The following is a 72,089-nucleotide window of genomic DNA, read 5'->3' as shown; positions in this document are numbered from 1 at the left end:
GCAACTGGAATAACAAAAGATTCAACATCTGTAGGGAGATTTACAAGACAGGCAAAGAGGAAATGAAGGGCGATGATTCCCTTACAGTCATTAATCTCTCAGAACATCACGTAACTGCAGCTGAACACTCCTTATTAGAACTTGGTTTGTCATTTTGTCCTACTGCCGATTTAGATTTTTGTAGAACTAGAATTGATTTGATCTCTTTGTCTGTAAGTTAAAATTGAGGAAGTTATATTTACAACAAGAAAATAGGAGAAGATCAGATGGTTCTATTACTACTTCAGATACATCTGATTTAATATCGATTGAATTGCGTTTGAGTGATATAGATGGGTTATTGGCTTTGGCTGAATTGGAGGAAACTGATATCACTGGTATGAGTGAGCGAGATTTTTTAGAGTCGCTAGAATTGGAATTGAATAGGCCAGCGAATACTCCATTCCGACTAAAATCTGTGTTTAATCCATCTACTATCCATGACTCAATAGACACTTTTCATGAGGTTATTATTCAAAATCTTTTTGAGATTTGGCGTAGGTCCAGGAATAGTGATCATGTATCCAATTTAAATAATGAACAGAAAAATGCATTAAAAACTCTTATTGAAGATCAGACTATTGTCATCAAACCTTCAGATAAAGGTGATAATGTTGTTTTGTGGGATGTCAAGGAATATTGTAATAAGGCAGCGAGACAATTGGATAACACTGATAATTATGAACGAACATCTGTACAACATCACAGCAGGTCTATAAGTCAATATCATGCTAAATTGTTTGAATGGAGAGATAGGGATTACTTACAACAGAAGAATATCAGTTTCTTCTTGTCAAAAAACCAACTTGTACCCTGTTTCTATATGTTACCAAAGGTACACAAGATTAGCAAGAAGCCACCAGGTAGACCAATTATTTCTGCCAACAATAGTATCCTTGAACGTACGCCCATGTATTTGGACTTTTTCCTTCTCCCATATGTGTTGGCATTACCCTCTTATTGCAGGGATAGTACGGATTTCATTTCCAAAATTGATGGAATTCCCTGGGGACCTCATTTTCTGTTGGTTACAATAGACGTAGAGTCCCCATATACGTGTATTGAGCATGGTCTGGGGAGTCAGGCCTGCAGGTACTTCTTTCGTCATGGACCACTTAGTAAATATGATCATCCCATGATGTTATTGGAAATGTTGGAATTTTGTTTGAGTAACAATTTCTTCATCTTTAATGATATTTGGTATCGTCAGTTGGTCGGGACAGCAATGGGAAGTTGCTTTGCTCCAAGTTATGCTGGGATTTTTATGGGCTGGTGGGAAGCCACACATGTGTGGGTGGTGGAGTCTGGCCCCGTCAAATGTTGTGTTTTCGTTCTTGTCAGTAAGATTTCAACAGAATGTGGTACCATTACCATCACTGGGTATCCCATGACCACCCCTTCACATTGGGAGATACTTTGACCAACTGCGGCTACTGCTCGCAGACAACCTGGTAAAGCTGCTGCAACCGTGTCCAAGGTAGCTGAAAAATAAGCTACTGAGCGATAAGCACCTCCATGGACCTGTGTCAAAACAGACAAAGAACAAGCATCACGTTCATGACAAAACAATGTGAAAGGCTTTGTGTAATCAGGCCTTCCCAACGCTGGAACTTTGCACAAACTCTCTCTCAATTCAGTGAAAGCCCTCATCTGATCCTCATCTAGGCTAATGGGATCTGTAACTCCCTTACGTGTCAACTGCTGTAGGGGTTTTGCTATCTCAGCAAAATTCTGAATCCATTGTCTACAATACCCTACCATTCCCAAAAACATGCGCACATCTTTCTGGGAAGTCAGGGAATTTCTTTGCAGAATCATTGTAATCCTCTCTCTCGGGAGATTCTTCTCCTCCCTTTCTCAATTTGATGACCCAAGTATTTGACAGACTTCTGACAATACTGCAATTTTGCAGGTGAGACCTTGTGTCCAAAGTCTCCCAAATGATTCAACAGGGCAATCGAGTCGTGCTTACACTCATTCCTTGTTCTGCAGGCAATCAATAAGTCATCAATGTACTGCACTGGAGTCGATTAGCAAGGTAATTCCAATTACTCCAAATTCTTCTTCAAAATCTGATTGAACAAGGATGGTGAGTTCGTATACCCTTGTGGAAGCCTGCACCAGCTGTAGACTTTATCTAAGTAGTGGCACTGAAAAGAAAGCTTGTGACAGATCAACCACCGTGAACCATTCTGCCTTGCATGGAATCTGAAACAGTATCACTGCTGGATTGGGCACAATCGGACAACACTTAACCACTATGTCATTCACTTTTCTCAAGTCCTGCACAATCCGCACTTTCCCACAAGGTTTTTTCAATCTCATTATTGGTGAATTACATGGGCTACTCAACACTTCCCTTAGAACTCCCTGCTTCAGGAAACCTCCAATTATCTGCGCCACTTTCATCATCACATCCTGCGTCATGTTATACTGTGGAGGTTTTGGGAACTCAACATTCAGCTTCAAAGTGATTTTAATAGGATCCATTCCTTTGATCAATCCCACTTCTTTCCCTCTCAAATCACAAACCTTCTCTTTTACTGTTCCCTGCAGGTCTGCATGTAACTCCTTCAGTGTGAACATCGGGAAAATCTCAATCAATGGATACTCTTCAAATGCATTATTGAGAACCATGGCTGACGCCTGCTCCTCCTCGTCGTCACTATTTGTCTGGACTTCTATCTCTGCATCTGTGCAATTTATGGAACATTTGGTCTTGCACAATAAGTCTCTGCCTAACAAAGACACGCGACTTGAGTCGCACACCACAAATCTATGCAATCTCAAATAATTTCAGATTTCAACTTGCACTGGTTCTGTGATTGGGTTTGTTAACTGCCTATTCTCCACTCCCACAACCTAAACTGTCCTTCCAGAAAGGGGTAAATCTGGTACTTCCACACTCCTCACTGTGGAGAGCGTAGCTCCAGTGTCAACCAGGAACGAGACCTTATGTCCCATTACCTTCCCTTTCACAAAAGGCCCTCTCGGATTTACCTCTACGGACGCGGCAAGCATACAAGCTCCTTCATCTGAACTGTCACTCATCCATTCATCGTTTATTTCATCCTCACTGTGAAAGAGGAACTGGTGTACTGTACTGTTACTGTTGTCTGGTCTCTGACCTGTGACCTGTTGAGTAAGCATAACTTGTTGCTGCTCCATCGGGGTTTGGGGTATGTGCCTTTTCTGTCTAGGCACCATGGGAATCTGCTGCTGTACTGGTGTTAAAGAAGTAAATTGTGGTCGAGGCACCTGCAACTGTTGACAAGGCAAGTAATTCGGACCTCGGTTTTGAGCATTCAGGACTATGCCCCTCATTCTAGGGACTCTTACAGTTTGAACTGAACCAACATCGCTTTGCTGAACCATTCCTTCCTGCACCATCAATGGGCACTCCCGATTCAAGTGTCCCATGTTTCCGCACAAATGACATGGCAAAATACTTTTCATGCCCTGCATGAACAACCACAGTGCTTAGATATGGGTCACGCATCATATCCATCTCACGTCCTCTACCCCTCACTTGAGGTTGAAACATGACAGCTATCTGTTGCGGCTGCATCAGCGGCACTAAAGCTCTTTGTACTCCTGATTGTGCTGCCTTAATCTGCATCATCATTGCCTTTTCCTTCAACTTCTTCTGCTTCAATTCAATCTCCGCTACAATATTTTGCATAGCGTAACACCTCAATAATCGGCTTTGCCTGCCAACAAATCAAATGATTCTTAATCATCTGCCCTACTTCAGGTCTCAACCCTTCAACAAATCTGAACACAAAATGCAACATGTCTTTTGGTTCGACCGCTTCCTTACCACTGTACTCCTTGAAAGTCTTTAACAACCTTTCATAATAGGTGTGTATTGACTCTTTGGTTTCCTGGACTGTCCTGTCAATCCTCTGCCACTCAATGCTTTTCGGAGAAATTCTAGTTTTCAGGAACTCAATCACCTTATAATAATTCTTCATTACCTCAGGTGACGGTGCGCCTGTAATCTTGTTCCTTTCAGGTTCACTCGTTGGCCAGTCTACTGCCCTCTTACATTCCACCCACAAGTCAGCTGGCACAACTATCTCGAATAAGGTATTCAAGTCTTCCCAAAAACACTTAGAGAGTTTCACAAGAGTCTGTTGGTACCATTCAACTGGATTCTCTCTCAATTTGGGATAATCCTTTGTAAAAGACAATGGGCCTGATTACAACTTTGGAGGACGGTGTTAATCCGTCCCAAATGTGACGGATATACCACCTACCGTATTACGAGTTCCATAGGATATAATGGACTCGTAATACGGTAGGTGGTATATCCGTCACATTTGGGACGGATTAACACCGTCCCCCAAAGTTGTAATCAGGCCCAATATGTCACTTCGGTGCCATGGGACATGAACAAACTGACCCCTTGGAATCTCTGTCATCGGTAGCATTTTAACTGCTTCTCCTTTCTCTGCTCCCTACGTTTCATCTTGAGAATCTCTTTTTCGTTTCTCTATTTTCCTTGCCCATCTGCCTTCCCATTTCTCTAATGCTTCCCAAATATGCGCACTCTGCAGCAAATCCCTCAAATGTGCTTTCATTCCTGCTGATCTCATGTGTTTAAAATCTTTTGCCTCAAAATCTAATCTGTAACTTCATCTCAAATGTTTCGTCATCTTAAGATCAATGTTATGCTTCTCTGCTACTTCCGCTAACGTCTGGTGTATTTTCCCCACTTCTTTTGTAATCCTTGGGCTCTTCTTCAGTGTAGGATTCTAACCTATTCAATCCCATTGTTCACTAATTCATTTGCTTCAATATTCAGTCCCACTCGGTTCAACTGATCTTCCCCCTTTGATGCACCTTGTGAAGAATTTAGACTATCCAGCCAACTAGTTAACTGCTGAGCTGTTAGCCCTTGTTATGAAATGTTGTTTGCATTAGTCACTGGCAGCTGCTGTGCCCCTGTTCCCAAGGCTTGTGGTGTCAAAAGTCTCAAACTCTGATTTGCATTAGAGACATTCAATGCATTTGGCAATGTCACAAGAGGACTAAATCCCGTAGGAGATTTGAGTACACCTGGACAAGTTCCTGAGGATGATGTTGAGTGTATTGAGTCTCCCACTCCCCTTCCCACTAAACTCTGTGACATCTCAGTCTGCCCGCCAGCTTCTGTTTTCTTCTGGGCATATAAAGGTACTGCTGGACCAACAGTAATCGGTAGCGATATTGCATCTGGGGCTGCTCTAGCGCCCGTACCCTGTGTAAGTGGTACTCCCATTGCCTGATTCATAACCGGTGCAAGATCTACTGAAGTCCCTGTCAACTGGTTAAACTTTGACATACCCTGTGTTATTGCTGGTGGCAATAACATTGGAGTCAGGTCAGTCTGGACTAATACTGGCTGTGGAAGCAACTGCTCCCTCGGCACTACAATATTTGGAACAGTCTCAAGCATGTGTACATCTGGATAAATCCTTGTTACCAAAGGTGTAGGTATCTGCGTCTGGGCTACCGCACTCGTTCCTGCGACTGGTGTACTCTGTACTGCCCCTGGTAACTGTCCTTCTTCTGCCTGTAAAGCACCCGCGGCTCCCTGGGATGTTCCAGGAGTAGCAGGAGGGGCTGTAGCACTAGTCCCTGGACCCCCTGCATCAGTCGTCATAGGTGGAGGTCTATCTCTCAGCAACTGTGTAATGAGAGCCTCAACATCAGAATCATCATCATCCACATAAGACTTCTTTCTTTTCTTTTTTCCCTCATTTTCCTCTTCCTTGCTAATATCCCCTTTATCTGAATTGTCACTTTCTGTGATTGCTGGGAACATTTTAATCTCCTTCATAGTTGCCATTCTCCATCTCTTTTGCTCCCAATCCCACCTAGCCTGAGCTAGTGACTTTTCTATCTTCTTCACCCTTCTGTTGAACTTTAGCTCTTGTTGCTGTCTGGCCACTAACTCCGAAACTGCTAAAGCCTCAAGCTGTGCTGGTCATGGTAACGGTCTCATGTCATACAATGATAATCGCAACTGGTCCAAAATTCTCAAATTGAACGTTCCATGCTCTGGAAAAGCTAATGTCCCTTGATTCTTAGTCAGTTTACTCCATTGCTTCAACCAGAGCCATGAAGCTATGCCCTTTTCTGTCATCACAACATGTGCCGGAGTATCCTCGGGGGTTGGTTCCCCCACTGACGCTTTGATATATGATTCACCGTTTATCGCACTCCTAAATGCCTTGAAAAACTTCATTTTGCCTGTTTTTGTGTATTTCAATAAATGAAATTACTTTTACTCCCAAGATTCCCTTCACCCGTTTACTCAACCAATTGCCTCTTGCGGACGGCTGCCAATCTGGTCGCGGCTCTTCTCACCAACCAACCTATCCCAGCGCGGCACACACTGACGTCACATTGACTCACAGCAGCTGACAAAGTCTTGCAGCTCGTCCTCCTCAGCTCAATTCCACTTAACTAATGCAATTTTATTGTGAGCGTCTTCACCAAATAATAACTAAAACAAACCTGCTGGTTTACTACAGGAAGGGACACAATTTACTTCAGGGACCTTACGGAATTTCACTAATGGCACTTTCAAGCTCCTTAGCTATTCCTCTTGCTCAGTCCCCCACATTCGCAAATAAAATTCGACCCGCAAACTGTACTCTCAACTGATCTCTGGGTCTGTCCTGGTGCACATAGGACTCGCCAAATCTCAGTCGAAGCTTCTTTTATTCATCTAGCATTCACTCTGACTTGTTGACCAGCCCGATCAACCTACTAAACCAGACAGATTACAACATATACACAAGTGTCTCCTACACTTGTCAATATACTCCGGAGTCTTAGACCACGCAGGGTCCGTATATCACCAACAACCATGTGGACAATTTTTTGAGCACAAAGCGTCACAAACATATGAACTTCGATGACTTCCCTACTCTCACACTTTGGAGTACGCACACTCCTACTAACCCTGATCTGGAGTACGCAAACTCCCTACTTTACCTCACATACACCACAATTCACCTGTGATCTGCTTAAGCCTGTGCAAGCGCAATCTACTACTCTCACACTATTTCAAAACATGCCGGGAACATACTCAATCCTACCAACGTGATCCAGGATCTGGGAAAGTAATTTCAGGGCTTAAGGGACATCATCTTTGCTACCATTGCCACTTTGAAAAACAAAATTCAAACCTCATAAAATTCGATCAATTGTACTCAGCTTTAAACTATTACCATAACCACTACTCACCACCCAACTAGTTCCCTAAGGAAACTAACCATCAAGCTGCTACCAAAAATTGCCAGCGTGCCTTGTCCTTAGTAAGTAAACTTACAAGGGGACGTGTATAGCTCAATGAATCTTTTGGATCGCATAGAGTAGCCTAGTTAAGTGGTAACCAGTGGAACATCAAAAAACATTAAACATTATAACCAAACATGTAACAACATAAACCTAGGTTAATAAGAAAATACCATCACTCTAGGTTATTTTGTTTTATTCCCTATTAGTTACAAGACTAATCAAAACCTTTATTTCGATAATCCATGGTTAATGGAACTTTATTAGTATCATGAGCAACAATGCATCAAGATTTTATTAATAAGCAAACAACATCAATCTAATGCTGCAAAATTCAAAATCATTGAATATTTCAGCAGTGCAAGTCAGTCAGTCGCCCGTCACCATTAAGTCACCCTTGTCAGCCTACCTATCTCAGATTAGCATCGGCATGTGGGTCTTCATGCGAAAAACAATTGAGTCAAAAATCATTCATTTGGAAAAATTTAACTACGAGAGAAAAACATTATAAGCAGCGGTACCTAGAAGGAAAAAGCACACATTAGTCAGTCAACGTTTATAGCTACCTATCCAAGATACATCAGCAACGAGTCAGTCTTCGTCTCCAGATCATCAATTATCAGCAAGGCTCGGGCTCACAGGGAGCAAGCCCAAATTTCAGCACTTCGGACAGCGTCTCCTGACGTCATCAACTTTCGCCTCTCCACTCTGATTTTCCTTCTCGTGTCATGACTTTTTGTTAGGGCCTCTCAGTCCGTCCCACAAATGGCTAATTGGTCAACCTTATCAAGGGTTATGACTCTAACCTATAGTTTTTGTTTACCACTTGTTTGCATCAGTTCAAGCATCAAGTTCCATTAATATGATTGGTCCCTCCGTCGATGAGAACATCATCCGGCTTTTCAGGTAACAAAATTGTTGCCCACAGTCTCTTAGTCAGTGATTCCATTGTTCAAGTTCTGGGAAAGTACATTTAGCCTACTCTACACATAATTGTATCAATTTGTTCTGATCGTCTCCTGTCCGCTGGTAAATTGCAGAAAATTCTAGCAGAGCTCATTTGAACTCTGTACAGTTCAAGGTCCTTTTCTCCAGTTCCAGTCCTCAGCAGCTCATTGCGTCTCCATGTTTTAAGCGAGCAAGGCACAGTTCTGGCCAGGCCTCTAGTTCGGCTAAGTTAAGGATACGGAGCATCATAAAACATAGGTTATATCATCAGTTATGACACATTAATACAAAATTCGTACATTTTCACATTATTTTAGTACTGTTAACACAGATGGTGACCACTCCCCGTGGGCACATTTTGCACACTACACGTTATTTTCAATTATTAGTTTTCAATTGTCATTATTTCTCATTAGTATGTATACGCAAATCATTAGAATATTCTCAAATTAGCACATCCGCTCCAACAACATCAAAGAAATACCCTCAAAAGAAAAAGAAAAAAACAAAAAGAGAGAACACATTATTAGTTACTCTCCCCAATTACTTATATCAATTCCGCCAACCTAATTCATTTCAAAAGGTATGGAAATCCCTAATCTCGGCCAAGTGGCCATTCTCAAATGTCCTACCCAATAAAAAGAAAATTCACTTAAATTGGGCCGACATTTGAAGAGGCCATTAAGCAATACAAACAGGTAGGCTCACTGAGGAAACAAGAACTGGTAACATCAGGATCAAGCACTAAGATTTTTTCTTCTGATAGTGAAGATATTCAGGTGACATCGGGTAAGGATTCTCTTCCATTTACATCATTGGACGAATTTCGTTTTTTAAAGAGGAATCAGACTGTATCCGGCAGAATACCAAAAGGAAAAGGAGGAAACAATGTAGGAGAAAAAGAGTACGAAGAGGCAACTGGAATAACAAAAGATTCAACATCTGTAGGGAGATTTACAAGACAGGCAAAGAGGAAATGAAGGGCGATGATTCCCTTACAGTGATTAATCTCTCAGAACATCACGTAACTGCAGCTGAACACTCCTTATTAGAACTTGGTTTGTCATTTTGTCCTACTGCCGATTTAGATTTTTGTAGAACTAGAATTGATTTGATCTCTTTGTCTGTAAGTTAAAATTGAGGAAGTTATATTTACAACAAGAAAATAGGAGAAGATCAGATGTTCTATTACTACTTCAGATACATCTGATTTAATATCGATTGAATTGCGTTTGAGTGATATAGATGGGTTATTGGCTTTGGCTGAATTGGAGGAAACTGATATCACTGGTATGAGTGAGCGAGATTTTTTAGAGTCGCTAGATTTGGAATTGAATAGGCTAGCGAATACTCCATTCCGACTAAAATCTGTGTTTAATCCATTTACTATCCATGACTCAATAGACACTTTTCATGAGGTTATTAGTCAAAATCTTTTTGAGATTTGGCGTAGGTCCAGGAATAGTGATCATGTATCCAATTTAAATAATGAACAGAAAAATGCATTAAAAACTCTTATTGAAGATCAGACTATTGTCATCAAACCTTCAGATAAAGGTGATAATGTTGTTTTGTGGGATGTCAAGGAATATTGTAATAAGGCAGCGAGACAATTGGATAACACTGATAATTATGAACGAACATCTGTACAACATCACAGCAGGTCTATAAGTCAATATCATGCTAAATTGTTTGAATGGAGAGATAGGGATTATTTACAACAGAAGAATATCAGTTTCTTCTTGTCAAAAAACCAACTTGTACCCTGTTTCTATATGTTACCAAAGGTACACAAGATTAGCAAGAAGCCACCAGGTAGACCAATTATTTCTGCCAACAATAGTATCCTTGAACGTACGCCCATGTATTTGGACTCTTTCCTTCTCCCATATGTGTTGGCATTACCCTCTTATTGCAGGGATAGTACGGATTTTATTTCCAAAATTGATGGAATTCCCTGGGGACCTCATTTTCTGTTGGTTACCATAGACGTAGAGTCCCCATATACGTGTATTGAGCATGGTCTGCGGAGTCAGGCCTGCAGGTACTTCTTTCGTGATGGACCACTTAGTAAATATGATCATTCCATGATGTTATTGGAAATGTTGGAATTTTGTTTGAGTAACAATTTCTTCATCTTTAAGGATATTTGGTATCGTCAGTTGGTCGGGACAGCAATGGGAAGTTGCTTTGCTCCAAGTTATGCTGGGATTTTTATGGGCTGGTGGGAAGCCACACATGTGTGGGTGGTGGAGAAAGAAAAATGGACCAGATAAATTTCAATTTGGATAAGATATATAGATGACCTTTTTATGATTTGGGAAGGTACACAACAAGAATTGGATGAATTTCTGGAACATATTTTCCCAAAACACCTTGAATCTTAGATTCACGAGCAAGGTGCATCCTACCAAAATGGAGTTTCTAAATGTGTTATTGAAGGTGGTAGCGATGAGATTCCATACAAGATTATACTGTAAAGACACAGCGGGGAATAGCATTTTGGACGCAAATAGTCACCATCCCACTAATTTGAAGTGGAGTATTCCATATGGGGAGATGCTCAGAGCTAGGAGGAATTGCAGTACCCTGGAAGCCTATAGAGAGGAGGAAAGCAGAATGAGCAATACATTTAGAGCAAGAGGTTATCCGAATAAAGTTCTAAAGTCAGGTAGAGAAAAAGTGATAAATACTCCTAGGGATACTCTTTTGATCAAGAGAAGCAAGAAAAAGGAAGATATACCAGAGATGAGAGTAATCACAACTTTTAAACGTGAAAGTACAGCCATTAAGAGATGGTGATGAAACATTGGCATATAGTTAGGAGTGATTCTGTGATTGGGAAGACTCTTACCCCTTGTCCTCGGTTTACATATCGTAAATTGAGGTCGCTACATGATACTTTGGCTCACAGTCACTTGGGAGCACAGGATAACAAAAAGACAGGGTGGCTTAGCAAACAGAAAGGTTTTTTCAAATGTGGGAAGTGTAAGGCATGCAAGAACAGCAAAAATGTAAAGACTTATGGGATGCCTTGGGAGAGACCGTGGGGATAAATAAAATCCTCTCCTGTAGTTTGGATTATTATATTTATGTTTTACAATGTCCATGTTGATTACAATATGTTGGTAGCACTATTGCCCCTGTGAAGAAGAGCATTTTGGAACATTATAGAGAGATAAAAAATAATGATGTCTCATATCCTGTTGCTAGTCATTGGGCCAAGGTACATGATCAGAATGCGGAGTCTTTGGCATTCTTTGGGATAGACAGAATTGTACATACCACACGAGGAGGACACAGAGAATGGCTCCTGAGAGTGAGTGAGTCACAATACATTATTTTGCTTGGAAGTAAGTCTCCTTGGGGCTTAAATGAGGATGAGGAGCTTTGTGTACATGTTGGTTGGATGGGGCAGAAGGGAGATTATTGTCTTTATGGATATATGGGTAGTTCTCCATATGTTTCCCTACGTGATATTTTTTTCCCCAAACTTTTTTCAAAAGAAAAAAACAAAAAATTCAATATTTTTTCCAACTTTTTCCACATTTTCCCATATGTGTATATACATTATTTCCGTTTTTATTATCATTATTATGTCACTTTGTTTCCTGGATATATTCAGCATGAAGTCTTTATTATGAAGACGTTTCTACTTAATGTTTCCTTAGATTGTATATCAGTATTGTGAATTGTGCATTTTTTTTAATATATATGTTTTTTAATTTGAGTGAATTTTCTTTTTATTGGGTAGGACATTTGAGAATGGCCACTTGGCCGAGATTATGGCTTTCCATACCTTTTGAAATGAATTAGGTTGGTGGAGTTGATATAAGTAATTGGGGAGAGTAGCTAATAATGTATTCACTCTTTTTGTTTTTTTTCTTTTTCTTTTTCTTTTGCGAGTATTTCTTTGATGTCATTGAATTGGGAGTATTTATTTTGATGGGGGATGGTGCACAGTTATTCAATTGGGCCAGGATGAAGACACTTTGGTGTTGAAACGTGTAGCCGACAATAAAGATTGGATTTTTTAGAAGCAGACACGCTGGGTGTGACTTTCCTTTTGCAGTCTGATAGACTGTAGGATTTTGATTATTTTAAGAAACGGGGGCCACAACCGTTTGGTCTGCACCGGCCTCCTTAGGTGGACGTTGCCGGTTTCAATGTGGAGATTGTTGTTATATGAACACTCATTCGGCGTGGTCACTCTGCACCTGAACGCCGGTGGTGCCCGATACCTGACGCACGCCACTGTGTCTATATAACAACACTCTCTTCGTGCTTCAAAGAAGATCGGCACTCCAAGGCGGATTATGGATAATATTTACTTAACAGTTCATGGGAACGCGATTCGGCATCTCTGCCTTCATCAACCAAAAAGAGATATATATATATATATATATATATATATATATATATATATATATATATAGGCCACAATTGAGAACTGACAATAAGTTTGTAGGAATGAGTGAATGCAGACATGTGTTTTTGATTAAGAATGTATGGGATTTTATGTTAAATGGACAAGACCCCGCTGTGTCTGGTGTATATTACATCTGTGGGAGGAATGCTTACCGCAAGTTAACGAAAGGTTGGTATGGCACATGCTATTTAGGAGTGTTTTTTCTGAAAATTTGCAAAGTAGACGACATTGACCATCCATCAGGGAATGAGAGACCTAAAATGAGAAATAAAAGAGAAGCAAGTGGTTCAGTGATTATAGGAGATATTTTTGGAGCTTTTATTCCTTCAATAGGTGTGATCTTAAATGACATTAAGATTATGAAGTTATCAACAATTGTAGATAAGATGTTAACTGATTTTGCAGGTGCAATGCTCCTAATGGATAAGGAAATGGTTGCGGTACGATCTATGGTTTTGAAGAATCACCTTGCATTTGACATCCTTTTTAGCAAACGAAGGCGGAGTCTGTCGAGTTTGAAAAACGCAACACTGCTGTACTTACATACCTGATAACATTAAGGAGATAAGGAGATATCTTTCTAATTGGACAAGTCTGAAAAATGACTCAACTGACCTGGAACACACAAATATTTGGGACAAAATAAGTTCTCTAAAGAAGGATCATGGGTTGAAAATCTGGGAAATGGATGTGTGAGAATGATACTGAAACCTTTATTGATTGTGACAGTGTGCATAATTTGTGCACTTGGATTTTACAAGGCTTACAATTTCCGGAAAGGTCAGAGTACAGAATGGACAGAGGAGGTGAGAGATTGAAATGGAAAATATGAGAAACAGATATTACCTGACCATGAAGAGAATTGACAATTATTGCAGGCATAGACCTATGTGGTATCTGACTGCAAGATTTAGAGCATAATCACAAGTCTAGCAATCACTAGACCACCAGACTCACGGTAGAGGTCAGGATAGCTGCTGCTGTGGCGGTCTGACCGCCAGGGTACCGCCATCTCCGTCGGGATCGGTAATACCGATGGGTTGACGGCAGGTGCAGGTCACAATCAGCCATGGTGGCGCTGCATACAGCTTATGACCTGGTTCTCAGCCAACCTTTTTTATGGGCTGGCAGAGAACAGGTGCAGGGGTCCCCCTGCCCAGCACCCTGGCAATGCTCACTGTCTGTTGTCGACTTTCCAGCTGGGCTGAGAGGCAAAACCTTGGTTTGTGTCCGTCAGCCCAGCGGGAAAGTCATCATAGGTCCGGAGGGGAGGTCACCACTACAGTGGCCGCCACCCTGCCAGGAATTTGGCAGACAGGTGTTCCCGTTGTCAAACTCGTAATTAGGCCCTTTGTTTCGGCTCATTGCAAATTAAAATGTCCTTTTGTGGTGGCATAAATTGCCATCAGAGGAGGGACTGACAGAGATAAAATGTTACTAATATATTAGTGGCACAGAAGCTAGCATGGGGTGGCTTATAAACCATCATTTAAAAGCCTAACAGAGAAGTTAACACAAAGTGTAAAATGTGCATGTTTGAATTGTGGTGGACAATGTGGCCTCCGTTTGTATTTGACATTGTGTTTTAACATGAAAGGATAATGTACATTTATATTCAAGTGAACTGCTGATATGAATTAATATTGAAGGTATTATTTGTAGAGAAACAGTAGCAATAAAGTACATTAAGAGTACTGAAGGAACATGAATTAAACATACTTATATTGATTTAAATGGATTCATTAATGTGAGTTATATGTGTGCAGAAAAATAAGTGCACATTTAAATTGTGTTCTAATATGTGGTAAATAATGTTTGCAAATAAATAATTTGCTTTGCATATTTGTTTTAAATTATAAGGTGTGCAACAGGATTTAGTATATTAACTGTATTTATGTGTACATAGGCTTTCATAGTTATACTAGGCCTGAAGATTAATTTTTTCAGTAGTAGTGAAGAAATGCAAACTCATTCTTTTCCCTCTGACCTGAATTATTCCTAGATTGCTGGTGTATTGTTGAATGTTCTATTGTGTTAAAGACCGAGAACATAACAAAGTAACAGTATTTGTTCTAGCTGTCAAACAAGACAGGAGGTCTCATTAATTTCAAATGAGAATTGTTCATTTTGACTTGTGTACTATGAGAACAGATCCTGAAGTTGCAATCAACTAGAAAATGTAATATTTTGACAGAACTGTATGAATTTATTGAAATTATCATGTATTTTCTTTGAGAAAATCCAGAATAGTGGCAAAACTGATGGCCTTGTGGAATTCTATTTGGATGCTGATTCTTATGCGCAGGATGAGCCCACCTGAAGAACCAATCAAAAACTGATAGACATTTTTAGTTAGGGGGAGCCTTTTTTAAGTTTTAGATAGTTTGCCAGAGTCTGGCGAAGTCTGCTGCGCCTGCCAAAGCCTGAGAGTTCTTCTTGGGTATTCATGCTGTCACCTCCTGCCCCTTTCCAAGTCTTCTGTCATACTAATTTATGTTATGAGTTTCTTTTTAGTTCTAATTGCCCATTTGCTTATGCTGTTCAGTACTAATATGCCCAATCAATTCTGAACTGCTGACCTGCTCTATGTGCAACCCGTGTTCTGAACTGTCCTGATGCTGCTGTGTACTAATGCTGCGCTCCGGTGAATGCTCTACTTGATGAAACGTTCCTGTCTGCCATTCCATGAGGAGATGTATAAGTTTGATCATTTTTCCAAATTATTTTTGGCTTATCTTTTTGTTTTGCCTGCATGTGTTAGCCATTTCCACACATGCAAGTCCATCATCATCTGCTTTGAAATCAGATTTTAATGTGCATATTGTAATATTGTTAATCTGTGTTATTCTTTTAGAATGCTTAACAGTATTGATGTTTGGTAGACTTAATCTCCTTGGACGTTTTGAATAGCACATGGTTTTCATGTATGTTTATAACTTAGCTTTGCACACCATTTATGTTACATTTGCTCTGTGATTGTAATAAAGCTTTGAAACTTTATTCAGTTTGGAGTTTTGAATATGGTTAAATTGGTCATGGCTAAATTGGTCCTGGTGATTAAAAGAGTTTATGCTTTTTATATTGTTGGTTTAAATTGAATTAATCCATTTACCACACTCCTCACTGAGTCCCAAGATCCAATCATTTTTTAGGAGTGAGATAAGGTATGGTGTCTCACCAGAGTGCTTGTGGTTTCTGTACCTGAGACGGGAAGAAGACCTCTGTGGGCGTTCCAGCAGTGGCAGATGGTAATGGCCCACTGCATGAAGACAGAAGTTAATTTTCAAAAGGAGACGTTCTTGAAAATGTGAGCTAATGAAGGAAATGCATGGGACTTGAGGCAGGGAAGTTGGAAGTTAGCGTTGGGGTCCTACTGGGATAAGATGAAGGAAAGGGTGAGATAATTTAGAAAGGGAATCAACTTTGATAGGACTGATTGAGCTGCCACTGGATTGTCAGTGTTTGAGAGTGAGCGGGGGCGGATGACAAGACCTAAGCTCTTTTTATGCCAAATAAGTTATGTACACTGTCAAAAAGTCACATTAGTACATGATAATACAGTAATATATCATCAATAATATGTTAATAACATCTGAAGAAAAGTAAGTACATTCTATGAATATGTACATACATCAGTACAGTTGTGGCACACCCAGATCTTCACATCGAAATAAGATATCATCCATGTTTCAAAATATTTCAACAGCTCAACTGATTGTGCTGTTTACCATAAAATCATTCTATTACTATTATTTTATATATGACATTTTATACCTTGAATTTTATACCCTCATTTTTACACTTTAATTTTAATACTTTTGTTTTTATGCAGCCTGTGCTCATTTCGTTAAATAGATTTAGTAATAAATTGTACTTAAGGAATCTGTTTTGATACCATAGCATTGTAGTTACAACACAATATCGTCCTATCGCAACACAATGTTCTTAAGACTAATTTCAGATCTCGCCACACATGATAATCTGACTGTAGATCATCAGATATAATGAATTATATAATTGTCACTATTCTGTTAGGCAATATAAACACTTTGGGGCATATTTATACTCTGTTTGCACCGAATGTGCATCAAACATTTTGACGCACATTCGGCACGCACCTTGCCCCATATTTAAACTCTGACGCCCGGATTTGCGGACGTTAAAATTCCACCGCGTGCGTAATATTTTGGATGCGGGAAACTGCCTTGCGTTAATGACATGCAAGGTAGGCGTTAATGACATGCAAGGTAGGCGTTCCTGCCCCAAAAATTACTTTAAGGCCTGTGCACCTTATTTATACTCCCGCGTCATTTTGATGCACAGGGGGGGGTGGGCCTTAAAAGACAGCGCACAGCCTGATGTGTGCCGTTTTTTAACGCCTGGGTCAGGGCAGGCGTTAGGGGACCTGTGGGCTCGGAAGGAGTCCAGAGGTGCACTCCCCTGCCCCCAGGGACACCCCCTGCCACCCTCGCCCACCCCTGGAGGACACCCATGGATGGGGGGGACCCATCCCAGGTCAGTACAGATAAGTTGAGGTAAGTATTATTTTTTTATTTTTTTAAAGTGGCATAGGGGGGCCTAATTTGGGCCCCCCTACATGACATGACAGAAGTCCCCTGGGCATGGCCATTGGGCAAGGGGGCATGACTCCTGTCTTTGCTAAGACAGGAGTAATTTCAATGTGGGTTGTGCGTCAAAAAATGGCGCAAGTCAGGTTTGAGGCATGATATTTGCCTCAAACCTGACTTGCACCATTTTTTGACGCACAACCCCCATTTTCCCCTATGCTGGCGCTGCCTGGTTTGAGTAATTTTTTTTTACTCAGACCAGTCCGCAGCGCCGGCTAACGTCATTCCTTAAATAAGGGGCCCACATGGCACGTAGGAATGGGGTTAGCCGGTGGTAAAAGTTTTGACGCAAACCAGCGCTGGCGCTGGTTTGCGTCAAAAAGTATAAATATGGGCCTAATATTTTATAATGTCATTAGGATAGTGTACATCACAGGACATCGTTAAACGTCGTATTATTAGATTGATAATTGCCTGTTTTGCTCATAAAGAAGGTCCTGAGCTGCAGTCATGGCAGACATATCCCTATATGGGAAAATTAAAAAGGTGTATTTAACTTTAAAAAAGATTAAAAATATGTCTATGTTAAGTATTAATGTCAATTAATTTTATATATTTATTTTAAATGCAGAATAAAAGAAAAATGCTTCAGTACTATTAACTTTATTTTAAATGAAATAATAAATTCTCACTGAAAGAAATTAATATTTTTTGTATTATGCATGAATAACTATTAAAAAAGGTTTACATAATTAATTACAAGTCATTTAATTGTATTATAATGAAAAATATTACCTTAATGTTTACATGAACAAAAGGTTGTTAAAATATTTTAGAAATAAATAATAAATATGTAGCACTTTCAGATTTTTTTAAACATTACATGAAATGTATTTATATTTAAAATAGTTTAAATTAATGTAATCTTATTTTCAATGGGGGTTTATTTAAAGTCCACGTAGTCATTATTTTGTCGGGGAGGATGTTGCAGTACCACTGGTTGCCCATGTTGAGTGCTGGACTTACATCTGTTTTGTAGAAGTACTTTAGAAGTACAGTTTGTGAATAACATTTTGTAGTACTATTTTATTACTATGATAGTGCTTCAAAGTGAAGTTTGTGAATCAGGCCCCACATCTTCTAGTTATGGTGATGCTTTCTACAGCCCTGAATAAACATATATTTTTGCATTCCTGAATTGCTTTTTGGCCAATTTACAGTTATGACAGTGTACATAGTAAAACGAGAAGTACTAAATACATGTTTTCTAGCGTTAACATTTTTGTGAGTTTCTGTGATTCTCCATTACAACACTCTGATTGCAGAATACAAAGCATGAATCAATAGGGTGTGATATACCAAGTTGTATCAGATTATTTAGAACATCCTTTGGCTAATTATAAAAATACTGCTTTGTTGATCATTCTAGTAAAACATCAAGGCCCTCATTACAATATTGGCGGTAAAAGCCGCTTACCACCGTGCAGAAGACAGCCAACACACCGCCACGGAATTCCGCCACAGCTATTATGACACACAGTTCGGAATCCGCCAAAATTCAGACACCCCCACAAGTCTGCCACACCAAAGGTCAGTGATAAACTGGTGATAACAAAACCTCCACCGTCACGCCAACAGAAATACACCCACACTATCACGACCCACGAATCCACGCGGCGGTCTTTCAACCGCGGTATTCCATTGGCGGTACACACCGGCGCGCTCAAAATACACACACATTTACAAAACACAGCCACATTGGACAATTCCAAATACACACACCTGATACACATACACACACCACTCCCACACACCCAATACAATATAAAACACACACCCACATCACCCACAAACCCCTACTACCAAAAATTCCGAAAGAAGGCCAGAGAGAGACAACACCAGCAAGAACAACTGCATCCACAGGCACACAACACCATCACCCACAGAACTTCCACGCACCTCACACAACACACAACTACATATCAGCACACTTATCACCACACACTCCACCCCACACATCACCTACACCACCCCATGGCACGGCAAAGACACCCCAGGTTTTCGGAGGAGGAGCTCAGGGTCATGGTGGAGGAAATCGTCCGGGTAGAGCCACAGCTATTCGGATCACAGGTGCAGCACACCTCCATTGCAAGGAAGATGGAGCTTTGGCGAAGAATCGTGGACAGGGTCAACGCAGTGGGACAGCACCCAAGAAATCGGGAGGACATCAGGAAGAGGTGGAACGACCTACGGGGGAAGGTACGTTCCGTGGTCTCAAGACACCACCTGGCGGTTCAGCGGACTGGCGGCGGACCCCCACCTCCTCCCCCACAACTAACAACATGGGAGGAGCAGGTCTTGGCGAATCTGCATCCTGAGGGCCTCGCAGGAGTAGGTGGAGGAATGGACTCTGGTAAGTCAAATCTTAACTATTACATCCCCCACCCTACCTGCATGCCAGCACATACCCCCACCCTAACCACCATCACTCTAACGCCTCACAAATGTCCCTACATCACAAACCACACATCCTAACACCTAGCCCTGCATGCAACAACAAAGCATGGACACCGCACATACCCATACAACCCCCTAAACCATCATCACACTGCAAGCACTGGGGTACACGGTCACCCACACATTGCACACCATGGCACACACAGATGTAATAACCATCCTTTTATACCCCTGCAGGACCTCTACCCAATGTCACCGGACAGGAGGGTCCAGACATGTCCACACCACCAACAGAAGAGGCCCACAGTGATGACAGCACCTCTGTCCAACTGGATCTAGATGACCAGCCCGGACCATTGGGGACCACTGGACAGTCGGTTCTCCTGACACAGTCCCAGGCCACTACAGACCTTCCACCCTCTGGAAACACCAGCACAGCACCCACCCAGCGGGCCCATACCTCCGTCCCCAGGACACGTCAATCAGCAATGTGTCCACCACTACAGGGAACCCAGGCTAACCCACCACCCCAACAACAACAGGGACCTGGGGGCAGTGGGCACACGGTCCAGGGGACGGAGGCCCAGGAACACAGGGGAACTGGGAGGGCTGCTGTGCGACAGGGGGCGGACAGGCCAAGGGAACCCACTCTCCACGAGGCCCTCTCCTCCATCATGGGAGCCTACCACCACTCCCAGGAGACGATGGCAACGGTACTGGCCATGTTTCAGGAGACCCAGCGCCTGCAGGAGGAACAGTATATGGGCTTCAGGGAGGAACTCAGAACTATCAGCTCCACCCTGGGCACCATCGTAGGGGTGCTGAAGGAACTCATGAACACCAGGAGGGACACTGTGGCCCCTGACACTAGCATGGACGATGAACTGCCCACCACCTCTGCCGGCGCTAGTGGACAGGATGCCCCGCCACAGGACCACCACACTAGCACCCCACCCCCTGCAGAGGGAGAACCACCCCGCAAACGGTCCCTGAGATCCAGGACAAAGACAGAGCACGATGCCAAGACCCCCGCCAAGAAATGAGACCACCTTGATTGTCATCCTACTGTCCCACTTTGTCACCCTGTCCATACTTAAACTGCCCCAGCTCCACTTCCTATGCCCATATGGGCAATGCACCTGTGAGACTAATAGACTGGACTCTGCCATGGACATTCCTCCGCCATCACCCCTCACCATTTTACTACCCCCTCCATTATTGAGCACTTAAATAAACACACTTAAAGCACAAAACAATCTGGAGTCTGTCTGTGATTTCGAAATAGTGTATTAGCAATTACAGTGACAAAATGCTCTTACAATTGTAATGTCAACATACCTATGTCACACAGCTCTAGTCCATGACGAATCTAAGCAGATGTCACACAGTGGGACCCACATCTGTGAAATCGTAAGGGGAAGTGACAACTCAGTGCCAACACACTGGGTGAAAAGGACAGACAGTAGAGAGGTAGTAGTGTTAAAGTACGTGTAGTAGGCAGGTCTGTACTCTTACCTGTGTCTCACTGGAAATATTGCTGGATCACTGAGTCCCTGTTGTTCATGTCTTCTTCCTCTGCTTCCTCGTCTTCACTGTCCACAGGCTCCACAGCTGCCATAGCACTGCCATCTGGACCATCCTCCTGCAGAAAAGGCACCTGTCGTCGCAAAGCCAAGTTGTGAAGCATACAGCAGGCCACGATGATCTGGCACACCTTCTTTGGTGAGTAGAATAGGGATCCACCTGTCATATGGAGGCACCGGAACCTGGCCTTCAGGAGGCCGAAGGTCCGCTCGATCACCCTCCTAGGTCACCCATGGGCCTCATTGTAGCGTTCCTCTGCCCTTGTCCTGGGATTCCTCACTGGGGTCAGTAGCCATGACAGGTTGGGCTAACCAGAGTCACCTGCAAATGGCGAGGGACAACTGTTAGACACGCACTGACCTGTAGGGATATCCCCAGACCCAGACAACCATTCCCACTGTCTTGCTCCCAGGTGCTCACCTAATAGCCACACACTGTGCCTCTGGAGTTGCCCCATCACATAAGGGATGCTGCTATTCCGCAGGATGTAGGCGTCATGCACTGAGCCAGGGAACATGGCATTCACATGGGAGATGTACTGGGCGGCCAAACATACCATCTGTACATTCATTGAATGATAACTCTTCCTGTTTCTGTACACCTGTTCACTCCTGTGGGGGGGGACCAAAGCCACATGGGTCCCATCAATGGCACCTATGATGTTGGGGATATGTCCCAGGGCATAGAAATCACATTTCACTGTAGGCAAATCCTCCACCTGAGGGAAAACGATGTAGCTCCGCATGTGTTTCAGAAGGGCAGGCAACACTCTGGATAACACGTTGGAAAACACAGGCTGGGACATCCCTGATGCTATGGCCACTGTTGTTTGAAATGACCCACTTGCAAGGAAATGGAGCACTAACAGCACCTGCACTTGAGGGGGGATTCCTGTGGGATGGCGGATTGCTGACATCAGGTCTGGCTCCAACTGGGCACACAGTTCCTGGATTGTGGCAAGGTCAAGCCTGTATGTGATAATCACATGTCGCTCCTCCATTGTCGACAGGTCCACCAACGGTCGGTACACCGGAGGATGCCGCCACCTCCTCACATGTCCCAGCGGATGGTGCCTATGAAGGACAACAGTGAGCACAGAGTCAAACAACTCAGAGGTACGTACCCACAATTTACGCAGAACACCATTCATACAGAAAAGGTGGCCTGTATGTGGGTTGAGTCTAGGCCTAGGTATGTGTGATGTAGTTGAAAATTAATCCATGTGGGCCCCTGAAATGATGGCTGCCTGACCTCTAAAGTGGGACAATGGGATGTGAGGTAACTGCGCTGGCTTTGTACACCGTCGCGGTAGGCGGTCGAAGACAGCGGTGCAATGCTGCATTGGTTAGCATTGGACCCTATGGGTCCCATGAGCCAATGACGATGTACGCCGGCGGTGACGGTACGCACCGCTGCGGACGTGACCGCCATTTTCTATCTGTTCCATCACTCGATACCTAATCTTCGACAGGAGAGGACCTACACTGCAACTGCTGCTGTGACCTCGGTCTGGAAGAGACAATGGCTCGAGTGTCTGGGGAAAGGGCCCCTGCCTTCACATCGGTGGAGTTAGAGAAACTCATGGATGGGGTACTCCCCCAGTACACGCTACTCTACGGTCCTCCAGACAAACAGGTAAGTACACTGGGAGCATGCTGTATGGGACATGCCTGTGTGGAGAGGGCTGGATGTAAGAAGGAAGAGGGAGAGTGTGGCGTGCATGAAACGACGGTGAATGCATGTGCCACATGGCAAGGGTAGGGATGGGGGCCAATCACTTTGAAGGTGCAGTTGGTAATAACTTACTCTTCCCCCTGTACATTTCATGTAGGTCAGCGCCCACCAGAAAAAACATATTTGGCGTGCCATCGCCAAGGACGTCCGGACCCTGGGGGTCTACCACAGACGGAGCACCCACTGCTGGAAAAGATGGGAGGACTTTCGCCGCTGGAGCAAGAAGACGGTGGAGGCTCAGCTGGGGATGGCCTCCCAACTTGGGAGGGGTGCCCGTCGCACCATGACCCCCCTGATGTTCAGGATCCTGGCGTTGGCCTACCCGGAGTTGGATGGGCGCTTGAGGGCATCACAGCAGACACAAGGGGGTGAGTACACTCTCATTCTGCTAACTTTGCGCGCAGTGGAAGGGTCTGGGTGGGGGAGGTATGCTGTGGGTTTCCCTAGGCCAGGGCGAGTTCCGTAGGCAAGGTCCCTACGTAAGGCAGGCCATGTGGCACCCCACCCCACCTCTGTAGAGTGCCAAGTACACCTAGTCATGCCCCTGTGTCATCTATGTGTGCAGATGTCGTCCATAGCCTTGTAGGGCATTTCCAAGGAATTGAACAGTGGAGCCCAAGAGCGCGGCGTAGTGCAGGGGGCTTCTGTGTCTGTCGTGTCCGCCAACGGTAGCGGTAATGCATGCACTCAACATGTCTTTCTTCTGTCGTCCCCCCCCTTTTTGTGGTCTCCCTGTTCTTGTGTGCATTAGCATCATCAGCAGTGGCACCGGAGCACCAGCGGGTTGCATCCCACATGGCCATGGAGGGCCATACTACAGACTCACACTTCACCAATGGGGCGGAGGGCGAGGGGAGCTCCACGGCTGGGACAGGAGCTGAGACCAGTGGCACAGACTCGTCCTCTGATGGGAGCTCCCTTGTGGTGGTGGCAACAACTGTGCCCCCCCCATCTACAGGTACAGACGCCACCCCCCCTTCCAGCACCGCCCTCCCAGCAGCCCCTCAGCCTTCACCCCGTGCCCGCTCACCCGGGAGGGTGGGCATCACCTTCGCCCCAGGCACCTCAGGCCATGCCCCAGTCACCCCTGCTGTCCTTAGTGTGGAGGCCATTGACCTCCTCAGGTCCCTCACTGTTGGGCAGTCTACCATTTTGAATGCCATCCAGGGTGTAGAAAGGCAGTTGCAACAAACCAATGCATTCCTGGAGGGCATTCATTCTGGTCTGGCGGCCCTTCAGCAAGCTTTTCAGACTCTGGCCTCAGCACTGATGGCAGCCATTGTCCCTGTGTCTAGCCTCCCCCCTCCAACTTCCTCCACCCGACCAAATCCCCTGTACCTCAGCCTATCCCAAACACACCTACAGACCAGCATGCACACACCTCAACACACAAGGGAAGCTCAGGCAAACATAAGCACCACACATCGACAGGCACTCACGCAAGCATCACACACATGCATACACACCAACATCCACTGCCTCCACTGTGTCCCCCTTCTCCTTGTCTCCCTCCTCCTTCCCAGTCTGGTCTACACTCACACCTGCATGCACTACCTCTACAGCCACTACATCCCTCTCCAGCACACCCACCAACACACCCCGCTCACGTGCAGTCACCACCCCCACTACCAATCACATGTCCCCTGTGTCCTCTCCCAGTGTGTCTGTGACGCCCCCTCCCAAGATACACAAACACAGGCACACACCCACCCAACAGCCATCCACCTCACGACAGCCTTCAGCGCATGCACCTTCACCCAAAGTCAGCAAACGAACACCTCCTACAACCACCACCTCTTCCTCCACTCCCAAACCCCCTTCAGCTACCCGTCCCAGTGTGTCAAAAAAATGTTTCCTGTCCAACCTTGACCTCTTTCCCACACCTCCCCCACCCCGTCCGTCTCCTAGGTCCCGAACTAGCACCTCACCCACAACATCTCCGGGACCAGTGGTGCCTGTAGTCACCGGAATCTGGAGTGCACCGGCCACCAGGCCAGCCAGTGTGGCACTGAGCCACAGCACAGACAGTCCCCCACCTGTGAAGCATCAGAAGTTGGCCAGTGCCCGGCAGGAGAGGGGGAAGACTCCAGCGACCAAAGCCGCTCCCAGAGGTCCCGGTGGGAGTGTGGACTCAGCTGTGACACCCTCCAAGATGGGGAAGGGCCACAAGAAACCAGGAAAGTCTGGGAAGAGCAGCACGGCGGAGAAGACCGCCATCATCTCCGCTGCCCAGGAGGCCACCTCCAGCACCAGCCCAGCTGCCCAGGACAGGACCGCCAGCACAAGCCCAGCTGCCCGGGACAGGACCGCCAGCACAAGCCCAGCTGCCCAGGACAGGCCCGCCAGCACAAGCCCACCTGCCCAGGAGGCCACCGCCAGCAAAAGCCCAGCTGCCCAGGACAGGACCGCCAGCACAAGCCCAGCTGCCCAGGACAGGCCCGCCAGCACAAGCCCACCTGCCCAGAAGGCCACCGCCAGCACAAGCCCAGCTGCCCAGGACAGGACCGCCAGCACAAGCTCACCACTGCCCAGGACAGGTCCGCCAGCACAAGCCCACCTGCCCATGAGGCCACTGCCAGCACAAGCCCCGCTGGGCCAATGAGGACCGCCAACAGCTGAGTCCCTGCAATGGAGACCGCCGCCTCAAGCACCGCTGCACAGGGCACAGCCATCTCAAGCACCACTGAACAGGGCACCGCCATCTCAAGCACTGCTGAACAGGGCACCGCCGACTCAAGCACCGCTGAACAGGGCACCGCCGTCTCAAGCACCGCTGAACAGGGCACCGCCGTCTCCAGCCCCGCTGAACAGGGCACCGCCGTCTCAAGCACCGCTGAACAGGGCACGCCATCTCAAGCACCGCTGAACAGGGCACCGCCATCTCAAGCACTGCTGAACAGGGCACCGCCGTCTCAAGCACCGCTGAACAGGGCACCGCCATCTCAAGCACCGCTGAACAGGGCACTGCCGTCTCAAGCACCGCTGGCCCATGAGCGGCAAAGGCACTGGCGCAACTGAGTCCGTCATGGGGTGAATGATGCACTCTGGGCACCATGCCCCCTCCAGAACCAGTGGAGACTGTCATCCACTACCTCTGTCCTTAGCAGGATGAAGCACTCTGGGCACAAAGCCCCCTTCCAGAACCAGGGGAGACTGTCTTCCACTACCTCTGTCCTTAGCAGGATGAAGCACTCTGGGCACAAAGCCCCCTCCAGAACCAGTGGAGTATCACATCCACTACCTCTGTCCTTGGCAGGATGAAGCACTCTGGGCACATAGCCCCCTCCAGAACCAGTGGAGTATCACATCCACTACCTCTGTCCTTAGGAGGATGAAGCACTCTGGGCACAAAGCCCCCTCCAGAACCAGTGGAGACTGTCATCCACTACCTCTGTCCGTAGCAGGATGAAGCACTCTGGGCACAAAGCCCCCTCCAGAACCAGTGGAGACTGTCATCCACTACCTCTGTCCTTAGCAGGATGAATCACTCTGGGCACAAAGCCCCCTCCAGAACCAGTGGAGTATCACATCCACTACCTCTGTCCTTAGCAGGATGAAGCACTCTGGGCACAAAGCCCCCTCCAGAACCAGTGGAGACTGTCATCCACTACCTCTGTCCTTAACAGGATGAAGCACTCTGGGCACAAAGCCCCCTCCAGAACCACTGGAGACTGTCATCCACTACCTCTGTCCTTAGCAGGATGAAGCACTCTGGGCACAAACCCCCTCCACAACCAGTGGAGTATCACATCCACTACCTCTGTCCTTGGCAGGATGAAGCACTCTGGGCACAAGGCCCCCTCCAGAACCAGTGGAGACTGTCATCCACTTGAGAGACTGTGGCTTTGCACTCCCCAGGATTGAACAGTGGGCAAACCACCCACTGGAGAGACTTGTGAGACTGTGGCTTTGCACTCCCCAGGATTGAACAGTGGGCAACCCACCCACTGTAGAGACTTGAGAGATTGTGGCTTTGCACTCCCCAGGATTGAACAGTGGGCAAACCACCCACTGGAGAGACTTGTGAGACTGTGGCTTTGCACTCCCCAGGATTGAACAGTGGGCATGTGGCCCCCTCGTGGATTTGGTGTTGTGCACTCAAGCGGCTGAGGTGCCCCCCTTTCCCTCCCCCTGAGGTGCCTGTTTAGTTGCTCTCTGATGCCCCTGCAGTCTTCTCTCCATCATGGTCGGGGATCTTGTGTGGGCCTCGCCCATACCGTGTGGTCCCAGTGTTCCACGGACTTTATTAGAGCACTACCTGGACTACTATGCTTGGTATATATTTTGTACATGGTGTATATATATGTTTCTGCCTACTTGCTTTTAATACTGTATATTACAATGGTTACACTCATTTTCTATTGTCCTTGCATTCTTCCGAGGGGTTTGGGGGGTGTAACTGTGATGTATTGATATGCATTAGTGTGTGTGTTGTGGTGGGTGAGGGTGGGGGTGTTGCGTGTTGCATGTCCCTGTTTTTTCCCTCCCCCCTCCCCTGTGTCGTAGGTGCAGTACTCACCATGGTCTTCGCCGCCGGCGTTCGTGCTCCTGGTAGAGGAGCAGGAAGACTATTGGAGGAAGAATTTGGAGTTCCAGATCCATGGCGTCCTCGTGGGGTGTGTAGAGGTGAGCGTTTTTCCTTCGGGATTCCTGTTTCTGCTGTGTTTTTATCCGCGGTGAATCCTCCCCGGAAAAGGTGGCGGATTGGCCTGTCATAATAGTGTGGGTGGTACATTGTCTCCCGCCTGTCTGTTGGCGGTGACCGCCACACTGTTTGTTTGTACCGCCGTGGCGGTCGGAGTGTTAAAGTGGCTGTCTTTGTTGGCGGTTTCCGCCACGGTCGTAATTGCAAATTTTTTACCGCCGGCCTGTTGGCAGTCTTACCGCCGCTTTAACACCGACCGCCAGGGTTGTAATGACCACCCAAGTGATTTCAGTGTGTCGGCTGATAAGAGTTTCACTCTAAGGCTCATATTTACCCTTTTGTTACACTGCACAACACATCAAGCCACATTGTCGCGCTGCGCTGCATGAAGAGAAGAGGACAGGAATGCACCTTATTCAAAATTATATGTGCATCCCTTTCCTTTCCTAGTGGTGGGACACTTTTGTCAGCCTAGCACCAATATGGGCACCCTTGCACCGGTACCTGTGTTGTAGGCAGGATTGCTTTTGTGCAGGAATGGATACCTTCCTGTAGAAAAACAATCCTGAGAGACATTTTCCTCTTTCTATGTGTACTGCAGAATGTGCAGAAAGAGAAAAAATCCTGGGTAGGCGTAGCTTCATGATGCAGTCCCAGGTCTACCAAAAACGTTAAATCTGGGACTGCACCAAAATCCATGGGTGGCCTCATGGGAACACTCACCCTCCACCCATGGAACGTCTCCCTAGGGCAGAGCAAAGCAGCAATTTGCACTGCCTTGCATTAGTCTAGATTTATCAAGCTGCACAGGGCCACACAAGGTGGCCTTGCGTAGCTTGGCAAATCTCACTTAGATTTTGTGTCACCATTGCGCCCTCTTGCGTGGCCTAAGGGTGATTCAAAACCTTGATAAATATGACCCTTGGTGTCCCGAGTTAGCATCCAGTAGCTCCACCATTCCTTGAACCCTCACACTGATTTAACAACCTCAAGGGCATCGAAGTGAAACAGTATTGTAAGAGGGACCCTGAGGCTTCTCTTAAAAAATCAAATTCAGGGGAGTCAGTATTCCATTGAGCATCCAGTTCCCCTGACTCCTCATTTCATACAATGGGTCCGGGTTAGAAGTGCTCCCATGACTCGTAAGTACGATTGGCCCCAGTGGATTCAATAGGCTCTCATAATCAAAGTTGAATAATTGGTTTCTAAGGATAAGCTGTTATTTACATTCACCCCCCCATGCCTAGATTGAATGGTATTCTGAAGACTGATGTCCAATACTAGTTCTATAGAGTCATTGGTGTTGGTATGTGGACGTTCAAGGAGGGAGTTTCCATTCTACTATAATAGTTTTTAAAACCTCACAACTTGCTCCCATGGTGCTCTATTTCTGTGAACTAACAATGACTTACAATATCCTAATTTCTTAATAAGAGCTCTCATCCAGAGGCATAATTGTTGTTTGCATAATCTGTTGCTCCTAAACGGTTTGCATGAATTTTGCCGTAACAGCAATTCAATAAAAAAATAATTTAACGACATAAGAATGAAATTTGGACAGCATTCACTTCGGATTATTTAATTGTTATGGAATTAGAACCAGATCTTGACAACTGTTACAGTAGATGTTGAGGAACAAAACTCTTTGGAACATATTTATGATTTTGTTTTGCAGGGCAGCGCAGCAAGTGACTTTGCTGCACTGCCCTGCGTCACAGGGAAAGGGCAGAAATGTGCCTTAAGTATAGCATATGGTGCATTCCTGTACCACGGGGCAATGGTGCCTGCATTGCGTGCATGTTTATTTTTATGCATGAAGGGGCACCTTCCTGCACAAGAACGCTCATGGGAGGAAACACCCACTACAACACCCATGGAATGCCTCCTTAGCACAGAGTAAGGCAATGCAGCGATTTGAGCTGTCTTGCTTTCCATCATATTTATGCGGCTTTACGTGGCCTCATAAATATGCGTTAGTGGTTTGTGCTGCCATTGTGTCACAAAAAGTGATGCAATGGCAGTGCAAGGGCCTCATAAATGTGGTCACTGTTTTTACTCAGAGGCACAGCTCCTTGTGCTCAAAAAGAGGTAAACCTTGAGCCCCTATTTAAAATGTGTATGAGTACTGTATCTTTATTTTACACTTGTATTTACCCATATTGTGAGGTACAGTAATTCAGGGTTGTTGTATTACACCTCAGTTTTAATATATAAAGTGCATCACCCTAGTAATCAGGGTTTGCTACCAGCTTTCAGGACACATATTGTACCAAAGAAAATCCAATGGTCCAGGTTTTCCCCAAATCTCATAATCCATGGTTTACCCAGTATCTCTCATTAGCAGCTGGATCGAGATGTATGAGAAAGCTATAATGCGGCCTTTCTATTTATAATAGTGTTTTACAGTGTGATCTGAGGCATTAGACTTCCTCATCAGTGAGGTGATCGCTGTAGCTTTGAGATGTTGCAGAATATCATCATTTATGAAGCTCGAGAAGGAGCAGGCACAGGACAGCAGTTTGTACATGTTGTATTGCAGATTTCTTTAGATGCAATTGAGTGCCTAATTTACATGTTCCATGGAGCAGGGTGGTGAAGCAAGTGCCTTGCTGCACCACGCTGTGCCACCTGGAAAGGACAAAAATGCACTGTATCTACATGACCAATACCATAAACAATTCCAAGCACCATAAACAATTTAAGACTCCAAAACGAATAAAGTTTCAAAGCTTAATTACAATCCCAAAATCAATGTCACATACATGGTGCACAAAACTAAGTTATAACAATACATGAAAACCATAGGCTGACCGAAACATCTGAAAAGATTTAGCCTACTACAGAGACAAAAGCAAAATTAAAATGACTCTGATTCGGTAGCAGTGTGAATAATGTGATGAGCCCCCTGATCGAGTTTGCACAGTTCGCACTCAAACCTCCATGGCCGCCATGGAGTGCGAAGGGGAAAGACAAAAAAAAAAAGTAGTTCAGCCTCACTAAAGGATTATCGGCAATCATGCTATAATCCATGCAACAGGGTCAGTCTTCATGGCATAACAAGAGAGCCTCGAGGTGGGACAAACGTAAAGCATTTATCAATGACATCAAGGGATTGTTGAAAGGCAAGCCTAAGAACGAATGAAAGTGATGGGCATGAGATGGGCATGTTTAAAGCCCACAGAATAGATTACAACAGGTCGAAAAGCAGGGCTTGCACGCTGCTCTGCTTGAGCTAATAAAGTTACATATGAAACGATAAAGCTCAGATCTACAACCAATAACATGGGAAACATGAAGCAGTGATTGTCAGTCCTTGTACATACAGGTTATCTGTTGAGGAGCACGTTTCTGAAGACTGAAGTTGAATTAAGAAAATCTGGGATCTTTTGCAGAAGTTCAAGGGAGGTAGCTAGATATGGGGCTTCCAGCCTTTTGGAAGTGAAAGGCGTGGAGACACTGATGATCAGCTTTACCTAGGCACTAGAATTCACTGTGAAAGTGGGTAGGTGGCAATGCATGTGTAGGTCAATTATTGGGTGTTCACATGGATGGCTGGAAGTAGACCAGTATGCAAAACAGGCAGCAAGACAATAAAGACAAGAAGTTGTTGAAAACTGGCAGTGCATATGCTCCCCATGTATGGAGGTTCACTGTGAGGTATGACCGAGCCAGGAATGGCAGAGGCTCAGCCTCATACAGCCGAAAAGCCCTGAAAAGTATGTGGGCACATGGAGGTGAGAGACGGGTCTTGAGCAGTTTAAGGTCTTCAGGTATCGGTGGTGAGCCTTTATTTTCACTTTGCTGTTCTTAAACCACTTTTAGGATTTCTAGGTTTAGGTTGAGGGCATAGTTTATAGCTTTCATGTTTCTTTTAGCGTGCTCTCTGATTGGGTAGACAATGACAATGCAGAATGCCACTGATTTCACTACTCAGCCTGGCAGATAATCAAGAGGTAACCTTCTGGCAGGGCAAGTCAGAGGAGTTTCAAATACACACCCCAATGTCTGAACTGCAAGGTGCATGGCTGTGTGTATGCTGAATCACAAGCTTGAGAGGTGTCATCAAGAGAAAGTAAAATTCCTCTTGTGTCTTCAACCCCTAGACTTTGTCTGTTCTGCCTGCATCAGGAACACTACTTTCTGTTCTGGGTCCTTGGCGATAATCACCCTGAAACAGACATTTGTCACAGTTGTCTGACTGTGAGTCTTTATATTGGATGAAGCATTGTTTACCACTGTTGTCATTAGTCTTTCCTCTGTAGCCTCACTGTTGGGCCATGCGTGTCTATAGTCTTACAATCTTAGTCACCTGGTCTAGTCAATATGTGTCTCAGGTCTTTTATCGGTTGCTATTGGTCTATTTCTGCTTCAAATTTTCAGAGGATTTACCATAATTGACGTGTATTTTTGAATAACCAGCTTGATTCATTTTTTTTTCTTTTTAGCGGTGATGTGATATAGTGGATGGTGCTGACAACTTTGCAACTTCGGAACCTCGGCTCAACATCCTGTGATTCAGAGCGAATCACTTAATCACAACGTGCCTAACCAATAAAACAACTGGCTCTTATATAAAATGTCTGGTTCTCTTGTAAAGTGCTCTAATGGCATTGGGCCAAGTTTGCACTATATAAACTACAAAAAAGGATGAGGAAAAGTACAACATGAGCCAGGATGCAGACAGTGGAGAATAGAGAGTCTGTGTCCCGAAAGGAGCTCTAGTGCCACAAGGGAGGAGCCATAGGGCCTGATTTAGAACTCGGCAGTTGGGTTACTTTGTCACAACAGTGATGGATATCCAGTCTGTTGAATTCTAAATCCTATAGGACATAATGGGATTTAGAATTCGGCGGACAGGATGTCCATCACTGTTGAGACTGAGTAACCGGTCTGCTGAGTTCTAAATCAGGCCCATATTGTCTTAACCTCAGTCTCCATTAAAATTCATCCTTATAGTACAGATCAGAGAACAATTTCAGTGTTTCCACCTATAGGTGCAAAAATACTCTCAGTAATCATTCAGTAAGATAAATAATTAAAACCATATTCGGCGCAATTATGAGTTGCATGATATTGATGCAGTGCAAACTCTGCACTTGTAATTACTGGTACCACCCGATAACACCATGCCAGTACCGTGCAATTAGGAGTTAAACCCAACAGAATGAGGAAAAGCTGTGTGGACTAGAGTTACCGGGTGGTATTCTATGTGGGATTCAGATGGTCAATGTATGTGGGTGGCTAGTTTAAGATGGGGATCAGGGGAGGGAGACGTTGAAGAGGGAACGTCAGAATGTTGGCTGGCGTGGGAGCACTTGCTTCCCCATGCCTTGTCTGACTGTCAGACAAGTGCCAAGGAATGGGTCTGGGCTGCAATGGAGCCCTATTCCAAAGCAATTTTACTTGCAGATTTTCTGGCCAGTAAAATTTGGTCTATTGTTCCCACACTTGGTAGATCTTGGTGCAGCAACAAAGGTCCACTCATGATTGACCAAAGAGGAATTCTGCACAGGCTTACCACTTCACTCTACTCAAAATTGTGGTGGTAGCTTGAGGACTACCCGTCTTTAATGAGTCATTTAACACTTTCTAAATTTGAAGTCCTTCTTTTCTAACTGCCAGAACCTTATCATGCAGTCCAATATCCCATTTGGGATAGGTGTTAATGCACTTAATGTATGTATTCTCTGTGAAGCCTATTTTTAAGCGAAAGTCTTTTGTCATGATAACAGTTTTGTAGTCCAGACTTTTCTCTCAGTACCCTGAGATGGAACTTTAAACCTATCTATATTTCCGCTATCTCGCGTTGGTTTCCTTCTCTTTTTCTAACCATTGCTCTTGGAACCTAGTCTTTTCACCTCTTATGTCAAGCTAATGGTCTAGTCACAGCTTTTGACCCTATTGTTGAAACATAATGGTAGGGGAAATGGTGTTGCCCATCACTGCCAGTAGCCAAAACATGGGTGGCTGAGGGGATGGAACCAGTCGTCACTGGCCAGGTGCTCAGAAAATGCTACAGCTCCTGATCAAGAAGGAAGGATGCAGTAAGACGACTACAAAATGGAGGACCATGTGGTGCTAAGTGCAATAGAATTGGCCATTAGTGCTTGCAATGACCAGGCATAGGTCAGGCATAGGTGGGTAACTGGTAGGCTTATACTTTGAGGTCAGGTGGCTGGAGCAGTGTACAAGCATGGGAGCTTGGTGCAGGGCAAGATGAATAGAAAGTTAGGACTGTACTCAGGAAGCCATCCTCCATCACAGTTGTAGACAGTGTAATTCAGTTCATAGATAAGTTCTTGCACGGTTACCTACTGTTATCTTCTCTCCAAGGTAGCCCCCTCATTCACAAACCAGACAGGATGGATTATTTCAAACTTTACCCATTTGCATGGTACAACAGAGAATATTCAAGCAAGTTTGATCTTAACTAAAAAGGAGTCGTAGAGAGAAACTAAAGTCAGATCCTTTCAGAGAGTCTCTGAGTTAATTATTTTATTTGATGCATTTAAAATAATCATACCTGCAAGACAATCACATTTAGTCCTCTTTTCATGAATAGTTATCATTCATAGTATTTCTATGCCTTCGCCTTCTACACAACATATGATTTCATATTATTATTCAACTTAGCTCCTCATGTACCTTGATTTGTATCTAAGAGTATGCAAAATTGTAAACTTCTGTTTTTGTCACCTTTCCAAAGTTCTACTGGAAAATGTACAACCTTACCAAGTGTGCAACATTTTATGTTTTTACACATTTGCATGAAAACTGTGACTTTTCTGATTATTTATGCTGCAAAAGGAAAAGTTACAAATAAATATTCTGTATATATTTTCCTTTGTGTATAGAAAACTGTGTAAATTGTACGGTTGAGGACAAACAGTTTGCGAAAATGTTCTGTCCTGGCTAGGCTCAATTAAAGCCTTGTAGCCAGTTGAAGGGGGCTATACTAGCCATTAAAGGCCCGATCCATTAGGAGCGGGGCTTTAATGCTGGTATAGCACACCTACGGAGGGATAGAAGGCTATTAGAACATTCTGCCACTAGAGGGCAGAATGTTCTAAGAAATAAAACAAAGACCTCATGGTGCCCGAGGGGATTAAAGTCCCCTCGGGCTCTGCGAGGCCTTTGGTCATAGCTATAGCTGTGAACAAAACATTGGAATGTTGGAACTCCTGGCTTCTACCAGCCATTAGAAGCCCAGAGCACTCCATTGTTTTCAATGGAGCTCCCAACATTCCAATGTTCTAATATAGCCTAAGAACCCACCGTAGCAGGCTCTACCGGCTATTAAAGGCCCGCTCCTGCGTTAAATGCCCGAGCCGAATGCGAGGGCATTTAACAAGGGAAAGGGCCTTTAATAGCCGGTAGAGCCCGCTACGGCGGGTTCTAAGGCTATTAGAACATTCTGCCACTCAGGGCAGAATGTTCTATTAAAAAAAACAAATTGCTCACGGAGTCCCAGGGGATTAAAATCCCCTCGGGCTCCGTGAGGCTTTGTTCACAGCTGTTGCTGTGAACAAAGCGAACATTGGAATGTTGGCGCTGCGGGCTTTTACCGGCCAGTAAAAGCCCGCAGCACTCCATTGTTTTCAATGGAGCTGCCAACGTTCGAATTAAAAGAGGACTACGATGTAGCATTTTATGATGTTACGATGCTAATAATGGGCAAGCTCTGTAGGATTTGATACATTAGAAATTTACACTCCAAAATGGCCGCCAAGATAAAGTGATCTGCTGAACATGGTTTTCAAATTGGTCCTTTGTTTATGTTTATACACTGGTGTATTTATGTGTTTTGTAGGGTTAGGGATGTTATTGTGAACAAGGCTACGGCCGAAACGCGTCAATAAATTAAGATTGCACTGCCACAGTGTTCCAATTCCTTTTCTTACTATGAGGAAATTGTTTATTTGAGATAATTGGGTTTCCGGTACCGTACCGGACCGCTCAAGAATCACCTCGGGATTTTACAAGAACTGTGTTTGTTCGTTTTGATATATGTGGAGTCAGTCGTAGATAGTTTATACTTTCGTACCTGTAATTGTTTTTTTTCCTATACATTTCAACTACGATATTCAGGTATAATTAAATTCCCTACTCCTTGCTCTAGATCCACACTCCTCATCAGTGTCTTTCTTCTCCAGGCAGCTCAGGTGGCAGAACAGGTCCAGCAGCAGCTGAGCAGAAAGTCCCATGGCTGTAGTCCAGCAGAAGAACTCAGACAAGCCGCCATTATGCCATCAGTGAAAGTGTTGTTGGGCAGGAGTCCAGTGCACTGAGGCAGGGGGAAGCCGGGCAGCTTATACATGAGTGGTATGTACAGCTGGGGCCAGGAGAGAATACCTAGAGAGTGAGAAGTGGCCCTTACAATTTCATTCAGGTTATGAGGGTTCTGCAGTGACTGGGAAAAAGAGCAGAGGGCTACAGGCAATGATTGGGTATGGAATTTTACCACAGTCAAGGTTGAACTTTTTAAGGAATATTAGGAAGCTGTGAATATTTTAATAAGTAAATTTTTCAGCCCAACAGTGTTTTTAGTACATTTTTGCCTGCTGGGCACATGGCTCAGCCACGAGGAGATGAATTACAATGAAAGTCTGTTGGTGCATGCACTGATTGTCTGCGTGCCTTGGGAGGGTATTTTAACATTTTTGTGTGTTGAATATTGGTTGTGACAGGGTGATTCGTGTGTGTTTGTTCCTTGCCACAGCTCAAGGATATCATATCACTTGGTTTTCCTATGGCTTCCACTTTGATGGACAGTTCTGACACTTCTGGTCTCAGTCTCGTTCTTGAGACCATAAAAAGCAAAGAAATACTTTATGCTTTAAGCATTTCAGTGGTCTTTTTCATCCTCCTGCTTACGGGATTCTTTCCAAACCTCGCTGCAACTTTCCCTGAAATTTCGATTCTCATATGCACTGCGTTGATTCACCCGCTTTGTGCTGTCTCTGCATTCATAAATTAGCATGTTTTATTTTGAAATTAGTGGAAGTTTAACTCAGGTCCGTGATTTGCATTTGGCAGGTATTTTAGTAAACTAATATGAGATACTGTGACAATAAGAAACGACAATTGTATTCTTGGGGCATGATTTTTAAGTTAATTTCCCCCCTCATTTAATAAGGAAAAAACTGCTTATTCTGGCTTCCTTACATACTTGCTGCATAGAAGAGAGGAAAAGAGAAAATAAAAAACAGACTTATTCTTGAACTCTCATCAGGTGCCAGCATCAATTCAGTTTCTTCGATCCCCGGCATATTGTGCTTGTGGTTCCTATATAGTGTATGCACTGCAAATGTTAGTTTAAGTTAGTGTTCAAAGAATTTATTTCATAAAGCTGTTTTCGGGAAAGTTTGGGGGACTCTTTTGTTGTGAAGTGCTTTGCGGTTGCTTAGAAGGATGAATGAGCCCTTCAAAGTAATTTTGTTTTGCATGCATTCTCTGAGACAGAGGACTGTGCATATGTTGTGTTGCATGATCGTCTTTTGAACCATTGTGAAATAGTGGATTATAGTATGGCTTATGTTGCGTCTGGAATAGTACTGGTGTGCACGTCTACTTAGGACCCGATTCAGAAAGATTTTGCTGTAGCTTACTCTTGTAGTACTTCTTGCTTACTCCCGAATGCCAAGAGTAAGCAAGAAGTAGTCAAGACTTGCTCTTGAAATTCAGGAATACACTAGGATTAATATAAAAGTAAGTTACAACTATTCAAAGCAAAATGTTTGTACATCGGGCCTTGAATATTTAAAGTATCAAACTGTCTAATGTGTTGGAGTTTGTTTTTGTGTTTTGTGTTTTTGTGATGTGGAATGGTGTGTGCCAATGAAATACTAAGGTTTGAGGTCAGACTGATGTGGATGGCTTTGACCCTCAAGGTATTTGTGATTACCAGTGGATCACTGGAGGCAGGGAAGGTCCACAGTGACATTCTCGATGGCTAACATTAGGTGGTTATTAGTTGGTACCAGTGAATTACTGCTGAAATAATATCAGAAAAGTGCTGGCCTTGGTGGCTGCAACTATGCAAGAAATTGTGTTGTGCCAGTGGTTCTTTGGAGGTGGAGAACACTCGGGCTGCTGTTCTGAATGGCTGCATCCTGGATGATGTGTGTGGATGTCTGGTCCACGTGGATTGATCATGATGCTGGTGTGCAGCTGCTTGAGTACCAGTAGATATTGGTCCAGGGTACTGTTCTGCTTTATAGTATGCTTGTGTTGTGTGTGTGTGTGTGTGGTTATGCATGTTTGTGGTTTTGTGTGGTGTGGGTCAGCTTGTTGTTGGGTTATGGACTTGTGTTGGGGCGCTGAATAATTGTTTTTTAGGGAGTAATCATTTTCCATTGTGTACGTTGGTCTCTGTAAACTAAGGGAGGGTTTTGGTATATTGCACTGTGTCACATCATGTGTGATTGGTCTATCAGTGTCTGTCGCTACCTCTTCCCCAGCATGGCATTGTGGTGTGATGAGCATTGCATGCACAGGGGTGTCCTAGTCCTAACAGTGACATCAGTTACATGTAGCTGCTAGCATGATATAATATCAGTGATCACAATGGGTACTAAGGGGCAGATTTAAGAGAAGTGGTCCTGCACTATTCCTTGCGCCCCCTAGCATCTCCCTACTGTTACCATGTGTGCACCATATTTAAAATACTGCGCCATGGCGTAGGGTAGGGGACAATAGTGTAATTTTCTTTTTTAGGCTATTGTTGTGCACGGCAATAGTTGCACTGAAATTTTGGCGATACTCCTGCAGAGTACATAGGGGCCCTTTATAAATAATGGAAGCCCCCTTTTAACACCTGCTCTGAGCAGGTGTTAAAAGTGCCCAAAAAAACGGCGCAAGGAAATCTATTAGATTTCCTTGCGCCATTTTTTTGCCCCACCCCAATGGGCGAACACCCACCTTGCATACCTTATGCCTGGTGCAGGCATAATGTGACACAAGGGTTTACACAGTGGTGCAATGCATGCATTGCGCCACTTTGTAAATATGGTGCAGGGAAAATGCCACTTTAGAGCCGCCTTAGCATTAAAAAAAATGATGCTATGGTGGCGCTAAGGTGGCACTAGTGGCTCTTAAACCTGCCCCTGAATATTTATAAGTGTACGAGAAGAGTAACATAATTTAGCTTCATTTGATGCTTTTTAGCCAGTTAAGACATAATCTATGGGCAGCCTTCAACGCAACAGTTTCTTTTCTAGGTGCTCTTTACAACTCCTTCATCTTTCTTACTAATACCTGTTTTTTTTCTCTTGCTATCAACATCATCAGTAGTAGCTTGGGAAAAGTACAAAATTACCACCAAAAACTCTAAAAAATGTAAATGACTGTAATTTGTTTGCAAAAAAAAACGATTTAACAATTCGAAACAGTTCAAAATTGTAATTATAGCTGTTACGCTGCAGTGATCTGTAAAACCTGCAGGTCACATATTTGAAACCCAGAGAGTGATAGGAGCACCTGTTATAGTGCTAAGAATTAGCAGAGCCAGAATGGCAAATGCTACATAAAACATAGGGTGATGGTAATCATGGTGATGATGATGATGACGATGAAGAGGATGATGATGACGATGATAATAATATTATTATTATTTTCTTTCAGACTTTCGATTTTTAGAGCAGTTGCAACCAAACTGAGTCCTGCTCTGCGCCCTCGTGTTGCTCTCTTTGGGCCGCATTTTGAGTGCCTCAGTAATTCCAGGGTATTACTAGTGGGACACCTAGAAATTAGAAGTGACCTGTGGAATACTAATTCTGCTGCCAAAATCTTCCAGCAAAACAAAAAAAACGCAGTTCTCACGAGGATCTCATAATTCCAGCGGGCTTGAAAAACCATGATTAGGTTTTAAACCCTTGAGAATTACTGAAGTATAGTATGGAGTTTGTTGAGTCTGGAAGAGTACTGGTTTGCACCTCTACTAATGGTGTGCAAATCGCTATTCCAAGCAACCTCGTAATAGGCAGGTAAGAAAGCTATTGGTATCCGGCCCAGAGAGCTATTTTTCACCAACACTAGGTGTAAAATATTTGCTGCTTACCACACTTATCATTTACAGCTTTAGTAAGAGAATTTGAGTACAGTTATAAAGCTTGTCTAACCCTGGTCCATTAAGGGCTGGTTCTTCCATAATGTAGGGTAAGGCAGCCTCCCTTCGGCGCCAACAGTGTGGGGCAGTAAATGGCAGAATATTGTGCTGGAAAGTGCAAACATCGCACTTTTGATAGCGTATATCAGAACACCACAGGCAGGAAAAACTTTCTTTTTCCTTTGGAGCCAATAATACTTGCACTGTATCTGGATGCATGTTGCATTATGCACAATAAAAAAAAAACATTTCCTAGCTTTTAGGTGCTCTACTTTGGGTCAATGGTTCCCACAATTTTTCTAGATTCACACCAATAGTTCACTTTTATGATGGAAATAGGAGTGACGTTTGAAAAAATTATGTACTGGTGCAATATGAATTATGTCGACCTTTAGCTTTGAAAGTTGAGCTCTTTTCACTGGCTAGTTTGCACGATGCTTAGGCAATGCATTTGGGCCTGATTGAAAAAGGTGTTGGGCCTATTTCACGAAGATTTTGCTGTAACTCAAGCTTGTAGTACTCCTGGCTTATTCCTAAATTTCAGGAGTAATACCAGTGCTTAATAGGAGCCAGTAGTTGCAGATGGGGCCCACCAGCACTCATTTTCGGAGCTGGGACTTAGTTTTCCTTGTCAGATTACGAGCAAAAAAAAGTCAGAAAACACAAAAGGGTGAAAGAAGGAGGAAGAAAAATATGGGAAAACAGGGATAGAGGGAGAAAATGGGGCTGGCAAAGAACCTGTAGAAGTATAGACACAGAATGGGCAAAACTGCTTGCTACATCTGGCCCTAGGTACCACAAGCCCAAGTCACAACTACTCACAACAAAACTTGGAGAATCAGGCTCATCATATGCATCCGTTTCACTTCAGTATGTACTGACTTATTCCGAGGAAACCCTTTGTGATTATGACTTTAAACTGAGTTTGCTAGCAGTGTAAAAAGCACAAGAAGTATGAGAACATCCTAAATATAGTCGCAAGATTCCGCAAAGAAAATTGAGAAAAAAATATTAACATCAAAAAGTTATATAACAGACTGCATAATTCAACATGCACTTCTCAAAAATAATCCCCTTGTAGGCTACTTTCAATTATCGGGCAAAGGGAGGAGAATTTACTGTTGCTGAGTAGCAGCCCACAAGGCCAGGGTGCGTTCTACATCATGAACTTTATTTAAAAGAATTTACTTCCGGGGCATGCGACCATCTTTTCAGACGCTTTTTTGGTGCTTGTATATTTGAAAAACAGGATGTGTGGCAGAAACAAAAACAGCATGCAATGTCTATGGAAAGCTTTATAATTAGTACCCCTAGTCCCGGACCCCGATAATAAAAGTTTACAAGTCCACTCTGTATTTGAGGGGATTAAGGAAAACAAGAAAACAGTGTACCCAATTTTAAGACGTCATGCTGAAGTACAAGAGCGAGGCGAAATTAGTGGAATGATTTAACATCTGGTACCCCGTTAAGAAGCTGTACCAGTGAAGTTTCTCCAGCAAATGTAAATGGAGGTGCTGTGTATCTAACACTGAAAGAAAATCAAAACAAGCATTCCTCAAACGCACAGGTTAATTTTCTGGAATATGGCCGGCAGCGGGTGCCTGGCATAACACAGTTTCTGTCTTGCAGGTAAGTGACAGCTTTAATGATCCAAAATTTACTGACCCCAGCTCACTGCTTCTTTATGAACCGGGAAAGCCATCATTAGGCAGCTGTTCCAAGCTGCAAGAAGCCGATGTCCTGCCTCGATAAATAATGAGGCTTTGGTAGAGAGTGTGGTGGGCAAACTGGGTACTGATAAAATGTGTGTGATTTTTATCTTACCACCTCATACTCTTAGGCCCATATTTCAGAAAAGTTAGCATTGCTTTAGCGTCATTTTTTTTTACATTAAGGTGGCGCTAACTTAACTCCATATTATTATTTTTTTACGCTAGACCCGTCCAGCGTCAAAATATTGGAGTTAGCGCCATTTTTAGGGAGCGCCAACCCACCTTGCATCTCATTGCAACAAGGAGATGCAAGGTAGGCTTTCCCATCTTAAAAATGATGCTAGCCCCCTAGCTCCATATTTACCTCCCGACGCTAAAATGGCACGTACGTAGATAGCAGACACAGAAAATGGCGCTAAGCCCGAATAGCTTCAAAATGTAACGCCTGATCAGACCAGGTGTTAAAGTGCAGTTAGCCACATTTTCTAAGGGGAACACTGAAATCATGGTGTCCCTATTTTGGGCACATAGATGTCCACCGCAACCCCAGCATCACCACCACCCACACCACAGGGACACTACAGGAGGAGGGAGTCCATCCCAGATAAGTGTAGGTAAGTATATGTGTTTTACTGTTAAGTGCCGCTGGGAGCCACCTACATGTGGCCCCCTGGCTGGCACTGGATCTGTTGAGGTGGGTCTGGGGACACTGGTCCCCAGAGGTGGGCATTGGGATTGTGATAATGACTCCTGTCCATACTTAGACAGGAGTAATTGTTTGGCTGCTTAGGTGTAAAAAAATGATGCTAGGCTCATTAGCGGCATATATTTTGCCATTAATCAGCCTTGTGCCATTTTTTCTACCACCATTAAGCCCCGGCTACCATAATTTTTCATGACGCTAGCCATTCCTTAGCGCCATCGTGTGTCATTTAATAAATATGGCGCACAGATGGCGCTAAGGAAGGGTGTTAGCTAGTGCTAAACTTTTTGATGCACAACTGCGCTAGCACAGTTGTGCTTCATTTTTCATAAATATGGGCATTATTGTATAGAGACTGTGAATCTAATTCTCTCTTTCTTATGAATTCACACTATTGTTCCATCACTTTTTTATTTGTTGCAGTATATGCCCTTTTTGTGATGGGTATGCCCAAAGGTTGGGCCTGTGCTCACTATGCCAGAGGACTCAAGTGGTAGCTCACTGACAGTTGCAAAGTAGGCTGAAAACCATTTGGAGTTACTTGTGTTATTATCTGAAGGGAGCTGGTCTTGCAGTCGGGGTGGACTATTTCCATAGGAGAAAGAGCCAAGACTGATTTGCATAAGGCTGATCTCGGTCTAGAATGGCACAGTGGGTGAAAAACGATGGACTGGAATAGGGCTCTGAGCGATTCAGTGCATGAGATCAATTTAAGTATTCCTGCTATCATTTTGTTTGCACACAATGTATAACATTTGCTTTCCTGTGTTTGTGTGACAGGTGAGCAATGATTAGTAGGTTGTATTGTATGATTGGGGAGCCAGCAATAGTGTATTTCCAATGTTTCAGTACTCCTTTCTTTATCATCGAACTCTCATAAGGTTGTTGTGCATCTGTGTCGAAATGAGTGATTGACATGAACTAATATGAAAGACCTATTTTATGTATTGTGACTTGTGGGACTGGCTAAGTTAGCAGAGTTCTTGTCTGAGGGATAGTGAATGCTAAATATGAGAAGCAAAGTGTGTGTCATTCTATGGAGAGTATGTGTGTGTGTCCTCTTTGTGAAAGGATAGCGTGGTTATGTCTAGTTTGTGGAAGTCTTTCTGTATAAAGGACGTGTGTGGTATTGTTGTGTTTTGTAGATGCTCTGCATGCAAGAGTTTTTCGATGAGTTATAATATACGATTTAAAAGTGTACTAGGTGTGAGAAGAACCTGCTAGAATGCAGTTGAAGGGCTTAGGGAGTAAGAGACTGAGCTACAAAGAACATTCATTTCTGATGGGATGTGTATACAAGCCAAGTACAGAATAACGTTCTCTGTGTGTAAATAATTCTTAAAGGAACATCGAGTCTACCTGATTATCTATGGGCAGTGAGCTTTACGCTCTGTCCAAAAAGGTTTTGCTGGATACACATTGTGGGGAGGGAGGGGGAATCAAGTACAAAATAGATGGACACATTTATTGTGGATCGGCCAGCGGATACTTTGTGGAAAGAAATAGAAAGCTAATTTTCAAAACTTGCTACAGGAAAAAAAAACTAATTTTGCCTGCTATGCTCACAAACCTTAACAAAAGGGCAGTGCCTGGTCCTCCCTTCTACAAACAGTATCTTGCTTTCTGATGCCCCTGCAGTTGGTGTAGTACATAATCTACTTTACCTCACGCTATAGATGTATCAGCCCAGTTTCTGAGTTTAAAAGTTTTAGTTATTCCAAAATGCAGCTAAATCAGAAAACAGTCACTAAATGTTCCACCAGGTACTAAAGAATGCATAAAGAATGCATATTTAGTTATGGTAACCTTTAGAAATCAAATACGTCATAAAATATCATACAAAATAACAAAACAAGTGTACATCCACACTTGAAAGCCCGCATCCTTCTATATCAAAACATAAAATTGGAAGGATGGAGAGGTTCCGTGTCACTTGCCTGTCCCACGTCCCCCTTTGTTAAGGGCACCTGCAATCCACACCAAATTCGAAGAAGTACTCAGACCATTTCCCCTATACACATCCTTTTGTACGGGCCACTCCACATCTCACTCTTTACTTTTTTCTTCTCCTTGTTACGAAACTCGACCAATGAACAATGTGCCTCTACTCTGTAGTGGCTGCTGACCAGACAAACTAATTTAGTGTACCTCTCCAGAGGTAAAAGGGATCTTATGCATTTGCGGAGGAAGATGTTTCAGTACAAGTCTCACAAGTTTGAAACCAACATCCAGGGGAGATCAGGCTAAGAAATAATCAACAGAAGCTCCTTAAGGAATGGAAATTCTAAATGATATTAAATGAAATAACTTGCCTAGCTCTCTGGGCACGAACAACAACTACCTAACTAGACCATTGGCACTCCTCAGATGCTCCTGGAGTACATTGTCTGGCGCACTCACACTAAAAACTGAGACTGAGACTACCAACAGAGGGTAACCTCACCTTAAATTGTATGCACAGATATTTTTTGAGGAATATAGGTTCCTTGGGTGTATGTGCAAAATAATGCAACTTTTCAGGTAAGGAAGTACTATCCCATTTCTGCCATACTAAATTAGGCATAAAGTCTTGCGTTAAACTCGGGCTTAAACAGGAAGTCAGACAGGAAGTCAGTGCAGTTTTCCCCAGGCCTCTCACATACTGGCACTTTTTTGTTAACCCGTAGCCAGTAGGAAGACTACAGTAGTTTCTGAGATTCCAGCAGTTTATTCTGAAGTTGTTGAGAAATGTCACTGTATAGATTGTGAACATAATCTATCTGCAAATAAACTACTGATTCAATGACAACATGTCCCAGATAGGGCAGGACAATATCAATGATACGTTGTAGGTGACCTGCATGAAAAAATACATTTTCAAAGATTGCTTCCACGTTCGCCGGTCAACTGGGTTTCAACTATTTTCACCCATAGATTTTTACTTGGCAGGATGGAATATCAAGGTGATTAAAATGATTCGGAGTGTGTGGATTTTGTGCTCTTTTTCTAAGTTGCTTTGCTGTCCTGCAAAAGAGTACTTGTTTTGCTAATATATATTGTTTAGAAGCAGTGAGAGAAACTGTCAAATTGGTCTTGGTCCCCAACAACCCTTGGTAGCATTTAGGTATCTTCAGATTAAGGCAAAAAGTGGGGATTACAGCCTCTGATAAATATCCTTGAAGGTCATGCAGAACTGTTAAAAATGCACAGTGACAAAGCAGACCCCCACGGTACGTCCCATGGTAATACCATAGTGATACTTTTAAAGAGATCAAGTGTGACCACATAAACAATTTACACAAGAAAGGATCAAAAGCAATGTTTGATAGGAGCTACTGAACACGTTGGGATGTCTCTGATCACAAAGTCCCAGCATCACTAACATCGAGGAGTTTTCTTCAACTGCCCCAATGTAAAGAACATCCACACATTCCTGAGGGTGGTTTCAGCAGCATGCATCAGGTAAAAGCTTGACTGATTAAGGTCGAACATAACACTATTTTGAAGAAGCTATTGAAGTTGATGGGCAACCAACTTCCCTAGCAATTTGCTAAGCAATAGAAGCTCTTCAATGGGTCAGTAGTTACTGGTCCTTCATTGAAAGGTTTTTCTTTTCAACAAGACAGTTATCTTCGAGATTGTCAACATATCTGGCCCCATGCCTTTACTAAGAGAGGCACTAATTAATGAGCGCATAGTGGAGGCCAATGGAACAGGATATCTAGTTAACACCCGACCACTGACCTGGTCACATGAGAAATACGTTTGTTTTAGGGGTTTTATCAGCTATAATATATCGTCTAACATGACGAATGGTCATTTCAAAAAGTGGTATCAGGAAGTAAACTGGAAACATTTGCAATGTCAATAGACTTGTCAATCATCCTAAGGCCCTCCCTTGTAGGTGTCATTCTGACACGAAAGTCTCATCAATTGTATTCCATAGAAGTTGTGAGAACTGTGTTTGATGATGGTTTTGGATGAGATACGCTGGACTTTCTAGATTGTAACGATTCTTTACTAGAATTTTGGCAGATGATATTTTATTTTGTTAAATTTAATTTCTGGCAATGCTGATAGTCTTGTGTTAGTGGTGTAGCTATACCATGTTTTCCCCTCTACTTACCATCTTGCCTTTTGGAATTTTATGTCGTACCCTTATATTCCTCTCTAGAAGAGGGTGGAGTATGTTTGTGAGCTCAGGAGTGTTTCCAAAAGACCAGGGTGAGCCTGCACCTCTGCACCTCCTTTACAGCCTTCATGTGGTTTAATGACAATAAAAATGGTGACTGTTGGAGCAGGCAAGTTGAGAAATTGCAGTCCTGCTACGTCCCTCTCTTCTGAGCAACATTTACAGGTTATTTGTCCCAATTCTATTGCATCCCAAACTACCAGAGCAATAAATCAGCTCTATGCAGCTCATCAAACATAGATTTTTAAGAGGTATGCAAAAGCACATACAGTGGAAAACCAAAATGTAAGCAGCAAATCACCAGATTCTTTCACACATGGAAATTCAACAGGGACAAACTTTTGGAATAATGTGTGTGTGTGTGTGAGAGAGATGGTCTGTGTGGCAACTAAGTCCATGAATCCAGCTTCCAAGTAACAGCAATGTATTTGGCAGCAACAATGTGTGGCATTGATTTAACTAACTCCCTCATCCTTTGTGGTTAGTTTTTCCATCAGCAGACAGAACTATGGGCCTCATTACGACCCAGGCGGCCGGCGGTAAGCTGGCAATAACACCCCCAACAGGTTGGTGGTGCACCACCAGCGTATTATGACCGTGGCGCATTAGCCACGGCCATACCGCCGGCCCCTCCAACATACCGCCAGGCTTCCGCCTGCCGGTCCTAATCCCCAGGGCAGCGGTGGGGATTATGAGTCCCCAACCGCCAGCCTGTCCATGGCGGTAAACACCACCATGGAAAAGCTGGTGGTAAGGAGGACTGGGGGTGCTCCTGGGGGCCCCTGCACTGCCCATGCACTTTGCATGAGCAGTGCAGGGGCCCCCAGGTACAGCCCCGTCGCGCATTTCACTGCCCGAATTTCAGGCAGTGAAATGCGCGACGGATGCTGCTGCATCCGCTGCATATCAACATTGCTGCCGGCTCTATTACAAGCCGACTGCAATGTTGATGGGACTTTTCCGCTGGGCCAGCGAACGGACATGCTGTTTCTGTCTGCTGGCCCTGTGGAAAAGTCATAATAGGAAGCCAGATATCCCACCAGCACTAGCGGTATAGTGGTGCCCGCAGATTTGGTGGTCTTTCTAAAAGACCACCGAAGTTGTAATGATGGCCTATCTATGGAGGTGGTCCAGACCATGAGTGTAAGCTTTGTAAATCTACTCACTCACCTGTGAAACAGCTTATATGGCCTTGAAGTGGCTAGAATGAGTCCCTCTGATGTGACTGTGCTAGGCAGACACAGTGGTAAAAGCCAGCTGTGCATGAGTGATCCTCTTGTTCTTGGTTAGGTCACCCAAACATCATTAGTGCCCCCCCATTATGCTTGTGCTATCCCATTGAGTATATCCATTCAAAGTGGTGGGAGTCTTAGGGCCAGACACTAATTTTTATTTCACATTGTTTTCACCTGAAAAATAATCAAGCTTTTCAACATTGGCAATTATTTCAGCCAATTAGAATGTAGCATTTTGAATATACACAAACAATCCATTAATTAAGATAAAAGGTAATGTTGGCAAGTTAAACACATTATTATAGTAAACTTTCATGTCATTTTCAGAAGACTATTGATGTATTTACCTGTATGGTCATCTCATACTATTTGCGTAATGTGACCTTTCCACCGGTTTCATTTTATTCTGAACCTCGGCCAGTTTTAGGTCGAAGGAAAGACAAACCCGACAAGGGTGCTGCCAACAGGGGCTCCCATTCCATTTTTAGGGCTTCATTTACGAGGCCCTAGTGGCAAACTGCACTACCGGACTGTCATTTTTGTTGACACTCTGGTGGTGCAGTGTGCCAGCCCAAATTTGCAAGGCCATGCAAAGCCCCTTTGACTTGCTTTTCATGGCCTTGTAAATATGGTCCCCTTTCACGCATAACACTGCGTGAAAAGGGTGTTCCATGGGTGTTACTGTGTGTATTCCCAAGCAATATCCATAGAATCTGACAGAATCTGACACATTTCCATATTTACAAGGCTGGGAATGCATCACATTCCTATGCCACCACAGTGGCACATTTTGCATCACACATAGAAAAAGGAAAACACCATTAACGATTGTTTATGTGCATGAAGGTGTCCCTTCCTGCACATAAACAATCATCCCTGTAATGCAGGAACCCTTGCACCGTTGTGCAAGGGTGCAAGTGTTGGTGATAGACAGCAGTTAGTGCGCCAGAGCAAAGGAAAGTATAGGGATGTGTCACATTTCTGTAATTATGACGCATCCCTGCACTTTCAAAATGACGCAGCACAGTGCAGCAAGCTGGCTTGCAGCGCCATGCTGCGTCACTTCCTTGTAAATGAGTCCCTAAAGCTTCATTGTGGCCTTTGTGTCAGGGAAAGTGATGCCTGGTAAGTCGTCTTACATACAGGTGAGTTGCCTAGTGCGCCCTCCTTGCTTTAAAACGCATTTCTCAGACAACACACATTTCTCAGGTGAGCCATTGTCTCCCCACACAGGCTGCTCATGATGTTTTAGTCCTGAGGAAGACCCGCTGTGAGGTACAAACTGATAACTCATTTACACACGGGTGTTTGTTGAACTGGTGATATGAGAGAGAACTGACTTTTTCTGTCATCAGTTTTCTGTTTATCATTTTGAGTCTAGTTGTTTTCTTCTGTATTTTGTAGTATCAAAATTATTCATGTTTGTAATTGTATCACTAAGTCACGCTGTTGGTCTTTGTGTATGTGAGACAGTTGCAAATTACAAATTTTATACCATTTCGATATACTACGTTGAATAAACTAAATAAATATGATTACTGTTCTGTGTTGTCTATTGCATCAGTTTCCCTTGGGAGTGCCGCGGGGCGACATAGGCCTCCACGCCTATAGATTTACGTAGACCATTCATTGATCATTCATATGTAGGTGTGGCATTCAAACACCACTTTTTACGGAAAGTAGTTGCGACACCCAAAAGAACGCATTGTAGTTTATGACATTGAACTCCCAAGTTCTGAGGGACACAGGGAAACCGCATTATTTTAAGGGCATGGGGTGAGGTAGGGAAGAGGAGGCGAGGAAGGATACTGATTTCTGCAAAATGTCATTTAACGGTGGGCAGGAAAGTTCCATGAGTCTAGTTTGCAGATCTTCTGAGAAATACGATATGTACTGTGAAGACTAACCTTATAATATTTTTGGATTATGAACAAAGAATTGATTTGCTATGGACAATGAATGAACTTCGAACTCAGAAGGATTAAATGGTCAAACTATAATATTAACGTTCTTGATATTTCTCAAGGAAAAAAGTTTTTGGGTTTCACCTCAAAATTCCTATTTAAATTGTAGAATTTATGTATCAAACGTGTTGGTACATACTTCTAGGCATTTTCCCTTATACCCTAAAATTAAAATCGATTCATATGTTACTCTATGTTGGGAAACGGAGGTAGGTGGTGGAGGTGAGGCAGGGTGTCAAGTGGAAAAAAGAAGGGGGGGGTGAAAGAGAAAGCAGTCTTGTCTTCTTTTTGGGTAATTTAGGTAGATGGTGGGAGCAACCACAGGGGAACTTTAAAAGGTGCCCTAGGTGGCGGAAGTGACCGCAGGGGAACTTTAAACGGTATCCTATGTGGAGGAGGCAGGCCTGAAGGTCAAGCATAGGAGGAGAAATATGTCAGGTTTGGATTTTAGGGCTTTTAGTTCTACCCAGATGAGTACTTTCAAGGGTGTGACAGGGATAGGAGTTATGGGGCCTTATTCACAAAGGTAGATTTACACTTTTGTATAAGTATACCATATTTTGGTATTGATGGACTGCGAGTTTAAGTTTACTAATAGTAATTTCACGACTGGGCAAACTACGCACATAAAATAGGCCTCTCCTATCTTTTTTTGTGTGGAGTCTCCAGAGTCATAAAATTACTATTAGTCAAATTAAACTAGCAGTTCGTGAACACCAAAAAATAGTAAATGTACACAATGGTGTAAGCTTACCTATGTGAATCAGGCCCGCGATGCACATTTTACTAGCTTGGGTCGTTTTCTAATGTAAAGAAGTCAGGTGGTAGTGATGTTTATAAAATAAGACTTGTCACATTAAGTCATCCTTTCACTCACTACACTTGTGTCTGTGGCTGATGGTCTCATTTTGCCGAACGTGTATTGTTACTTTTAACAGGTGTTCCAGCGATGCTGTGGTTCATGGCCTGTTGTGAGTAGAAGAATGCATTTAAGTGTGCTCACTTTTCAGCTCAACTCACATGTGGCCCGCAGTGATCCCTTTTCTATGTTTAAGTAAAAGAGCAAGGACAGTCTGCTCAAATTTCCGCCTAAGCGCTTATGTTTCCTTAAGGCAAACATTCGAGTTTCTGCTGCACTCAGCAGAACTTGAAGATTGTTTATGCACATCCTGTCTCTGGTTTCATGCTTTCATCTTGGAGTATTTAACGTTGCCACAATGCAAGGAACAAAATGTTCAGTGCCCTTCTATCATTTCTAACACACACACACACACACGCCTTTATTCACTGGTAACCCTGACACCCTCACAAAAAACAAGAAAAGTGTGAGCCAACAACACACAACTCCGAAATACAAAAAGAAAAAAAAAAAACGTATCATTTAAACGGAAAATCTGCCTTATATAAATTTACATATACAGGCGTCTTCACTCTCAAAGCGACGAATAACTGACATGTAAAAAAAAAAAAACTGCACACAGACGCACGCAAAGGTACAATCACTTTTGTTGCCAAACCCACGTATGCACAGTGAGAGAACAAATATATTCATGCACACTCACACACGCACACACAAGTCCACAAACATACCCTGCATGTTTAAGTTATAAATGATAATTATGTACAGATTGCTGAAATACTGTTTACATTTTCAAGTATTCTAAAACTACTGTTCTAAAAATAGGTACATTCTGAAAAAAGTAAATAATTTAAAAACTTGACAATACACTCAGGGGCATATTTAGGAGTGTGGTTGCTTCGCTCTTGCACCACGCAACATGGCGGATGCGCGTGCAAGCCCACAATTTGATATATCAAGCCACATAAGGCCACTTTGCATGTACCTGACTGGCTTGATAAATCCAGACTAACGCAATTCTGTCCCAGGGAGGCATTCCATGGGTGTTGCATGGGTATTACCACGCAACACCCATTGATTTTTAGCACATTCCCAAAATTGTCAAAAGTGGTAGAACTGGGAATGCGGCAAAATGCTACGCCTTCTCAGGTGGGGCGTAATAAACAGAATGCAGCACAGATAGAGGGAAATGCCTCAGGGGATTGTTTTTGTGCAGGAAGGTACCCCTTCTTGACAAAAAATCCCCCCTACAATGCTGGCACCCTTGCAAAGTGCAAGTGTGCCTGCATTGGTGCAAGGCAGCCAAAACGGCGCCAGTGCAGGGGTAACGGCAGGAATGTGCTGTGTTCTTTAAATATTGCGCATGCTTGCCTTTTCCTTGTCACGCAATCCAGCAAGGTGACTTGCTGTTTTGCGCTGCGTGGCTTTTTCATGAATATGGCCCTCAATGATTCAGTACACAGCACTTTCAGTACACATGCAGAAGGGGATAAAATAGTATAAAATACACAGTTACTAGAGTTACAAAATATTGTAGAGCGGGCATTCATTGTTCGGATGCATCAGGGTTTACACAGATTTTGCAAAGGCATTAAGATACATCGAAGCCCAAACATTGGCACAACATGTGACTTAGGTGGATCCCAGGCATGCCCTTGCTGGATAATTATCTCTGAATTAGGTTAATTAAGACTATGGCCTTATCTTCATTAACAAATGTGGGTCATATTAATGGCCAAGTCATGCAGTGCAGCACAGCAAATCACCTTGCTGTACTGCATTGGAAAGGGCAGCACTGCACCGTATTTAAGACAATACAGCACATTCCTGTCCTTTCCCCTGCTCTGACAACAATGGGCTGCATAGCACCAAAGCGGGAACCCTTGCACCATGGTGTAAGGGTGCCTGAATTGCATGCCGGATTATTTTCTTTTTTTCTTGTTCTATGTGTGCTGCATTCTGGAAAAAAAATGAGGAGAAATAAACATATTTCTCCTCTTTACGTCTCACGTGGGGAGACGTATCTTTTGAGCACATTATCAGGTCCACAGGTTCTTGTAAATGTTAGAATGCATCAAAATCTATGGCTGTTGTGTGGGCACACCCATACAACACCCACAGAAATGCCTTCCTCGCACAGAGCAATGCAACACAGCATTTTGCAATGTATTACATTACTCTTGATTTATGTAGCAACTCAGGGACATGCAAGATAGCCTTGCGTGGCTTCCTCAATGTCATTTTCCATTGGCATCATTCTTGCATCATGTTGTTTGGTGCTAGAGCAACAAATTGGACTCATAAATATCGCAATACACCAAGATGATGGACGGAGTGCTGAAACATTTCAAACACTCACCCCAAGTCACAGATCTGGGTTGAATCAATCATTCTTTTGCTCACCATGCCATCCCGGCTAGAACAAATCAGCCTTGACCCTTCTCCCAATTGGAATAGTGCAGCCCGAGCTGCCAGGCCACACCCTCCCTGAGTTGGAAATAAGCATCCTGGGACCGGGTTTGGGGTATAACCACTCATCAGCCAGGCTAGCTTGAGGACAGTGGCACAGTGAGAAAGGGACTTAAGTCTGGGCATACCCTAGCTATTTAGGGCAAACACAGCAACACAACAAGATGATGGACCGAGTGCTAAAACTTTTCAAACACTTACTCCCAGTCACAGATCTGGGTTGAATCCATTGTTCTTTTGCTCACCATGCCATCCCAGTTTGGACCCAGCCATATGCAAATCAGTCTTGACCCTGCTCCCTATGAAACAGTGCAGCCCAAACTGCCAGGCCAGGTCCTCCCTGGACCGGAAACAAGCATCCTGGGACCGGTTTCAGGGTTTCACCTGCATTAGCCAGGCTAGCATGAATACAGAGGCACAGCGAGCAAGGGACTCACGTCTGGCCATACCATGGCCACTTAGGGTGAGCATAGCCACACAAGATGATGGACGAAGTGCTGAAACTTTTTAAACACTCACCTCAGTCACAGATCTGAGTTGAATCCATCGTTCTCATAAATATCCCCCTTAAAGCCTAATTGTGGGTTTGACAAACAGTACTCCATCTGTCAGGCTGACAGACTACTGTCAGTCAAATTTAGAGATGATCCATCAGTAATTTATGTACATTGAAAGGAATCATCATCATGGCAGCTGATTTCAATTTACAAAATGTTTGGGGGACAGTCGCTCTCTGTCTTGACAGCCATTGACCAAACTTTTTCAAAGTTTTATTTTTCAGAAACAAGCTCCCAATACTGAACTTTGTTTATGAAAAATCACAAACACTAATATCCTCAACGCCACTGGAGTTTTCTTCCAAGGTGTGATGGTCATTACGTTTTTCCTGTCTCTCATCACCAGGATTTTCTTGGAGGTGATGGACAGAGAAAAAAGACATTACACCATCCACTCTAAATAGGGCAGGAGTACCACAAAAATAATTTATAAATCTGGGCCTGATTGCCTGAATTTGTCAATATTTGACTAGAAGAGTCCTATCACAGAAATGAACTGCTAGCACCATCTGGATCTCTCCTTTTACAACAGTAACAAGGAACATTTCCACATATTAGCCGAATGACACCTTGACCTGATACACCCCTCAATGCAATCTGTGGTCATCAAACCAGAACTTACTCATCGGAACAAAAAGATTGAATGCTGCTTTCAGTTTCCGGTCTCTTCATCTTCTTGAGCCCATCAGTGGAAGAAGAAGACCCTGGTGCTTGGTGTTGGAGTTACCCACTCTCTCAATACTTTAAAACTAACCTTAAGAACCATCTCACCTGATTGCAGAGGAAGAATAACTGAAGACACAAATCATAACTAAAATGTAAACAAGCTTAGCTTGAGAATATAGCACGTATATTTGCTGTTTTCCTCTGATCAGCTCTCACAAATCAGCATCTTTTTACAATAAATTCCATCATCTACTTTTCGAGATTGTTCCAAACACAACTACCTTTCATTGTTTTTGCCCTTATGTAAGGCATGTGTACATGAATTATCATCTCCCCCATGTCAAATAAATACAACAAATAAATGAAAATAAATAGCACTAATAGAGTACCTCTGCAACTTGCAACAATGTTTTAAGGTCTCAGATTGACTGTGTGTGCTGTGCCCACAGCTCTCTATGCAAGTATGTTTAAGTGCACTTTAGACAACATTTTACCATGATTGCCCTAGTCTATATTGTACACCTGATTTTTACGGTGTGGGTTGACAGCACATTGGCTACTCTCATATGGAGGGAGTCAAAAGTACATGTTTAGATTTGGCAGAAGTTGTATGCTTCCACAAAAAAATTATTTCCCTCCATAGAGTTGTGATCATTTTGTTTATTTATCCAGTGGCATGAGCTTCAACTTTCAGGGGTACTCACATGACATTGTAATGCTATTAATATTATAACACGATTTGTGTTGTTTTTCTCTGGCAGGAACACAGATGGAAGAAGGCAGCCATTAATCCCTTAGCTGCTGGGCCTACCCTATCCCCCCCCTCCAGTGCTGAGCCATTTTTTGGCTATCTGGGGTAGTTCACGCTTAGGCCTTCATTATGTTTTGTCCACATTAGCTATCCACTCCAAATTTGCGTCCTTTTTTACCAACATCCTAGGGATTCTAAAGGTACCCAGAGTTTGTGGGTTTCCCTGGGGGAGAGCAAGAAATTAGCCAAAATACACCGAAAATGTCGCTTTTTTTTTTTTATGGGAAAAAAGGGCTGCCGAAGAAGGCTTGTGTTTTTTTCCCTGAAAATGGCATCAACAAAGGGTTTGCTGTGCTAAAATCACCATCTTTCCATCTTTCAGGAACAGGCAGACTTGAATCAGAAGACCACATTTTTCAACACAATTGTGGCATTTTACTGGGACATATCCCATTTTTACTATTTTATGTCCTTTCAACCTCCTTCCAGTTAGTGACAGGAATGGGTGAGAAACTAATGCTGGATCTTGGAATGCTAAACATATCTGAAAAGTAGACACAATTCTGAATTCACCAAGGGGTCATTTGTGTACATTCTACAAGGTTTTCCTACAGAAAATAACAGCTGAAATAAACAAAAATGAAATTGAGCTGAAAAAAAGAGCCATTTTTCTACATGTTTTACTCTGTAACTTTTTCCTGCGATGTCAGAGCTTTGAAAATAATATACCAGTACGTACATCTGCTGGACTCTTATGGTTGCAGGGATATATAGGGCTTGTAGGTATATCAAGATCCCTAGGGACCCAGAGACAATAAATGAGCGGCATCTTGCAATGGATTTTCACTTCATACTGGGTATACAGCAATTCATTTGCTGAAATATAAAGAGTGAAAAATAAGTATCAAGAAAACCTTTGTATTTCCAAAATGGGCACAAGATAAGGTGTTGAGAAGCAGTGGTTATTTGCACACCTCTGAATTCCGGGGAGCCCATACTAGCATGTGAATTACCGGGCATTTCTCAAATAGACGTCTTTTTTACACACTGGCTTTCATTTGGAAGGAAAAAATGTAGAGAAAGACAAGGGGAAATAACACTTGTTCTGCTATTCTGTGTTCCCCCAAGTCTCCCTATAAGAATGGTACCTCACTTGCGTGGGTAGGCCTAATGCCTGCGACAGGAAACACACTATGGGCACACCACATTTTTACATTGAAAACTGACGTGTTTTTTGCAAAGTGCCTAGCTGTGGATTTTGGCCTCTAGCTCAGCCAGCACCTAAGGAAACCTACCAAACCTGTGCATTTTTGAAAACTAGACACCTAGGGGAATCCAAGATGGGGTGACTTGTGGGGCTCTCACGAGGTTCTGTTTCCCAGAATCATTTGCAAACCTCATTTTTTGGAGAAAAAAACACTTTTTCCTCACATTTCTGTGTCAGAAAGTCCTGGAATCTGAGAGGCGCCACAAATTTCCTTCCACCCAGCGTTCCCCCAAGTCTCCCGATAAAAATGGTACCTCACTTGTGTGGGTAGGCCTAGTGCCCGCAACAGGAAATGCCCCAAAACACAACATGGACACATCACATTTTCCCCAAAAAACCAGAGCTGTTTTCTGCAACGTGCTTAGCTGTGGATTTTGGCCTCTAGCTCAGCCGGCACCTAAGGAAACCTACCAAACATGTGCATTTTTTTAAACTATACACCTAGGGGAATCCAAGATGGTGAGACTTGTGGGGCTCTCACCAGGTTCTGTTACCCAGAATCCTTTGCAAAGCTCAATATTTGGCAAAAAAAAAAAAAAAACACTTTTTTCTCACATTTCGGTGATAGAAAGTTCTGGAATCTGAGAGGAGCCACAAATTTCCTTCCACCCAGCATTCCCCCAAGTCTCCCGATAAAAATGATACCTCACTTGTGTGGGTAGGCCTAGTGCCTGCAACAGAGGTAGATCACACAGCAGTCAATGTTGGTCCTCACATGAGGGCAGCTGTTGACCCTGGGGTGATCCATTCCTGATGCAGGCACTAGGTACAGGCACTCAAGTGGAGTAGTGTTTTTATCAGGACAGGTGGGGAAACACTGTGTGGTAGGAATTTTGTGGATCCCAGCATATTCCTGTAGTTTGTGTGACAGAAATGCAAGAAAAAATAGAGTTTTTATTCAACATTTCAGATTTGCAGGGTATTCTGGGTAGGAAACCTTTGGGGAATCCACACAGGTCACACCTCTGTCACACCTCTGTGGACTCCCCCGGATGTCTAGTTTCCAGTATTACAGCTTTGGACTGGTAAAATACCATCCAAGCCAACCTGGAATGCGTAAAAGCAACCCCTGACACGTGTTTCGCTCTCATTAGAGCTCATCAGAGAGGTTTAGCTTTGTCCAGACACAAGGGAGCTTGTGATGGTATTTTACCAGTCCAAAGCTGTAATACTGTGCCTGGAGTGGTAAATGGCTTTTGTCATTTTACAGCTCGGCAAGGTTGACACTGTGTCAAACTTATGCTTAAAGACTTTGCTGTACAAATTGCAAAAGACTTTGTCACTATCTAGCTCGGCGTGGATAGCACTGTGCTGATCCAATGCTTAAAAACTTTGCTAGATAAACAGACATTTGAGGTGAGCAAATCTAGAGTGTCGCTGGTGTTGCAGGGTGCTCCTTACTAGAGCTGCTCTCCACCTAAACTTGGGAACTACCCAGAGTTCTCTATTCTTTTTTGCATATATATATATATATATATATATATATCTCATCACTTTTATATGTGGGTCTGGTTTTCCTGGGGGCCGATCGCAGCCCCCAGGGAAACCACACACGTTTTGTCAAAAGTGATCTGCATATGTGTATATATATATATATATATATATATATAATCTATATATATATGGATACAAATCTATCTACATAGATCTGTCTATGTAGAGAGATATATCTACATATATATGGATCTATATATATATATATATAGATATATATATAGATCTAAAAAAATATAAAACATTTTTGTAGCTGTATGGTTTCCTTGGGGGCCATAGTGGCCCCCAGGGAAACCATAGAACTGCTAAAAAAACATTATTGCCCCCACAGGAGGTCACCCTGCCCACAGACGACCCCCTGTCAATTTCTTTTTTAAAATTTAGCCCCTGGGGGGTGCGATCGAGTCCGATTGCACGCCCCCCACCCACGGGGACACCTACCTTTTTTTTTTTTTAAATATGCCCCCGGTGGGCAGCCCATTTGCCAAGGGGGCCGACCCCCAAGTGAAATCTATGGTGCCTAGTGGGGTTTCCTGGCCCTCGATCGCAGGGGACACCTACCTTTTTTTTTTAAGTATGCCCCCGGGCGAGCAGCCCATTTGCCAATGGGGCCGACCACCTCAAAGTGACAGCCATGGTGTTTAGTGGGGTTTCCTGGCCCTCGAGTGCAGCTGTGCTGTGATCGATGGCCAGGAAACCTGTTCAGGAAGGCATTGTTTGAAAGGGGAGAGTCTCCCCTTTCAAACAAGGCCTTCCCGAACTTCTGGAAGGCCTTTTGGGGCCGTTTTCCCCAACAAACAAACAGTGAAACAGGGGAAAACAAAACAGTGATGCCATCGTGCCTCGTGGCGCACTGAAGTCACAAAGGGGCGGGTGGGGTGTCGGGGAGACACGGAAGATCTTCTGTGTCTCCCGGGTATTTATAGAAAAAATAATCCTCGGGTGCGACGCACTCGAGGATTTTTTAACCCCCTCTCTGGTGTCGGCCACTGGTCGTGACCCGCACCAGAGAGGTAGTGTGGGTGTCAACCAGTGGCCAATGCCCGCACTATAGGGGTTAACCTACATGGATTTTTAGGTCTGGCTTGACTGTCACCTGATCTTTTCACCTACAACAGTATTATTCTACAGCTCTTTGCTTCAACTCAAAGAGCTATTAATTCCCATGCTATTTACTTGGAATGCTTCACACTGCCATATAACATTCTTGTAAAGCCAAACCTATTAGCATTGCCAATGCTTGTTCATTTTTTTTTTTTGGTGGAGGCCCTTTTATAAATTAAAATATGAGTTTTCTGCAGGAAACTAGGACTTGTGAAAGTAAGAAACAACATAGTCACCAGGGACAAAAAAGAATCATCTGGAGAAGAAGCCACATATTTCGAATCATGAAATCCTACCTTTGATTAGGTTGGGTTTGACCCCTGGTGGAGACTAGGCCCAGAGCAAGATCTCACTGAGGGCGTTCATCTTCTTGGTGTTTACTAAAGAGTGTGCAAGAGGTTATGTATTAGGAGATTCTTTCCCACACGGTAATGCATTGAGATCAGCCGTTCAAGGACAATATTTTTCCTAGTTTCTTGACACTGTGGTTAATCATTGCCGATGATGAGGTACTGTGGTGGCTTCTGTATTAGACATGGTTGAGAGAGATATGCCACAGTGTACAGTTTCATGCATGGCCCGCAACTCCGGTGCTGATAACCCCAGAGTCACCAAATCATTAACAATCATCCTCTTCCCATGGCTCAAGACCTCGTCATCGTCCACTGAGCGAGATGTCATCGTGAGAGCATTAGGAAACAATCATTAATGAATCGGATGTGTCACTAAATTACCTGCTGCGCCGTGACCTTGATACCTGACCTTGGAGCTTTGCAGAAAAATGGGCTTCCTGAGCTTTGGCTTGTGAAGGGATACTGCTAGAATGTGAAACTTTATCGCTTTAAGCTTAGCTCATGTCAAGACGCAAATTTATTTATTCAAGATAAATGAAAACCGAAGAAAAAGCAACTAGTATCAAGTTCAGTAATAAATTCAACTCAACCACCTTGATATAGAAAGAAGCGGTGTTTTCACGTCGAAGCTGCTCTACGATTGCTTATTTAGCATAAACGCCTCATTTCTGCTTCAAAGGGCACACAGGGCCAGTGCTCTAAAGCTTTATTGGCCTCCTGACCCAAAACCAGCAACAATTTGTTTGAAGATAAGCAAAAATAGTGCATATCCATTTGTTTCCGTGTGTAAACGGTATACGCTTGTTGTGCACGCTATGTTGCCAAGTTCTTTTCTTTTCCTATGCAGTTGTGTTGCCTATTTTGGTATTCTTAGTTTCTGATTTTTGTGTTTCTGCTTGTCACAGGGCCAGTATAGTACATTTATAGACTCCTGAGGACACAGCAACGTTCACCTTCGGTGTTAATGCATTTTCAAAGCTTGAAAAACAATTGTCAAGGATCAACAATGCCAAAGAGGGTGCATCCAAAAAATACTACATATCCTCTGCTATTTTTCTGGTAGCTGACTGGCTAAATTGTCACCACCTACAACAAGCATTGGCAAATACAACAGGTCTCACCTATGTGAGAGCTATTGGCTTTGCCAATGTCTTTTAGTCATGTTATACATCAGCGTGACTGCTGTTCAGCACGAGTAAAAGTTAGTGGTGTGGTGCAGAGTAGTGTGGCATAGAGTGGGATGACATAGAATAACATAGTGTGGAGTGGCATGTAGTGGCACACAGAGTAGTGTACAGTAGAGAGGCATAGACTGGAGTGGCATACAGTAGAGTGGCATGGAGTTGAGTGGCTTAGACTGGAGTGGTATAGAGTGGAATGGTGTAGAGTGGAGTGGCTTAGAGTAAAGTGGCAAAGAGTGATGTAGGATAGAATGGAGTTGTGTAGTGCCGTAGAATAGCATTGTGAGCAATAACATAGATTGGACTGATGTAGTGTAGAGTAGGGCAGATTAGAATTGCATAGAGTAAATTGATACAGAGTGGAGTGGCATTGTGTAGAGTGGCATGGAGCAGTTTGGTACAGAATGGGTGGAGTTGCGTAAAGTAGAATGGAGTGGAGTAGTATGGAGTAAAGTGGAGTGGCATAGAGTAGAGTGGCATACAGTAGAATACAGGGAGTGCAGAATTATTAGGCAAATTAGTATTTTGACCACATCATCCTCTTTATGCATGTTGTCTTACTCCAAGCTGTATAGGCTCGAAAGCCTACTACCAATTAAGCATATTAGGTGATGTGCATCTCTGTAATGAGAAGGGGTGTGGTCTAATGACATCAACACCCTATATCAGGTGTGCATAATTATTAGGCAACTTCCTTTCCTTTGGCAAAATGGGTCAAAAGAAGGACTTGACAGGCTCCGAAAAGTCAAAAATAGTGAGATATCTTGCAGAGGGATGCAGCACTCTTAAAATTGCAAAGCTTCTGAAGCGTGATCATCGAACAATCAAGCGTTTCATTCGAAATAGTCAACAGGGTCGCAAGAAGCGTGTGGAAAAACCAAGGCGCAAAATAACTGCCCATGAACTGAGAAAAGTCAAGCGTGCAGCTGCCACGATGCCACTTGCCACCAGTTTGGCCATATTTCAGAGCTGCAACATCACTGGAGTGCCCAAAAGCACAAGGTGTGCAATACTCAGAGACATGGCCAAGGTAAGAAAGGCTGAAAGACGACCACCACTGAACAAGACACACAAGCTGAAACGTCAAGACTGGGCCAATAAATATCTCAAGACTGATTTTTCTAAGGTTTTATGGACTGATGAAATGAGAGTGAGTCTTGATGGGCCAGATGGATGGGCCCGTGGATGGATTGGTAAAGGGCAGAGAGCTCCAGTCCGACTCAGACGCCAGCAAGGTGGAGGTGGAGTACTGGTTTGGGCTGGTATCATCAAAGATGAGCTTGTGGGGCCTTTTCGGGTTGAGGATGGAGTCAAGCTCAACTCCCAGTCCTACTGCCAGTTCCTGGAAGACACCTTCTTCAAGCAGTGGTACAGGAAGAAGTCTGCATCCTTCAAGAAAAACATGATTTTCATTCAGGACAATGCTCCATCACACGCGTCCAAGTACTCCACAGCGTGGCTGGCAAGAAAGGGTATAAAAGAAGGAAATCTAATGACATGGCCTCCTTGTTCACCTGATCTGAACCCCATTGAGAACCTGTGGTCCATCATCAAATGTGAGATTTACAAGGAGGGAAAACAGTACACCTCTCTGAACAGTGTCTGGGAGGCTGTGGTTGCTGCTGCATGCAATGTTGATGGTGAACAGATCAAAACACTGACAGAATCCATGGATGGCAGGCTTTTGAGTGTCCTTGCAAAGAAAGGTGGCTATATTGGTCACTGATTTGTTTTTGTTTTGTTTTTGAATGTCAGAAATGTATATTTGTGAATGTTGAGATGTTATATTGGTTTCACTGGTAATAATAAATAATTGAAATGGGTATATATTTTTTTTTTGTAAAGTTGCCTAATAATTATGCACAGTAATAGTCACCTGCACACACAGATATCCCCCTAACATAGCTAAAACTAAAAACAAACTAAAAACTACTTCCAAAAATATTCAGCTTTGATATTAATGAGTTTTTTCGGTTCATTGAGAACATGGTTGTTGTTCAATAATAAAATTAATCCTCAAAATTACAACTTGCCTAATAATTCTGCACTCCCTGTAGAGTAGAGTAGAGTATAGTAGAGTGGCATAGTGTGGAGTGCTGTAGAGTTCCAAAGAGTGACATAGAGTGGACTTGAGTGGCAAAGAGTGGAGTGGCAAAGAGAAGACTGGCATGAAGTAGGGTGGCTTGGAGTGTAGTGGCATAGAGTGGAATGGTGGAATGGAGTAGACTGGAGTGGCTTAGAGGAGAGTAGTGTAGAGTGATGAAGAGTAGAGTGGAGTGGGGTGAAGTGCCATAGAATGGAATTTTGTAGAGCGGTGTAGAGTGGATTGACGGAGAGTGGAGCAGTGTAGAGCAGAGCAGTGCAGAGTAGATTGGCATAGAGTAGATTAGTATAGAATGGAGTAGTGTCGTGTAAAGCGGCTTGGGGTGTTATACAGTATAGTGATGTAGAGCAGTTTGGCACAGAGTGGGGTGGAGTGGAGTGGTGTAGATTAAAGTGGAGCGGTCTGGCATAGAGTAGAGTGGTATAGAGTACAGTGGTGTAGAGTAGAATGGCAAAGAGTACACTGTGTAAAGTGGCATAGAGTGGAAAAAAGCAGCAATGTGCAGAGTGGAGTGGGAAAGCATAAAATAGAGTGGAGTAGCATAGAGTGGCACAGAGTGGCAGACAGTTGCATGGAGTGGTGTACAGTGGAACAGAGTTGTGTAGAGTAGAGTGGCATAGAGTGGGTGGCACCGACTGGAGTGGTATAGAGTGGATGGTATAGAGTAGTGTGGCATACAGTGGGCGAAGTGGAATAGAGTGGCATAATGTGGCATAGAGTGGCATTGCATAGAGTAGATTGGCATAGAGTGGAGCAGCATAGAGTGCTTTAGAGTAGAGGAGAGTAGAGTAGAATGGCATACAGTGTAGTGGCATAGAGTGGAGGGGCGTGGAATGTAGTGGTGTAGAGTGGAGTGGAGTGGAGTGGAGTGGCATAGAGTAGAGTGGCATAGAGTGGAGTAGAGTAGAGTGGCTTAGAGTGCAGTAGTGTGGAGTGGAAACAAGAGGAGTGGCATAGAGTAGCGTGGAGTAGCTAGGAGTGTAGTGGTGATAAGTGGAGAGGCATAGAGTAGAGTGGCAAAAAGTGGAATGGTGTTGAGTGGTGTAAAGTGGAGTGGTGTAATGTAGAATGGAGTGGTGTAGAGTACCATGAAGTGGAGTGGAGTGAAGTGGCATACAGTAGCAGAGAGTAGAGTGGCATAGAGTGGTAGAGTTGTGGGTGTAACTAAAGCATCAATAGAGGCAGCAGGTAGGGTGGAAGCAACATAAATAAGAAACTGTATGCCTCTGCTTAAAATAGAAAAGAAAATTGCATGTCCAGCAATTATAAGAAAACACTTACAAAAAAAATAGTGTGTTGCAAAAAGACGAACAAGAACAAAGACGAACAAGAAAACATGTACTTGGTCCTTGCTCCTGGGAGGGTCTAACACAGGAAAGGAGAGGAAGCCTACAGGAGCTAAGCAATTGAAATATTGCAAATGAGAGCAACAACGAAAACAAATAAAGTTATACAGTGGCAGCTCGTAAGCCCATTGAACTGTAAACAATATGTCTCATAGCACAGCACATGCGCTGTGTAAGCAAACCCTAAAAATGGGATTGTTACAGACATCCCTGATATTGGAAGGCTGATGACAGTCTAAAGAAGTCTATGGTAAGGATGACCTTTAAAGATCGACTACAAACTTATAACAATAAATAGCAGCAATTACTATTCATACAGCACCGAAACTGAATTATCTCTAGTGATATGGTAGGCAAATTAAGAACCTCAGGAGGATGAATGGTAAGGCTAAGTGGCCATTTTGACAGCAAGGCAGTCACCAGGGGTTTAATTAGCTCCACAAACTATCTTTGGGTGGGGGACTAAAATGCAACATTTCCTGGAAAATTTGTTCTTTTCAGGTGTGAAAATAAGTTGAAAAAGAGGCCACTGATCTACTCTTTTTTTCAAAGGGGAAATTGTACATGCAGAAGGTAGGACCAGCGATGCATACTCTTGTTGTCTGCTGGTGGTTGAAAACACATCACACTATGAACTTAACTACTCTGGTAATCCCAAAAGGATACACTGAAAACAAAGTTGCCGCTTTAGTGCCTAATTTTAGCCAGCGGTGGCAGGTGGGGCCCAACAGCACTAATATGTGGGAGCAGCATTTATTTATCCTAAACAGACTTTGATCCAGAGAAAGAAAAACAAAATACACAAAGGGGAAAGAAATAGGAAGAGAACGATGGAAAAAAGTGACTATAGGAGGAAACATGAACATGCAAGAGGCGAGGGAGAATCGGGGGTGATTTAAAGTGGCATGAGGTTGAATCAAGACTACACAGCTTTGGTATTCAACTCACTGGCATTCAATTGCGCAGGTTGAGGACTTCTAAGCAAACCTGTAGGCCTCAGTACTTAATTTTTACAGTTTAAGTACTGTGCCTCTCATTTACCAGCCAGAAGCAAATCTAAATCCAGGGCTTGCCCAATACTTCACACATAGCATTGGGTCACCGGCAGCAAGCCAACACTTGTAGCACGTTTTGATCATGTTCACAGCAGGGCACTTCACAAAGGTGTTGCAGGATCCCTAATTAAAGCACACTAAATTCTAATCTGAGCTCAGGAAGGGAATACTAGCAAATTATATTTCTTTTCTTTTTTGAAAATTTGCCTCTTTTGAAAAGATAATGACTTAGGTGATAGGGATTGTGAGTGGTGCTCTCCTTTAGTATCCAGACCCCATGTATGTTCTCATTGTTCTGACTCAATAAGATTTGTTTAGCATACCTTTTCTTTTGAAGGAATCCAGAATTGGCTGAAAGTCTTAAGCACACACATGCTCAGCACCAGAATACCCTTGGGGTGATAGTGCGCTTCACAAATACACATGCCAAAGTGTCACACATGACATTGAGCCACATAGGAACTTTGTTTTAAGAAATTTCAAAGTAGACTAGCCTACCTTTCAACTTAAGTAGACCCCCAATAAATTACTACTGGAAGATGGGGAGTTGTGCCTAAGCAAATTTAATGGCTTGAAACTCAGGCAGAACACAACAATAGAGAAACAAGCAGACATCACACAAAGTCACACATTCTGAAATATTTAATAAATTTGAAAATGAAAAAATATACAAAAATCTAAATTATGTTTTTTTGGTGTGGATGTTGGAACTTTTCAAAATCTGGTATTATTTCTAAGTGATGAAGTGCTATGCTATGCTCCAGCATACTACTTTGTCTTTTTGGTCCTGTGTCTTTTTCTTGGCTCATGCCAATGTATAATTGAAGCCATCAATCACCCATACTAGATTTATTTTGCTGTACTTAAATTCTCCTACATATTAAGCTAAAGATACTGTGAAAACCAAATAATATATTCCCATAGTACTAAGGCATAGTACTACGGTATTAGTATTTTATATATAGGTATGACAAAATATTGAATGATATATTTTATAAATAAAAATGATAGGGTTTATTATTTGTTTGAAGTATGCATTAGCCTCAGATATGCATGCAAGATTTCTTGATATTAGTAAAAACAGAAGCTATTTTATTCACAGTTGCACATTTGCACATTTTTGCAAAGCATAGACTCCTTTCCAGTTCCATCAACTCGGAGAAGGATTTTGGAATAATAATAGGCTCAGTGTTGTATTCATGAATTATATCCTCTTATAAAGGATGTCTTGGGCTTCCTTTGGGAGACGATTCTGCCACCTGCTCATTGGCTAAGTTTTTTTCTGAAAGTAACACATTTCTGTCACACGATTTGGGTCATTGATTTGTACTGAGAAAAAACTTTTACAAACTGGCCTAAAATGTATGTATTTTACCATTATGATCTAACTGATCTTTTCCAGCAAGTTGAAATGGCAATAGTCGTTTAATTATTTTGCTCTGCTGCTTGTTATTTTGCATTAAATGTAAGTCACACTTTGGGCTTCTTAACATGTTGTGTTTGATTTTTAACGTTAATAGCTTACTTTGTAGCCTCAAATACGATTCATATTCTTAACATTTACAGAGCATTTTAAAATGTTTAATTTTGCATTTTACTTTTGTATGAATGTATACTCAAACTGCTAATAACATTTAATTCCACTGACACTAGATTAATAACTGTTGGTCTGGTCCATCTTTAAAACTGTGCTTCTTTCACGCGCAAAATCACAAGTATGCCCTGCTGTACGTGCTGCCCACAAAATATCTGATGTCATTTCATTTATGCATATAATTTATACATGTGTATAGTGAGAAGGTTTATACTACGTTTCATTAATGCACATACAGGTATAAAATTGACAGTTACAGTGCAACCTTCCTAACACAAAGAATAGGTGAAGGGCAGGTAGTGGAGAGGCACAAGAATCTGTCACATGCACAGAACAGGTACAAAACAGGCAGTGCTTAATTTGTAAATAAAAACGTGCCAGTGCTCAAAGCCCTCCTCGTAAACACGGGGCTGCTGCAATTAAATGTGTGAACACAGAATGCTGAGGCAGGGTAATCCTAAACCAATCACGGGCCTCTTCAATCCATTTAAAGCCACCCCCTGCTCCTTCAGGTCACGCCTGCAGCTTTCTGTTTTCTCCCTTTGTGACGCTTTTTCGTTTTTCTCTTCCTCCGTCTTTCCCATATGTGTCTTTTGCTCGTAGCTAATGCTTAAGGCAGAAAGATAAGCGCAGGCCCTCAAAAATAAGTGCCGGTGCTCCGCATCGGAAACAACAAGCACAAATAAAGCACTGAAAACAGGTAAGTTAGTAAAAGCTTTCTTTCCCCACGGTATAGGCTAAAATGAAGTAGCAACTGTGTCATCTAGGTAGAGATGAAGTAACAGGAGAGGAAACTCCACTTTTTCACATAGAAGGTACAGCAGAGCAGCAGCAGTGCAAGCGTCCCTTGTTCACAGAACAACTACAGTTCGGGCAGCAGCAGTCCAAGCGTCTACCTCAAAGTACAGCTGGAGCAAAAGCAGTGAAAATGCCCCACAGCAACCCTTAGCTTCATGGAACTGGTACAGGAGAGCAGCAGTGCAGCTCACCTCTCTTACAGAACAGGTACAACGTGGGAAGCATAAGTGCAAGCCTCTTTCCCTCAAACGATATGCAAACATTTGGAAACAACAGCGCAAGCTAGTTCCACATACACAACGCATAGCGTAGCAGCACAAAATAAGATTTCCTCTCCCACTAAAGGCAGCCAAAATGGTGGGATCCATTTCTTGTTAAACAGATATAGTAAGGCAGTGATGGTGCAAGCTTCCATTGCTCACTGAACAGGGACAGCTAAAGCATCAGTGGCTAGTAGTTTACAAACACATCTCTAGAGCAGGTGCTTAATATACAGAGATGAGTGTATGGGTGGTTCAGTGAGTGAATATATGAGTGTTGCCACTACTCTCACTCAGGTGATGTTCCAACTCACCACACACGCTGCCACTCTCACATCTCCTGCAGTCACTCACAACACTATCAGTGGTTTTTCTGATGTATCCTGAAAGTTTTGCTGTGGCCACTCAGAGTCATACCATCACTACTGCTACTCATATTGTGGCCACATCTTGCTGATTTTTTCTTCCTGTAGATACTGTTAATATTCACATGCACATTTGTCAATGAACAATGCGTCTCTCAGGTGGAGACAATGCTATACCCACACAGAAGCCTTCCCTATTTGTGGAGTGAAAGGAGTAAGAGAGAGAGGGGCTGGTGCTCCTGGTGAGGCAATTTAAAGCCAAAATGGCAAAGTCAATGAAAGGAAATGTATAGTGCTTTTATGTTCTTCCCCTTCATTGCCCCTTCTGACAGTAATATTCTCTATGAGATCTCTCTCTTACGTTGTCTCTCTCATCTCCATTTGGTCCCCTCTTACATTTTGTTCTCTCTCCCACTCTTTTACTTACCCTGGTGTTCACCTCTTTGGTTTTCCTTTATTGTTTTCTCAATACTTTCTTATCTTTCTCTTCTTTCACCTTCATTTGTCTTTTCTTACCCTCGCCTCCATCTCATTCTTTATTCACACTTATCACTCTCTTGCTCTCTTACTTCCCACCCTCTTCTCTCAAATATACTTCATGTTACACTCTGCTCTTTCTATCTTCCTTTATCTCTCAATAACGTACTTTTCAGTCTTCTCATCTCCAGCTAATATCTCCCTCTCTAGCACCGAAAGTCATGGTATGTGTTTTCACCAATCTAAGCAAACCAGCATCTGTCTGAAGACACCTTTTAGCAATGGTTCCACATTTGCTACTTGTACTGTTAAAATGACAACCTATACTGCTGGCAGTCTAATCCTAGTATTATCCAAACTAAAAATTGTAACATTGCTGGGTGAGGTGACATCACCCAGAGAAAACAAGACCACCTGTCCTAGAGCACCTGTGCCTGCCTGCTTGCCAGGACCAGTGTGGCCTGTGAGGAAGAGGAGAGCGTTGGCAAAAGCAAGGTCTGGTGTGGAGGCCTACTGAGAGAACTCCTGATGTGAGGTGTGCGGATCCGGCTGTGCACTGATTGGGTCATTGCTCATGTGCTGGAATAAATATGTGACCCCCGTATGCCAGCAGAGGGCTGCTGTGGAGTGAGCCATGAATCGAGTGCCTTGCGGGCAGTGCTAAGCCTGTACCGCCTCTGTGCAGTGGCCCCATATGCTAGAGAGGGCCACTGTAGAAATAACTGTACCGACAAGGTGTCAAGAATTGCGTGAGCCTTGATCACGTCCCTGTAGGCCAGGAGGGGCTGCCGATACAGAGTACTGCCAGGTTCAGGCCATTGTCTGGGAAAACTGAAGCTGTGACCTGCAGTTCAAAATTGAGCACTGAGACCTACCCCCTGACTGACCCTCTCTAGTGATCATTTGGGAGTATGAAGAGCAAGCCCCCCGCTGTTTGGGGGAAAGCTGAACTTACTGCAGCAAGGGAACCATTGAGCATCTACGATAGCTGTTGCAGCAGGCATCACCCCTTTATGAGAGAGCCTGCACCTGCCGGGTGCTGCTGCATGACCCGCGAGCAGCTGGACTCCGGTGAGCAGAATCAGAGCATTGCAAGTGTCCATTGTCGGGGCACTCACCGGAAGCATTCATCACTTCCATGCTGCTGGAGTGGGTAAGACTTGATTTGGGCCTGTCGGGCCCCTGGTGTCTCATTACTAGAGGTGCTGTGGCACCACAGACACTTTTAGCTATTTCTCTACAGTCAAGGGGAACTCTTGAGTAAGCCTTCCTAGTGAGCATTCCCTGAATGTAGCCACAAGTGAATGGGGAATGATCCCAAGCACATTGCATGGAAGAGTGTGGGACAGAGACTTGCCAGATAAAACACTAGAGTCGCCACCTCAAGAGGAATGTGTTGTTGCTTACGAATGTTGTATACTTCTATGAATGTGTAGTGTTAGAAATAAAATACTTATTTGTCATATAAAAAACAAGTATTTGTCTGGACATTGATTTATTGGCATTACTGAATGCACTGTGAGTTATGAGTCATGTTCACTAGCCTGTTTCTATACATGCCCCCCTCCGAGGGAGCCTTTGATTACCCGTCCACAGTTACCACTGAGATTCAAGTGCAGAAGGGGTACTTGGTCCAGTTCTCAGGATGCATAGTAGGTTGCACCCCGGGACATCAGGACTAAAATGTGTCAACCACCACGCTTGGCCAAATAGCCCTTGCATGCCCCGTGGCACTCAGAAAGGAATTCTGACAGGCAATAGATATGTGTGAGGGTGATAATGTGTGTGTGAGAGTGAGATGACAATAGGAGTGTGTGGGACTGAGATGAGGATCTTAGTGAAAAGGTTGCTGAGGAAGGCAAGACTGGGAGGTATGTAAACCGTGTGTGTGCATGTTTGTGTGTGTGTGTTTGTGTGTTTTGACTAGAGGGAAGTGAGAGAAAGCAGGGAGTCAGACGATGAGAGAGACTGGGAGTGTGAATGAAAAGGATTAGATTGGTATGATAGAGAGGTAATGTGAGCTGAGGAAATGAAAATGAGAGGGTGAGAGAGGTAGAGATGTGTTTATGAAGAAAAGGATAAAGTAATATAAAACAAGAGAGAAGGCTTGAGAAAGAGAAGACTATGGGTGAGACACAGTTCCCCAGACCTGATAACAGGCAGAAGTCTTGTAGAGCTTTCCCTTCTCACACAGCCTGTCTGGCTGCTTGGCAGATGACAAATGTTGGGGTCCCAACATTCCCTTTTATAGTCCATTACCAGATACCCAAATGTGATTTAGGATCTTTGTCTTTGACGCTTTATGTTGGGGTTGTGCTTCTTTTAAAGTCTAAACATTTTTCTCTCTTCTTCTTCTTGAAAGGTTGTTTGTCACATCAGGAGAGACTCTGAAGCTGACACAGGCCACAGGAGTATCTAGAGTTCACACCTAGATGTCAGACATAGTGATATGTGCATCAAAAGGTTAATCCTGGGCTCCCAGACCTATTCTTTATGATTCTCTCATTAGCCTTATCTCCTTCCTGAGATGTGTCTAGGCCCTTTCCTTGTGATCTACCACCTAATCAAAGAGCACCCTTTAGAAGTGTGCAGTGAAAGTCTTTGTCTCTCCCTTCCTCTGGTGTGTCCCACCCAGCTCACAAGAATACGGCAATACACAAATCTGTCTGGGGGGTTCCTCTACTCCTCATGTCTTTATTAGGCAGGCCTGGGCTTCCCAAAATGGAACCCAGGGTTCTCCATGTAATGTACCATTGCCGGCATACTTGCACTCAATGTACATACACAGCACACATACTGTCCAGTACTGTCACCCACATGTATGGTGCCTGCACACAGTTACTGTGTGCACACTGCTCAGTACTGTATCCATTCTGTATTGTGCCATGGTGTGCTATTTTCAAACACACACACTACCAGCACACCCACTGACCCTGCTCGCACTGCATAACACTTCACCCTTCAAGTATTGTATTTGTCGCAAGCACGCATACACACAGCAGATGCTTTCATTGCACACTCAATACACAGCACTACATCTCTCATGTAATGTATTCCATGCAGGCATACATGCACTCAGTACACGCAGTAACCATGCCTGACTGCACAGCACTGCTCTATCCCTATACTGTACCCTTCCCAGACACACATGCACCCAGCGCAGAGTCAGCACTCCAGTACCTCGCAGCATTCTATATCTAACTGATGTAGGCCAAGGGTGAGTTAAGCACACAGTAGCAGAACTTTTAAAAGGTGAATAAGCTTGTAGGACTCACTTCAGTGACACAGGGTAAAAAGGACCCATTCACTCCTATTAATCACTACAGGGTAAGCTGCCACCACCGCACTCATGCTGCTCAACTCTTGGTGAAGGGAGTAGCCTTCTATCACCATGGGTGTAGCATTTTGGGCACCCCTCCCAGTCCAACGAGACCACAGTCTGTGAGATATGCTGATGTCATGGCACACATGCATGATCTGTGTTTCCCTATGACAACAAAAATCAGAATTAGAGATACAGTGAACAGTACAGTTGGACACTCAGGGCAGGGGTAGACATCGTTTACCATGCAGAGGAGTTTTCCGTCCCAACACTACCTCTCTTAAAGTATCCTTTCCTTTGCAAATCGTACTGATTAGTCCTTCACCCAATCTCTCTCACAAATATCAACCCCGCTTAGACTCTGCCTTTTCTCATTCATGTTCTTTACTTTCACATCTGGTTATCAAACACATTACTCAGACACAGTTTCATTCGTTGGCTCCCTCACATAGATACCACCAGCACACCAAGAACGGCTGTGT

This window comes from Pleurodeles waltl, chromosome 2_1 (genome assembly GCF_031143425.1).
Source record: "Pleurodeles waltl isolate 20211129_DDA chromosome 2_1, aPleWal1.hap1.20221129, whole genome shotgun sequence".
Lineage (NCBI taxonomy): Eukaryota > Metazoa > Chordata > Amphibia > Caudata > Salamandridae > Pleurodeles > Pleurodeles waltl.
Note: the sequence above shows the minus strand (reverse complement) of the source record.